Raw genomic sequence first — 72,089 nt, forward strand, 5'->3', positions numbered from 1 at the left:
AAATTGATGCACTTTAAAAAACTAGTTCTCATTCACAACAGAGTAGCTTCTGAGGGCAGACACACTTGGCTGGTGTCTTTTCTAAAGCTTAATGAGCTCCTTCCACATCCTATCCTAAAATGTTCAGTATTAAAACATTACAAGCCACAACGAATGCTTTCTTTAAATTACCACAGACTTGAATTCTGCTCAATAAAAGCCTATCTCTGATTCTATCCACATTTCTGGAAAGGCAGATGATTGCTGTCCTATATCATTATGTTTCCCCATCTTCTGCCAACTCAAATTATTAGAGGCAATTCTAAAACTTTTTGTCCTATTGTTTCAGCAGGTCTCGGGACAAATTTAGAAATATATTATGAGCATCAATTTTCACACTCTCAAAGCTATCTTTTATACACTGAATAAGAGGGAAAAAAAATAGCATCCCCTTCTCCCTCTTTATAAGGAGAGTTTAGGCCTTGGACAATGCTGAAAAGTTTGTATCTCATTCCTAATTCCATATAGATAGCCACATTTGCAAAATAATTGCATCTTTTTAATGCCAGGCCTTAGCATTGCTTAGGATGGTCATTAATCTGTATTGCATTTGTCAACCAAGGAGATCATCTCTTAAGATATGACAAATTATTTGATCTCAGCACATATTTTATTTTTACTTGTGCATAACTGCCCCTTTTCAGAACTAATCTGAAATGACTTCAAATCAAATATTTATATAATGAAAGAGTTAATATTTTTTATTTAAACATTAATGATGAGGAAAGATAGCCCATGCATGCCAGCTATGTGCTGAATATAATTGTTGTGAAAGAACTCTAAATTTGGCTCTGAGCTTTCCGTGAGTAGAAGCAAAAAGGGAACCACCATCAGTTGTACAGCTCACCTTATAGAAATAGAGGATACTGTCACCTTTTGAGAAAGTAGAGGTTTTCTAGCTTTGGACATAAAACCTAATCAAACCAAAACAAAACAAAAAAGCAAAAGCTACACATAGTCCTTCTATAAAGAATAATTAATTTTGTAATGAATAATGTTTTCAGTTCCTCTGCTATTCATAAGGACATGGAAAACCAAAAGGGAAGAACACGCCCGGCATTTGTCAAGCTGAAAGAACTAAAGAAAAAATTCAAGCCTAGAGTTGCAATAGTGAAGGATTCCATGAGGAAAATATTAAATGATGCAGGAAGCATCAAAAGAAGATGGAAGGAATACACAAAGTCATTATACCAAAAAGAATTAGTCAATATTCAACCATTTCAAGAGGTGGCATATGATCAGGAACCAATGGTACTGAAGGAAGAAGTCCAAGCTGCTCTGAAGGCATTGGTGAAAAGCAAGGCTCCAGGAATTGATGGAATATCAATTGAGATGTTTCAACGAACAGATGCAGCGCTGGAGGTGCTCACTTGTCTATGCCAAGAGACATGGAAGACAGCTTCCTGGCCAACTGACTGGAAGAGATCTATATTTATGCCTATTCCCAAGAAAGGTGATCCAACCGAATGTGGAGATTATAGAACAGTATCATTAATACCACACGCAAGCAAAATTCTGCTGAAGATCATTCAAAAACAGTTGCAGCAGTATATCGACAGGGAACTGCCAGAAATTCAGGATGGTTTCAGAAGAGGACGTGGAACCAGGGATATCATTGCTGATGTCAGTTGGATTCTGGCTGAAAGCAGAGAATACCAGAAGGATGTTTACCTGTGTTTTATTGATTATGCAAAGGCATTTGACTGTGTGGATCATAACACAGGATAACACTGCGAAGAACGGGAATTCCAGAATACTTAATTGTGCTCATGAGGAACCTTTACATAGATCAAGAGGCTGTTGTTCAAGGGGATACTGAGTGGTTTAAAGTCAGGAAAGGTGTGCGTCAGGGTCGTATTCTTTCAACATACCTATTTAATCTGTATGCTGAACAAATAATCCGAGAAGCTGGACTATATGAAGAAGAACAGAGCATCAAGATTGGAGGAAGACTCATTAACAAACTGCATTATGCAGATTACACAACCTTGCTTGCTGAAAGTGAAGAGGACTTGAAGCACTTACTAATGAAGATCAAAGACCACAGCCTTCAGTCTGGATTGCACCTCATCATAAAGAAAACAAAAATCCTCACAACTGGACCAATGAGGAACATCATGATAAATGGAAAAAAGATTGAAGTTGTCAAGGATTTCATTTTACTTGGATCCACAATCAACAGCCATGGAAGCAGTAGTCAAGAAATCAAAATATGCATTGCATTGGGTAAATCTGCTGCAAAGGACCTCTTTAAGGTGTTGAAGACCAAAGATGTCATGTTGAAGACTAAGGTGCTCCTGACCCAAGCCATGGTATTTTCAATCACATCATATGCATGTGAAAGCTGGACAATGAATGAGGAACACCGAAGAAGAGTTGACGCCTTTGAATTGTGGTGTTGGTGAACAATATTGCATATACCACGGACTGCCAAAAGAACAAATCTGTCTTAGGAGAAGTACAACCAGAATGCCCCTTAGAAGCAAGGATGGCGAGACTGCGTCTTACATACTTTGGCCATGTTGTCAGGAGGGATCAGTCCTTAGAGAAGGACATCATGCTTGGCAGAGTACAGGGTCAGTGTAAAAGAGGAAGATCCTCAATGAGGTGGATTGACACAGTGGCTGCAACAATGAGCTCAAGCATAACTACAATTGTAAGGATGGCGCAGGACCGGGCAGTGTTTTCTTCTGTTGTGCATAGGGTCGCTATGAGTCAGAACCGACTTGACAGCACCTAACAACAACAAATGTGTTCAGTAATATTTATTGACTTTTCTATTCTGCTCTGATACCCTGAGAATAACAATCAAGCATCATACAATGGTTTGATTAATATGTACGATATTAAAAATAGGATATAGCATAAAAAAAAAAGGGTGTCTAATTGTCAGGCACCACATTAGATATGGAGCCCCAGTGGTTCGGTGATCCAGAGTTACGCTGCTAACCAAAATGTCAGTAGTTGGAATCCGGCAGCCACTCCTTGAAAATCCTATGGAGCAGTTCTTCTCTGTTCTATATGGTTGCTATGAGTCAGAATCGTAAAATGATAAGACTGCTATCTCAAACTAATTGAAGTTAAATTAATAAATGTCTGAATTATACAAACGACAACAGTGTTTGGCTTCTTCCGTCTCTGGTGTTTCAAGATTGAAAAAATTTATTCATAAATGCACCTACTAAAAAAAAAAAAACTAAGTGTTGAAGTTACAGAGATGACTCAGACATGAAAGTTTCTTTCTTAGATCTTATACAGTAGGAGAGAAGATAACTGAAATACAAAGAATGGAATGAAAAAGACAACGCAAGAGACACCAGAGAAAAATAATCTATTGAACACGTTAAATTACTCGATATTAAAAATGAAACGATAGCAGTGAAAGATGATATTAAAAACATCAAAGTCCTCAGTCCTGATAAAAGGATTGTACAATTACTAGGGAAGCGAGGAGGAAGAACAATTTTTTTTTTTACAGGAAAGAAAATTTAAATTGGACCATATTGATTATGAAGTGTGGGTAAACCATTCCAATCATGTCATATACTTTCATATGTGATATGTTCATGCTGCTTTAGGTCAGACTTTATTTTCTAACTATTTTTTTAGTCAATAGTGAAGGCTCTCATTCTATACCAGTAATATACTATAATATGTTCACTTCTCTCAAACATATCTTCCTAGGGTCTTATGGGAGTCCAGGATACTCACATGCATGTTAGGCAGTACAGAGGTGTTCCTGTGTGTGTGTGGTGTGTGGTGTGTGTGTGTGTGGTGTGGTGTGTGTGTGTGCATGCATGCACACAAAGGAATGTGTGTGAAGGGGAGACAGTCAAAGGAAATCAATTGAGCAGAATCTGCGCTATGCCAAGCACAGCAACTTCAAACTGGACCCTCAATGGCTGATGACTTTCTCCAGATGTCATCAAAAAGGAGAGCTTGTCACTTACTGAGTTTCTAGACTGTCACTACCCCCATCTCATTGGGTCCCCATTTATAGCTATCTTCTATATTTTCATATTCAGACTTATTCTTCAGGACAAAGGAGACACACAATTCTTGTTTTCCTGGTTTACATAATCTCTCATCTGCTTTTGCTTATACCTAGCTGAGTCTCTTAGATGGTTTTCCTACTTTCATGTTTGTATGCTCCTCTGTGTGTGCGCTATAGACAGAGGGTGGACAGACTAGGAAGAGAAATAGATTTCATTATTCTATGTATTGTTATTGCCACAAGCAAAAGAATTCACATCTCATTCCCCTTACAATTAGAATTTTCTATGTTGTAAATATGGAAAGGAGTTATGTAGCTGTTCTACTTCTTCACCCCTTAATTTCTTTGACCCCAACCTAACCATATTTTCACACCCATAATTGTATGAAACCATCCTTGTTGTCACTGTTTTATCTTGCCAAAGCAAAGGATCAGATTTTAATCTTGTGTTATGTTCTTCACTAACCCAGTCACTGCTCCACTAGTCCATGTTCTGCCTTCCAGTATTGCTGCTAAATCTCAGACACTGTGATGCTTAACTTTCCTTATTGTGAGTGTAACTTAAATTTTCTTACACAGTCTATAATCTTTAACCATATTTGACACCTGGCTGCCAGGACACTACACTCCCAGATTTTTCTCCTATATCAGTGGTTGCCCTTTCTTGTCTGTTTTGATAATTCTTCCTCTGCTGCTTCTTTTGCTGCTAAATATTGTTATGCCTTAGTGTTTACTTCTGGACCTTCTTCTTATCATCAGTATCTTCCTAAATTACCTAATATATCACCTTTACATACCGTCTAAACACAATAAGTAATAAATGTATTTCTATGACTTCACTCTTTTCACTATTTTTTTTAACCTAGTATATGAGTCACCGAAGTGTTATCAGGTGGTACAGAAACTGGAGAGGAAACATGAAAACAACTCTTACTCATGCTACTTAGATCAAACAGATGAAAAGCGTGTTCACTGTTGGAGTGACATTTTTCTTTACTTCATAGTAGATTGACCAGGTCAAAATTAGTGTAGTACAATCAGCTGAAAACCCATCTTTATCTCCAACCCCTCCAGTCATGGCTGCTTCATTTCTTACTCTGTGGTGCTGAAGTTTCCTTATTACGAGTGTGAATTAAGTGTTCTCACACAGCCTATAATCTATGATTGGTCTACAATTAGTGCTGACACTTGCTGAGTACTAATACTAAACCCTTACCAAAGCTCAGAAACTCTGATCTCAGCTCAACATTAAGGAGCCTACATATCTTTGGCTTATTGACAGTTTGCATTTACTTGTATTCAAATAAAGGCCGACAGTCAAGGAAGTTACTTACCTATTTCATGGGAGCTGTGTGGTGTGTGGTAAAAATATTTTAAAAGATCCAGCTGCTGCCACTCATACACTTAATATAAATGTAATAAGAATAAAATCTGAACTTTCCTCAAAATCTGTGATGTGAGCAGAAATGGAGTACAACCATGACATTACAGATTCTGGAACTAGGTAGCCCTGCTTGGGGTCAGTCTAGGAAGCGGAAGATAAAGGAAGAGGTCTTCAGAGATATTGGGCCAGACTATTTTGCAGCAAAGGAGACCCAGAGTAATACATTTGCAGGGCATAAGATGGGATCCAGTTGAAGCCAAGTTGGAGTAGTTCACCTGGGTAGTAAATACTGGATATTGAACATGAATGAACTAATCGAAGAAGAGACATAACATGGGGTAGAGAACAATTGCTAGATTTCTAAGAGGTCAGAAATAAAAAAAAAAAAAAAAGCACCACGGTCCAGTAAAAAAGAAGAGAACTTGGATCAGAAAAACATGCCCTGAAGTCTGTTCTGACACATTCTAGACTTAGGCAAAGGGATTGAATTTATGAGTTGCTGCTTCTGCTTCATTCTCCTCCTCCTCTTTCCCCTCCTTCTCCTTTTCTTCTCCTTCTTCTTCCTCCTCCTTCTTCTATAACCTCTATTATGATATTTTATTACCTAATAAAAAAAATAAATTAATTAAAAAAAATTTTTTTTTAATTCTCTGGACTGTGGTGACTACCCATAGAATGGTAAATAAGGTTCTTAACACACGATAGACTCACAAGGAGTCACCCCCCCCCTTATATCTTTCAAAGGTCTTCCATCCACATCACTTCTATTTGTAGCCTTCCCCCTTCCACAGCTTCTCCTATCCCTTCCTCATTCTCCCTACCACCTTTATATTCTGTTTACCTTTATTCCACTTCCCTTTCTCACACTCTCTCTCAATTCATCTTTTATATTATTTCTTTTTTTTATTTATCAAACGCTCTTTAAATGACTATCAATCACCATGTGAACATGCCCTTTACTTATCAAACTAAAATCCATTTTTTGTTTTCCTTTTAATAGAAAATAAACAAGAATCTTAAAGAAGGAAAAACATATAAATAGACAATTTCTAGGTAAATTTTTTATTTAAGTTCTCGTTTAATCTCTGAAAATAAACTTTATTAGTACTTTTTAATATTTCCATTTTCAGAAAATGAAACTAAAGCTTTTCAGAACTTAAACAAAACCAGGTAACTGTAAATGGTTTTTCAGATTGCAAAGTGCTCCCACTTCAAGGTGAGAGGGCCCTGGATTGTGGTTTATGCTTCACTATATTCTTCTCCTCCATAGAAAATAAAATAACTGAAACTTACATATGTGAAATATATAATGAGGGCATGACCAAAGTTATGGCTGGGGAATTACAGAGTTTGGCCAATGGGAACAGATTATATGTGATCTCACTCATTACTTCATCTAGGGCTGAGCCTGATCAGAAAAATAGGCCTTGCCATTTTGTGTTGCACAAAGTGCTATCAATTTTGAAATGGTGAGAGAACTTAATTATATAGCCCATTTTCATGCATTTTACCTGCCTATTCATTTTGATGGTCGTTTTAAAACCCACTGTTTCCTTAGCAACCTCGCTTTCCTTTCCCTCCTCCATTGTGTCTTATCAGTTAAAGTGCTGTTAAAAACGTTTTAAGAGAAAATTATAATTTATAACAATTTATCTTGTTTAACAATAACCTGACCATTGTTGTTATTCTTTCCACAGTTAAATGAGAACCATGTAGCAAAGATGAATTATAAAACATTTTGATTGTGCTCTTAGGAGGTAAGTAGTAGGTAGAGTGAAAAATAATCTAACATGAATCTAACAAGATTTTTCAAGACTTCTCTGCTCTGTTGAAAAAGCTGTCAAGTGCCAAAAGCCCCTGGTAGACCATGAGGTCTTTGAGAGGGCTTGGTAGCTATGGCTGAGAGACAAAGAGAGAAGGAAAAGAGGAGTGTAGCCTCCGAGCTATTCACATTCAAAATCTTGGAACCCTGCCTTTCACAGGAGGCCTCTAAGTTAATATTACCTGGAAACATTTGGCTGCCACAAAATTCATTATCTAGTGTCTGTCACTCACCAGATGGTGCACCCTAACCACATGCTTCAAGTAGCCACAGGGAATGCAGGGGAAGAAGGGCAACTCCAGCCTGAGTCACCACCTTGTGCAAGGCCTCCCTCCCTAATAAATAAATAAAAGAGAGGTAAAAAACATTACCTTCCCAGAGCCAACACTTGGCTGCATTTGTGTTCCATTTTTTAAAGTCTGAATTTGAGTTTGTAGCTCCAGTTTTGAAGGGTCATTTTCTAGCACCTGCTTATCTTAGATAATATGGCTTAGATCTGTCTAGTTACATCACATTGCACATGTATGATTGTGGTTATGGTTATCTCTGTCATTTAATATTAAGTAACCATTTTCAGTTTCACTTGACATTTGTCCTAGATTAACTGGCCTGGAAAAAACATAGAAGGGCGTGATTATTAATGAATATGTAAAGTTAAACTGCAGAATAAATACTTGATGAAAGTAATTAGCAGGGAGAATCATTGATACCCAAGGACTAACGCAGGGATTTTCAAATGAGGATGGGTGCCTGTATTGGAGTCGGTTGATAAACATTAATGATCCCTCCAACTAAATAAGTGATCACATTCTTAGCAACTGGGCAGCCATGGAACATACAACTTTGGTCAAATTCTTCACTGTGGCCAATTTTATATGATGGTCAGCTATTCCAGCCATCATTAAGGAGAAATGACTATGCTGAATGTTCTGGCTGTTGGCTATTGTAACTGTTCTGTGGGAGCAAGGCCATACTGGAGGAAAACAGGAACTTTTGTTTACGTAACTGGAAAGCAGCCATCCTTAGGGCTATGCTTCCTTATCCCCATACGTGTAGAAAGCAAAAATAATATAAGTAACCTGTGTGAGACCAGACTGACCTTGGAGATAGAGGTGATGTTTTGGGAGTCCCACATGCACAGAATTGGATATAGTTCCCAGTGACATCACAGTACCATTTTTGACCCGACTAAAAGGGAACAGTGTATATGCTTAGGACACTTACCATCAGTATTCCCATCACCTCATTATTGTCCTTAGGAGCGCTGCTGGTGCAATGGTTAAGCATTCAGACCTACCAACTACTCTGTGGAATAAAAGACTTGGTAATCTGCTCCTATAAAGATTTCAGCCTAGGAAACCCTATGGGGCAGCTCTATTCTGTCTTGTAGGGTTGCTACGAGTCAGAATTGACTCTACAGCACACCACAACACATTGTCCTTGAAGCTGAATTGACTCTACAGCACACCACAACACATTGTCCTTGAAACTGCGATGTGCCTTCCTCTAATAACAAAGAAGCTCCCATTGTTTGTCACTGTTGTCCTATAGATCTTCAGCAAGCTGGTGGTATTAGTCCTTTTCCTTTTCCATAGAGAAGGAAGTGGTTCCAGTTTTTTATTAATAAATTTCATGAGTCATTATGCCCTTTCTTTAGCCATTATAGCACTTGACTTGTTGGTTTTTATTTGCTTAGTCAGCAATTGATTCTTTCGCTTGCCGAAGGAAATGAACACTACTCGGTACCTGAAATAAAAAAGCTGGATTTATTATGTGCATAAGAAAACTGTGCTGGCAAAACCTAGGATTCCTGAGCCAAGCCGAGAGCTGATATTATATAAGGTGTTTGGAAGTGTGGAGTTCAGTGACTGCTGGGTTTTCAGAGAGGCAGGCATTCTTATCATTATAAGGAATTGAGTGACATTTTAGTTACCAACTGATCAGCTTTAAGAAAAAAGGGATTATTTCTGATTGGCTGGCCTTCAGGAACAGTCACTGAAGCAAATTTTACAAAATCAGAATTGTTTTACAATTTTTTTAATATATTATACGCTTTAATTGATGTTATATTATGACATTATTCTTTCATATGAGAAATTATTTGTAACACAGTATATTTGTGTTACACAATAGTAGTATTGTTTTTTCCCAAATATTTTATTGTCATTAACTCTGCTTAAATAAACCTCATTAAACCACTCTATAATTTCCTTAACTAAGTTCTTAAAATTGTAATTACCATGCCAAATAATATGAATAGCATGAAGGTAATTACAAAGTCATCTGCACATGTACAGAAATAGATTTTCTTATTTTTATTTTGAAATAATTATAGATTTGCAAGAATCTATAATTCTATAAAAGATTATAATTCTATAAAAAATAATTCTATTAAAAATCTATAAATCTATTTAAAAAAAGTTCAGGGAAGGTCTATGAAGACTTCAACCAAATTCCCTCAATGATGAATGGTAACAGTTTGCATAAATACAGTAAAATATCAAAACCAGGACATTGACATTGGTACAATCCACAGAGGTTATTCAGATTGCATCAGTTTTACACACATTCCTCCATTTGTGTATGTGTGCATAGTTTTATGAAATTTTATCATATGTGTAGATTTATGTAACCACGTCCATCATCAAGATAGAGAATTGATTGCTTCATCATCACAAGACTCCCTTTGTAGTCACAAACCTCTCTATTCCATCTCTAGTCCCTGGCAACTATTAATCTCTTCTCTGTTGACATAAAGCCAATTTAAGACCTAGGTAGTTTATTGCCTCAGGATTCATTAATTCTTTCTAATTGTACTTTCACCCAGTTTCTGATATGGCAATTCCTACTTTATCACACAGACTCTCAACAGTTGTGGTCTCTCCCTATCCCTCCCAGGCATGCCCCATGTGGTTTCCTGTGATGAGGACCAATTACTGTCTTGTAACCCAGTCCCTCAATGGCTATATTTACTCCTTGCCCCTTCTGGCCTGCCCTATGTGGGCGCCCTGTGATTAAAGCTTCTGTCTATTCCCATGCTAATTCACTTGATATCTTAGACTAACCAATAAGACTTCAGACAGTGCTAACCTCGAGACCCAGCCCTGCTTGCCATACAATGAGCTCTCTCCCACAGTTCCAGTTTGTGGTTACCTTGTCCCTGCGTGTAGTCCCCTGTGTGGCCCTGCACTAAATCTGCTCTAGCTTCCTCTCTGGGACTTGTGAGTAATACATTCTATTTGTTTTCTGACTTTTCTACTTGAGCCTCTCTCTCAGGCTATGCCTGACAGACCATCTAAGACACCCACAGACTCCCTTTAGACCAAACTGAATACAACCATCTCTATAATTTTATCATTTCAAGAATGTTATGTAAATCAAATCATACAGTGTGTACCATTTGTAGGTGGGGTTTTTACACTCAGCGTAATTACCTTGAGATCCATCCAGGTTGTATCAGGTTGTTTAACCATTCACTAAATGAAGGATATTTTTGATGTTTCCAGTTTTTGACTACTACAAATAAAGCAGCTATGAACATTCATGCACAGATTTTTGTGTGAGCATAAGCGTCTATTTCTCTGGAATAAATGCCCAAGAGTGCAATTCCTGGGTGGTAGTGGCTAAGAGCTATGGCTGCTAACCAAAAGGTTGGCAGTTTGAGTCCACCAGGCACTCCTTGGAAACTCTATGGGGCAGTTCTACTCTGTCCCATAGGGTCTCTATGAGTTGCAATCGACTTGATGGCAGTGGGCTTGATCTGGTTTTTTATAAGTCTATGTTTAGTTTTGTAAGAAACTGCCAATGTATTTTCTACAAGGCTGTGACATTTTACATTCCGTTAGCAATGTATGAGTGATCCAACTTACTGGTGTCTTTTTCAGCATTGGGCGTTAGCAGGATTTTTTATATTAGCTGTTCTTATACATGCATAATAATATCTCACTGTGCTTTTAGTTTGTTTCCTTAATAGCTAATTATATTAAAGTTTATTTATGTACTTATTTGCCATCTGCATGTCCTTTTTAATATGTGAAATATACATTCATTTTTTTTCCCATAATTGGAGTGTTCATTTTTTTTTACTTTTGGCTTTTAGAAGTTTTCCACTTACTGTGGATATGTGGCCTTTGTCAGACATGTGGTTTGTAAATATTCCCTAGGTGGCAAAATGGTTAAGCACTGGGCCACCAAAAGAAAGGCTAGCAGTTGGAACCCATCCAGAGTTGCCTCTGAAGAAAGACCTGATGATCTGCTTCCAAAATGTCACAGCCATGAAAACCCTATAGAGTACAGTTCTACTCGGAAACAAACATCCTAGTGTCCAGGATGCAAAACTTCCTCTCTGGGACTTGTGAGTAATACTTTCTATTTGTTTTCTGACTTTCCTGCATGAGTCTCACTTTCCAGTGCTGTTTATAGTATATACATACACATGCACACACGCACACACACATACATATATAAACAGGGACATATTACCCAGTAACAAGGTAAGCACATGCTCAGGGCATCAACAAAACATGGGCATCAGCAGTTCAAAGCAAAGACTCATAGATGTTAAGCAGACAGGGCACAAGGGAAGGGAAGAGCACAACAATGACTCAGAAAAGGCTCTATTCGTTACCCTTATTATGTATGGAAGCAGGTATTGCCCCACAGCTTAACTGTGATGAAACCGTTGAAGAATTTGTAAGAACAAAGAACAGACAGAAATGTTTTTAATAATAACATGTTAGAGATGAAAGATATATCTAAAAATAAAATATAACAATTTATTGTAATATTTGTTTTCTGATCATTAAATTTTGTTTTATGATATCTTTTCATTTACAATTACAGCATTTATTGTGAAGCAAGCATCAAAATTGAAGTATGAGTCATTTAAAACAAAATTGGTGAAAGTAAATTTTTTCATTGTGGGAGGTCAACAGAATTTTACATTGGTGATTAAAACAACTAAGTTCACTGACTTGTTTTCTTTTCTCCAGAATATGTGGAATATTCTTTTTGTGGAAAATGTGGTATATAGTAAAAATCTTAGTGCCTCACATCCACTAAAAATTTTAAAACCCAGTTCATCTCATTCCGTTAAAATGGTATATGACACTTTTGCATTCCATCGCTAATACAGCTGTATTTACAAAGAAGTTACATCATAGAAAGCTAAGACACACACACACATATATATATATAAACTAAGTGCTATATATGTGTATGTATATACATGTCTATGTCTAACTCACATATCCCATTGAAATGTGTGAGTAAGCAGGAGGGGTCACCACAGATTACCAGTATTTAGGGACCCCACATGCCTTAGTCTGGCCATATGAATATAGATAGATAAATAGATAGACATAGAGATAGAGATAAAGATAGAGACAAATACAGATATAGGTAGGGTTCTGTGATTTGGAATCGAATCTACAGCAATGGGTGTATATATATATATATATATGCAGGTTCACTGGGACATATACACATATATATAACTCCTTTGACATAGAGTCGATTCTGACCCATAGAGACACTATAGGACAGAGTAGAATTCTGCCACATGGTGGATGCAAACTGCTGTCCTTTTGGTCAGCAGCCGGAGCTCTTAACCATATATATATGGTACCCTGGTCGCACAGTGGTTCAGAGCTCTGGCTGCTAACCAAAAGACCAAAACCAAAAGCCATCCAAAAGTTCGAAACCATCAGCTGCTCCTTGGAAACTCTGAGGGGCAGTTCTACTGTCCTATAGAGGTGCTAGGAGTTGGAATCAACTTGACAGCAGCGGGTTTTTATATATATATATTTTTTAACCTAGTGCCGTCGAGATATATATATATATATACAAACTTTTGAGTTTTGAGAGCTTTTCACATATTACAGATACACAGCTTTTGTCAAATATGTGTTTTGCAAATGTTTTTCTACTCTGTAGCTTAACTTTTCATTTTTTTCACATGGTCTTTCCCAGAGGAAAAGTTTTTAATTTCCATGAGATCCAATTTATCAATTTCCTCTTTTATGGTTCCTGCTTTTGGTGTCAAGTCTTAAAACTCTTAGTCTAGCCCAAGGTCCTGAAAATTTTCTCCTCTTTTTTTTTTTTTTCTAAAAGCTTTCTAGTTTTTACATTTAAATCCATGATCCATTTGAGCTAATTTTTATATAAAATATAAGGTTTTCTTGAAAGTTTATTTTTTTGCCCTATGTGTATCCAGTTGTTCCAGCACCATTTGTTGACCAGGTTATCTTTCTTCCATTGAATTAGTTTTGCATCTTTGTCAATAATCAATTGGGCATAGTTTTATGGGTCTGTTAAATGTGGGTTTTTGACTGATATTTATGAATTTTTTCTATACTTATTTTTCTGTTCAGGCCTACCATTCCTTGAGTCAATTTTTTGTGATTAATATTTTCCCAAAAAACTGTTTATTTCACCTAGCAATTTTTAAACTTACTTTTAAAAATTAACATAGAGGAAAACCCAATCTTTGTAGAGTGTACTTTCATGAGTTTGGACAAGTGTATAAAATATATGTAACTACCACTACAATCAAGGCATAACCAGTAACCAATTGTGGTTAGGTAGACTCTGACTCACGGCAACCCCGTGTGTGCCTGAGTAGAACTGGTCCACAGGGTTTTCAGTGGTTGCTTTTTTGGAAGTGGATTGCTAGGCCTTTCTTCTGAGGCACTGATGGGTGAACTTGAACTTCCAACTTTTTGATTAGCAACTGAATGCATTAAACATTTGTACCACCCAGGAACTCCTAAAATCAAGATATAAAACAGTTCAGTCTTCCCCCCAAGTCTCCCTTGTATGTCCTTTGTAACCAGGATTTTCCCCAAGACTTAACCTTTGGCAAGCATTAGTCTGTTATCCTTTCCTATAGTTCTACATTTTCCTGAACGTCACGTAAATGGGATAATACAGTAAACAGCCTTTTGAGTCTGGTTTCTTTCACTTAGCATAATGCATCTAAGATTCACCCACATGGTTGCAAATATCAATCGTTCACTCTGTTATACTGCTGAGTAGTCTTCCATTGTGTGGAAACGAGTACCACAGTTTACGCATTCACCACTTGAAAGACATTTTGGTTGTTTCCAGCTTTAAATAAACCCATTGCCATCAAAGCAACTCCGGCTCCTAGTGACCATATGGAAACACTGGTGGCGTACTGGTTAAGTGCTACTGCTGCTAACCAAAAGGTCAGCAGTTCAAATCCACCAGGCGCTACTTGGAAACCCTGTGGGGCAGTTCTACTCTGTCCTGCAGGGTCACTATTAGGCAGCGGGTAGTGACCATATAGGACCGAGTAGAATTGCCGCGTAGAGTTTCCAATGCTGTATTCTTTACAGAAGCAGACTGCTACATCTTTCTGCCATGGAGTGGCTGGTGGATTCAAATCACCGACCTTCTGGTTAGCAGTGGAGCTCTTAGCCACTGCCCACCGGGGTTCCTTAGCTTTGAATACGGCTGCTAAGAATATCTATGTGCAGGATTTTGTATGAACATAGTTTTGATTTCTGTTTAATAAATACCTAGGAATGATATTACTGGGTCATATATTAAGAGTATATGTAAATTTATACTAAACTATCCAATGGTTTTTTTAAGGGTATCGTACAATTTTGCATTTTCACCAGTAATGAATGAGAACTCTAGTTGGCCCTACATCCTCACCAGGACTAGTTTTATTTCTTTGTATCTTATTTCAGTTTTATGTTATTATTGTAGAAGCCATGTTTGTTCGTAGGAAGAGTGGTATTTTATTGTGGATTCAACTCTCGTTTACTTAGTGATGCTGAACGTCTTTCGATGTGCTCATTCATCATCTACATGTCCTCTTTGCTGAAGTGTCTGTTCAGTTCTTTTGCACATTCTTAATTAGGTTTCATTTTCTTAATGTAGAGTTTTATATGTATTTATATGTCCCAGGTACAAGGACGTTGTCAGGTATGCGACTTGTAAATACATTCTCCCAATTTGTAACTTGTACTTTCATTCTGTTAAAAGTGACTTTAGGTCAAATACTATGAAAATGAGGAACACACAATTTACAAAGAAAAACATCTCAGCACAAAAAAGTCACTGGAAAAATGAAATTGTCAACAACACACATAAAAAGGCATCAAAACGACAGCACTAAACACATAAAAAAAAAACCACATACTTATCTATAATTACGCTGAATGTAAATGGACTAAACACACCAATAAAGAGACAGAGAGTCTCAGACTGGATAAAGAAACACGATCCGTCTATATGCTGCCTACAAGAGACACACCTTAGACTTAGAGACACAAGCAAACTAACACTCAAATAATGGAAAAAAATATATTAAGCAAACAATAAGCAAAAAAAGAGCAGGAGTAGCAATATTAATTTCTGACAAAATAAACTTTAAAGTTAAATCCACCACAAAGGATAAAGAAGGGCACTACGTAATGATTAAAGGGACAATTGACCAGGAAGATATAACCATATTAAATATTTATGCACCCAATGACAGGGCTGCAAGACACATAAAACAAACTTTAACAGAACTGAAAAGTGAGATAGACACCTCCACAATTATAGTAGGAGACTTCAACACACCACATTCGGAGAAGGACAGGACATCCAGTAAGAAGCTCAATAGAGACACTGAAGACCTAATTGCTACAATCAACCAACTTGATCTCATTGACTTATACAGAACACTCCACCTAACAGCTGCAAAGTATACCTTTTCTTCTAGCTCACGTGGAACATTCTCTAGAGTAGACCACATATTAGGTCATAAAACAAACCTTTGCAGGATCTAAAACATCGAAATATTACAAAGCATATTCTCAGACCACAAGGACATAAAAGTGGAAATCAATAACAGAAAAAACAGGGAAAAAAAAATCAAATACTTGGAAACTGAACAATAAATACCCTGCTCAAAAAAGACTGGGTTATAGAAGACATTAAGGAGGGAATAAAGAAATTCACAGAATGCAACGAGAATGAAAATACTTCCTATCAAAACCTCTGGGACACAGCAAAAGCAATGCTCAGAGATCAATTTATATTGATAAATGCACACATACAAAAAGAAAAAAAAGCCAAAATCAAAGAACTGTCCCTACAACTTGAACAAATAGAAAGCGAGCAACAAAAGAATCCATCAGGTACCAGAAGAAAACAAATAATAAAAATGAGAGCTGAACTAAATGAATTAGAGAACAGAAAAACAATTGAAAGAATTAACAAAGCCAATAGCCGGTTCTTTGAAAAAATTAACAAAATTGATAAGCCATTGGCCAGACTGACTAAAGAAATACAGGAAAGGAAATAAATAACCTGAATAAGAGACAAGATGAGCCACATCACAACATACCCAACCGAAATTAAAAGAATCATATCAGATTATTACGAAAAATTGTACTCTAACAAATTTGCAAACCTAGAAGAAATGGATGAATTCCTAGAAAAACACTACCTACCTAAACTAACACAATCAGAAGTAGAACAACTAAATAGACCCATAACAAAAAAAGAGATTGAAACGGTAATCAAAAAACCCCCAACAAAAAAAAGCCCTGGCCCAGATGGCTTTACTGCAGAGTTCTCCCAAACTTTCAGAGAACAGTTAACACCACTACTACTATAGATATTTCAAAGCATAGAAAATGATGGAATATTGCCAAACTCATCCTATGAAGCCATCATATTCCTGATACCAAAACCAGGTAATGACATCACAAAAAAAGAAAATTATAGACCTATATCCCTCATGAACATAGATGCAAAAATCCTCAACAAAATTTTAGCCAACAGTATTCAACAACATATCAAAAAAACAATCCACCACGACCAAGTGGGATTTATACCAGGTATGCAAGGCTGGTTTAATATTAGAAAAACCATTAATGTAATCCACCATATAAATAAAACAAAAGACTAAAGCACATGATCTTATCAATTGATGCAGAAAAGGCATTTGACAAAGTCCAACACCCATTTAGGATAAAAACTCTCACCAAAATAGGAATTGAAGGAAAATTCCTCAACATAATAAAGGGCATCTACACAAAGCCAACAGCCAACATCACTCTAAATGGAGAGAGCCTGAAAGCATTTCCCTTGAGAACGGGAACCAGACAAGGATACCCTTTATCACCGCTCTTATTCAACATTGTGCTAGAGGTCCTAGCCAGAGCAATTAGGCTAGACAGAGAAGTAAAGGGCATCCGGATTGGCAAGGAAGAAGTAAAATTATCTCTATTTGCAGATGACATGATCTTATACACAGAAAACCCTATGGAATCCTCCAGACAACTACTGAAACTAAAAGAAGAGTTTGAGAGAGTCTCAGGTTATAAAATAAACCTACAAAAATCACTTGGATTCCTCTACATGAACAAAAAGAACATCAAAGAAGAAATCACCAAATCAATACCATTCACAGTAACCCCCAAGAAGATAAAATACTTAGGAATAAATCTTACCAAAGATGTAAAAGACCTATATAAAGAAAACTACAAAGTACTACTGCAAGAAACTAAAAAGGACCTACATAAGAGGAAAAACATACCTTGCTCATGGATAGGAAGACTTAACATAGTAAAACTGTTTATTCTACCAAAAGCCATCTATACATACAATGCACTTCCCATTGAAATTCCAATGACATTTTTTAATGTGACGGAGAAACATATCACCAACTTCATATGGAAAGGGAAGAAGCCCCGGATAAGTAAAACATTACTGAAAAAGAAGAACAAAGTGGGAGGCCTCACTCTACCTGATTTTAGACCCTATTATACAGCCACAGTAGTCAAAACAGCCTTGTACTGGTACAGCAACAGGCACATAAACCAATGGAACAGAACTGAGAGCCCACATATAAATCCATCCACATATGAGCAGCCGATATTTGACAAAGGCCCAGTGTCAGTTAATTGGGGAAAAGATAGTCTTTTTAACAAGTGATGCTGGCATAACTGGATATTCATTTGCAAAAAAAAGGAACAGGACCCATACCTCACGTCATGCACAAAAACTAACTCCAAGTGGATCAAAGACCTAAACATAAAGACTAAAACGATAAAGATCATGAAAGAAAAAGTAGGGACAACCTTGGAAGCCCTAATACAAGGCAGAATACAAAACATTACCAAAAATGACAAAGAGAAACCAGATAACTGGGAGCTCCTAAAAATCAAACACCTATGCTCATCTAAAGACTTCACCAAAACAGTAAAAAGACCACCTACAGATTGGGAAAGAATTTTCAGCTATGACATCCCTGACCAGCGCCTGATCTCTAAACTCTATATGATTCTGTTAAAACTCAACCACGAAAAGACAAACAACCCAATCAAGAAGTGGGAAAAGGATATGAACACGCACTTCACTAAAGAAGATATTCAGGCAGCTAACAGATACATGAGAAAATGCTCTCGATCATTAGCCATTAGAGAAATGCAAATTCAAACTACGATGAGATTCCATCTCATTCCAACAAGGCTGGCATTAATCCAAAAAACACAAAATAATAAATGTTGGAGAGGCTGCGGAGAGATTGGAACTCTTATACACTGCTGGTGGGAATGTAAAATGGTACAACCACTTTGGAAATCTATCTTGCGTTTTCTTAAAAAGTTAGAACTACCGTACAACCCAGAAATCCCACTCTTCGGAATATACCCTAGAGAATTAAGGGCCTTCACACGAACAGATATATGCACACTCATGTTTATTGCAGCTTTGTTTACAATACCAAATAGCTGGAAGCAACCAAGGTGTCCATCAACGGATGAATGGATAAATAAATTGTGGTATATTCACACAATGGAATACTACGCATCGATAAAGAACAGTGACAAATCTGGAAAACCTTTCACAACATGGAGGACTCTGGAAGGCATTATGCTGAGTGAAATTAGTCAGAGGCAAAAGGACAAATATTGTATAAGACCACTATTATAAGATCTTGAGAAATAGTATAAACTGAGAAGAACACATACTTTTGTGGTTACGAGGGGGGAGGGAGGGAGGGTGGGAGAGGGTTATTTACTGAATAGTTAGTAGATAAGAACTGCTTTAGGTGAAGGGAAGGACAATACTCAATACACGGAAGGTCAGCTCAACTCGACTGGACCAAAAGCAAAGAATTTTCTAGGATAAACTGAATGCTTCAAAGGTCAGCGGAACAAGGGCAGGGGTTTGGGGGCTACGGTTTAAGGGGACTTCTAAGTCAATTGGCAAAATAATTCTATTATGAAAACATTCTGCATCCCACTTTGAAATGTGGCGTCTGGGGTCTTAAATGCTAACAAGTGGCCATCTAAGATGCATCAATTGGTCTCAACCCACCTGGATCAAAGGAGAATGAAGAACACCAAGGTCACACGATGACTATGAGGCCCAGAGACAGAAAGGGCCACATGAACTAGAGACTTAAATCATCCTGAGACCAGAAGAACTAAATGGTGCCCGGCCACAACTGATGACTGCCCTGACAGGGAGCACAACAGAGAACCCCTGACGGAGCAGGAGATCAGTGGGATGCAGACCCCAAATTCTCATAAAAAGACCAGACTTAATGGTCTGACTGAGACTAGAGGAATCCCGGCAGTCATGGTCCCCAAAACTTCTATTGGCCCAGGACAGGAACCATTCCCAAAGACAACTCATCAGACATGGATCGGACTGGACAATGGGTAGGAGAGAGAAGCTGATGAAGAGTGAGCCACTTGTATCAGGTGGACACTTGAGACTGTGTTGGCATCTCCTGTCTGGAGGGGCGATAGGAGGGTAGAGAGGGTTAGAAACTGGCAAAATTGTCACAAAAGGAGAGACTGGAAGGGCTGACTCATTAGGGGGAGAGTAAGTGGGAGTATGGAGTAAGGTGCATATAAGCTTGATTTGTAAACATTCACTTAAAGCACAATAAAAATTAAAAAAAAAAAAAAAGTGACTTTAGAAGACCGAACATTTTTAATGTTGAATGAACCCTCAATTAATTAGTATTTTCCTTTATTGGTACTGCTTTCAATTGTGTATCTAATAACTCTATGCTTAATATAAGTCAACAAGATTATGTTCTGACTTTTATTCTGAAAGTTTTATAATTTTACTTTTAGGCCTAGGATGCATTTTGAGTTAATTTTTGTATAACACATTTTCAAACACATTGTCCCAGTGTCATGTGTTGACAGATTTCCCATTTTCTATTTTATTGCTTCTGCATATTTGTTACAAATTAATTAACTACTCATGTGGATCAATGTCTGGACTCTATTCTATTTCATAGGGAGTCCCTAGGTGTTTCAAACAGTTAAGGTGTTTGGATGTAAACTGAAATGTTGGCGGTTTGAACCTACCCTGAGATACCTTGGAAGAAAGGCCTGGTGACATGCTTCCACAAGGTCAGAGCCTTGAACACCCTATGGAGCAGTTCTACGCTGCACACATCGGGTCACCATGAGTTGGAATTGACTTGACAGCAGTTAAAACAACAAAAACAACATTGTTCCAATTTACCTATGTGACTGTGCTTATGGCAATATCATGTTGTCTTAATTTCCAGATTCAGAGTAAGTGTTAATATCCGGTGGTGTGGAGCCCACCCTTTATTTTTCTAATTCAAATTTTTTTTTGACTATTCAAACTTCTTTACCTCTACATATAAATTTTAGGGTCAGTTTGTTCATATATACAAATATTTTTCTGGAATATTGATTGAGATTGTGTCAAATCTATAGATCAATTTTAATAGAACTGACATTTTAAGTGTTGAGCATTTCTACCCAAAAACTCAGTATCATCTCCATTAATACAAATGTTTTATTTGAGGTTTGTAATTTTCAGCATACATGTTATGCAAATACTTTTGTTAGATATATGTTGTTGTTGTTAGGTGCTGTCAAGTTGGTTCCAACTCACAGCGACCCTATGCACAACAGAAAGAAACACTGCCCAGTCTTGCGCCATCCTTACAATCGTTGTTATGCTTGAGCCCATTGTTGCAGCCAGTGTATCAATCCACCTCGTTGAGGGTCTTCCTCTTTTCCACTGACCCTGTACTTTACCAAGCATGATGTCCTTCTCCAGGGACTGATCCCTCCTGGCAACATGTCCAAAGTATGTAAGACACAGTCTCACCATCCTTGCTTCTAAGGACATTTATTGGTTTTTTGGCAGTCCATGGTATATTCAATATTCTTCACCAACACTACAATTCAAAGGCATCAATTCTTCTTCAGTCTTCCTTATTCATTATCCAGCTTTCACATGCATATGATTCAGTTGAAAATACCATGGCTTGGATCAGGTGCACCTTAGTCTTTAAGGTGACATCTTTGCTTTTCAACACTTTAAAGTGGTCCTTTGCAGCAGATTTGCCCAATGCAATGCACCTTTTGATTTCTTGACTGCTGCTTGCATAGCTGTTGGTTGTGGATCCAGGTAAAATGAAATCCTTGACAATTTCAATCTTTTCTCTGTTTATCATGATGTGGCTTAATGGTCCAGTTGTGAGGATTTTTGTCTTTGTAGTCTTTGATCTTCATTAGTAAGTGCTTCAAGTCCTCTTCACTTTCAGCAAGCAACGTTGTGTCATCTGGATTACACAGGTTGTTAATGACTCTTCCTCTAATCCTGATGCCCTGTTCTTCTTCTTATAGTCCAGCTTCTCGAATTATTTGCTCAGCATACAAATTGAATAGGTATGGTGAAAGGATACAACACTGACACAGACCTTTCCCGACTTTAAACTACTCAGTAGCCCCTTGTTCTGCCTCTTGATCAATGTACAGGTTATATATCAAAGTATATTATTTTTGATGCTATTATAAATGCTTTTTAAAATATTTATATCTAGATATATATTGCTAAAAAAAAAGATATATATTGCTAGTATGCTGGAAAGTATCAGATATAGTAAGGATTTTTTTTTTAATATAGAATTTGTACCTTGCTAACTTGCTAAATTCATTTATTAGTTTGAAGAGATTTGGGGGATTACTTGGGATTTTTTTATGGAGATGATCATGTTGCTATTTATTCCTTTCCAATCTGTATAACTTTCTGTTTCTTTTTCTTGCTTTATTTCATTGGTTAGTATTTCCAGTACATGGTTGAAATGGTGAGAGTAGGCATCCTTGTCCTTTTTCAGTCCTGCAGATTCTGGCCACCTTTGCTTCCCTGAAATCTTATTTCTGTCTCCTCAACTCAGGGAGATGCCTGGCATGTTTGGATTCCTTCATCTTCTGCTGTGGCCTGAAATATACTGAAGCAAAAGTGGGTAGAGTTAACTCATTTGTTTTCGCCTCTTGTGGATCATTGTCCTTCTCCCTCGGTTGTCCAGTGCCTGAATTCTATTGTTTTATATATTTAGGCTGGTGTGTTTATGGTGAAAGGTAGTCTCTGTTATTCCATCATGGCCAAAGGCAGAAATTTCAGCCTACAGCTTTTAATCTTATATTATCAAAAAACACTATTTTTTTTACTACTTCTTTTTTTTCTTGTTCCAGTCATCTGTTGAATCCCTGTGTTACTTCCATGTCATTCACTTCTACTAGGTGTTCTAATTGCACAAACATTTTGTACAACATGCTGACCTTTCTTAGAGATTTTAACTTCTGACTCACTGTAATTCTCTTCAATGATACACTTGTCTAGATTCTCAACAATTTCCATATCCTTATGGAGTATCCTTCCAACACACTGACAGTTTCATGGTCATTAATATTTATGTATTTATTTATTTTATTGTGCTTTAAGTGAAAGTTACAGCTCAAGATAGATTCTCATGCAAAAATTTATACATACATTATTATCTGACCCTAGTTACTCTCTCTGTAATGTGACAGCACACTCTTCCTTCCATCCTGGATTTCCCATGTCCATGCAACCAGCTCCTATCCCTTTCACCTTCTCATCTTGCCTGCTGACAGGAGCTGCCCATTTAGTCTCATGTGTCTACTTGAACTAAGAAGCACACTCTTCACAAGCATCATTTTATGTCTTATAGTCCAGTCTAAACTTTGTCTTGAGAGTTGGTTTCCAGAATGCTTTTAGTTCTGCATTAAAAGAGAGTCCGGGAGCTATGTCTTCTGGGACCCTCCAGTCTCAGTCAGACCATTAAGCTTGTCTTCTTACAAAAATTTGAGTTCTGCATCTGTTGTCTTCCCTGTCAGGGTGGTAATTGGTGGTAGCTGGGCACCATCTAGTTCTTCTGGTCTCAGGGTGATGGAATCTCTGGTTTATGTGGACCTTTCTGTCTCTTAGGCTCATATTTTGCTTGTGTCTTTGGTATTCTTCATTCTCCTTTGCCCCAGGTGGGATGGGAGCAATTGACGCAACTTAGATGGCCACTTGCTAGCTTTTAAGGCCCCAGACACAACTCATCAAAGTGAGGTGCAGAAAATTTTCTTAATAAACTTTGTTATGTCATTTGACCTAAATGTCCCATGAAACCATAATCCCCAAACCCCACCTCTGCTACTCCATCCCGAAAGGTTTCGTTGTATTCAGGAAACTTCCTAGCTTTTGGTTTAGTCCACTTGTGCTGACTTCCCCTGTATTGTGTGTAGTCCTTCCCTTCACCTAAGATAATTCTTTTCTGCTATCTAGTTGGTGAATACCCCGTTCCCTCCCTCCCCACCCTCATAACCATCAAGAAAGTGTTTTTTGTGTGTGTGTTTAAACCTTTTCTTGAGTTCTTATAATAGTGATCTCTTACAATATTTGTCCTTTTGCGACTGACTAACTTCACTTGGCATAATGCCTTCCAGATTCATCCACGTAATGACATGTTTCATGGATTCATCGTTGTTCTTTATCATGTTTTGGTATTCCATTGTTGGAATATACCATTATTTGTTTATTCATTCATTTGTTGATGGGCACCTAGGTTGTTTCCATTTTTTGCTAACGTAAACAGTGCTGCAATGAATATGGATGTGCATATATCTATTCATGTGAGGGCTCTTACTTCTCTAGGATATATTCCAGGGAGTGGGATTGCTGGATCCTATAGTAGTTCTATTTCTAGCTTTTTAAGAAAGCGTCAAATCAATTTGCAAAGTGTTTGTACCATTTTACATTCCCACCAGCAGTGTATAAATGTTCCAGTCTCTCCACAACCTCTCCAAAATTTATTATTTCGTGTTTTTAGAATTAATACTAGTCTTATTGTGGTGAGATGGTATCTCGTTGTAGTTTCGATTTACATTTTGGTCTTGTAGTTTTCTTAGTACAGGTCTTTTATGTCTCTGGTTAGATTTATTCCTAAGTATTTTATCTTCTTGGGGGCTATTGTAAAATGGTATTGATTTGGCAGTTTCCTCTTTGAAGTTCTCTTTGCTGGCTTATCTTGTATCCTGTTACTTTGCTGAAATCTTCTATTAGTTCCAGTAGTTTTCTTGTGGATCCTTTGGGGTTTTCTGTGTATAAGATCATGTCATCTGCAAACAGAGATATTTTTAATTCTTCCTTACCAATTTCGATGCCCTTTATTTCTTTTTCTAGCCCAATTGCTCTGGCTAGGATATCCAGCACAATGTTGAATAAGAGTGCTGATAAAGGGCATCCTTGTCTCATTCCCATTCTCAAGGGGAATGCTTTCAGACTCTCTGTTTCGGATGTTGGCTGTTGGCTTTGTATAAATGCCCTTTATTATGTTGAGGACTTTCCTTTCTATTCCTATTTTGCTGAGAGTTTTTATCATGAATGAGTGTTGAACTTTGTCAAATGCCTTTTCTGCATCAATTGATAAAATCATGTATTTCTTGTCTTTTGTTTCATTTATGTGATGGATTACACTGAGAGTTTTTCCATTATTGAACTAGCCCTGCATACCTGCTTTGAATATCACTTGATCATGGTGAATTATTTTTTTTGACATGTTGTTGAATTCTATTGGCTAGAATTTTTTGAGGATTGTTGCATCTAAGTTCATGAGAAATATTGGTCTGTAATTTTCTTTTTTTGTGGTGTTTTTACCTTGTTTTAGTATCAGGGTTATGCTGGCTTCATAGAATGAGTTCAGGAGTAGTCCATCCTTTTCTATGCTCTGAAATACCTTTGGTAGTAATGTTGTTAACTGTTCTCCGAAAGTTTGGTAGAATTCTCCAGTGAAGCCATCAAAACAAGGGCTTTTTTTTTTTTTGGTGGGGGGGAGGGTTTTAATTACATTTTCAATCTCTTCTTTTGTTATAGGATTATTTAGTTGTTCTACCTCTATTTTAGGTAGGTAGTGTGTTTCTAGAAATTTGTTCATCTCCTCCAGGTTTTCAAATTTGTTAGAGTACAATTTTTCATAGTATTCTGTTATGATTCTTTTAATTTCAGTTGGGTCTTTTGTGATATCACCCATCTCATTTCTGATTCAGGTTATTTGCTTCCTCTTTTGTTTTTCTTTTGTCAGTTTTGCCAGTGGTTTATCAATTTTGTTGATCTTTTCAAAGAACAAGCTTCAGCCTTGTTAACTTTCAATTATTTTTCTATTTCATTTAATTCTGCTCTAATTTTTATTATTTGTTTTCTTCTGGGGCCCAAGGGCTTCTTTTGCTTCTCTATATTTGTGAGAGTTATAGGGTTAATGTTTTGATTTTGGCCCTGTCTTCTTTTTAGATGTCTGGATTTATTGTTATAAATTGACCTCTGAGCACTCTTTTGCTGTGTCCCAAATTTTCTGGTAGGATGTCATTTCATTCTCATTTGATTCTGTGAATTTCTTTATTCTGTCCTTAATTTCTTCTATACTCCAGTAGTTTTTTGAGCAAGGTGTTACTCAGTTCTCAGGTGTTTGATTTTTTTTCTTCCTTGCTATTTCTGTTATTGATTTCTACTTTTATGGCTTTAGGGTCAGAAAAAATGCTTTGTAATATTTTGATGCCTTGGATTCTGTTAAGGCTTGCTTTATGGCTTAATATGTGGTCTGCTCTGGAGAAAGTTCCATGTGAGTTGGGAAAGAAAGTACATTTGGCTGCTGTTGGGTGAGGTGTTCTGTATATATGTCTATGAGATCAAGTTGGTTGATTGCAGCATTTAGATCTTCCCTGTTTTTATTGAGCTTCTTTCTGGATGTTCTGTCCTTCACCAAAAATGATGTGGTGAAGTCTCCTACTATTTATTGTAGAGCTATTTCCCTTTTAAATGCCATTAGAGTTTGTTTATGTATTTTAGAGCCCTGACGTTGGGTGTGTAAATATTTGTTATGGTTATGTCCTCCTGGTGTATTGTCATTTTCATCATTATATAGTATCCTTCATTATCCTTTGAGGTGAATTTTGCATTAAAACCTATTTTGTCAGAGATTAGTATTGTCACTCCTGCTCTTTTATTGATTGTTTGCTTGATATATTTTTTTTCTGTTCTTTGAGTTTTAGTTTGTTTATTTAAGTCTAAGGTGTGTCCCTTGTAGGCAGTGTAGAGAATGATCATGATTTTTTAATCCATTCTGCCACTCTCTCTCTTTATTGGTGCATTTAGTGCATTTATAGTCAGCCTAGTTGTTGATAAGTATGAGTTTAGTGCTGTCATTTTGATGTATTTTGTGTGTGTGTGTGTATTTTTGACAGTTTCTTTGTTCCACATAATTTTCTGGGCTGAGTCATTTTTCTTTTTGTATTTTCTTTTTATCTTTTTCATTGTTGTTGATTTTGTATTTGCTGAGTCTTTATGTTTTTCTTGGTTTTTATTTTGATGTGTAGGATTGTTAGTGTCCTTTGTGGTTACCTTATTATTTTACCTCTATTTTTCTAAGTTTGAATTAATTTTTTGATTTCTTCATATTGCCTTGACTTCCTCTCCATATGAAAGATCCCTGACTACATTATTTAGTTCCTCTATTTTGTTTTAATGTTGCCATCTTTTACATATTGACGTCCCTGTTTCCCTATATTCAGTGTCTTAGCTTTGATTTATTTGCGACTTTCCTATCTGGGTTGGTGTCTGGTTCTTCTGTCCTGTGTTCTAGTATTTCTTATAATTTTGGTTTGTTTTTTACAAATTCCCTAAACTTCTGTTTATCTGGAAATGCCCTAATTTAGCCATCATATTTGAGAGACTGTTTTGCTGGGTATGTAATTCTTGGCTGGCAGTTTTTTTTTTTTTTTTTAATTGTACTTTAGATGATGGTTTACAGAACAAAGTAGTTTCTCATTTAACAGTACATACATTGTTTATGACATTGGTTAGCAACACCACGACATGTCAACACTTTTTCTTCTCATCCTTGGGTTCCCTATTACTGGCTTTCTTGTTCCCTCCTGCCTTCTACTCCTTGTACCTGGGCTAGTGTGCCCCTTTAGTCTCATTTTATTTTATGGGCCTGTCCAATCTTTGGCTGAAGGATGAATCTCAGGAGTGAATTCGTTACTGAGCTGAAAGGGTGTCCAGGGGGCATACTCTCAGGTTTCTGCAGTCTCTGTCAGGCCAGTAAGTCTGGCCTTTCTTTTTGAGTTAGAATTTTGCTCTATGTTTTTCTCCAGCTCTGTCCAGAACCATTTACTGTTATCCCTGTCAGAGCAGTCAGTAGTGGTAGCTGGGCACCATCTAGTTGTACTGCACTCAGTCTGGTGGAGGCCACGGTAGATGTGGTCCATTAGTCCTTTGGACTAATCTTTCCCTTGTATCTTTAGTTTTCTCATTCTTCCAAAGTGGTGAGACCAGTGGAGTTTCCTAGATGGCCACTTATAGGCTCTTAAGATCCCAGCCACTACTCACCAAAGTAGAATGTAGAACATTTTGTTTATGAAACTATGTTACTTGGCTGGCAATTTTTTTTCCCCTTCAAGGCTTTATATATGTCACTCCATTGTCTTCTTGCCGGAATGGTTTCTGCTGAGTTGCCCGAGATTAGGCTTGTTGGCTCTCCTTTGTAGATGATTTTTCATTTATCCTCAGCCACTCTTAAAATTCTTTATCTTTGGTTTTAGAAGTTTGATGATAATATGTCTTGGTTACTTTCTTTTGGGATCTACCTGTGTCCAGTTCAATGAGCTTCTTGGATAACTATCTTCTCATCTTTCGCAACATCATGGATTTTTTTCTGCCAACAAATCTTCAACAATCCTCTCTGTATTTTGTGTCATCCCCTGTTCTGATACTGAAGTCACTTATAGGTTATTCCACTTGATAGAGTAGCACATTATAGTGTTTGTTGATTTTTTTAAATTCTTTTATCTGATTTTTCCTCACATAAGTTGGTGTCAAGTGCTTTATCTTCAAGCTCACTAATTCTGACTTCCATTGGCTCAGTTCTGTTCCTATTACTTTCTATTGAGATGTCTAATCCTGAAATTGTATTGTTAATCTTTTGATTTCTGTTTGCTGTCTCTTTGGTTTCTTGCAGTGTGTTAAATTTGTCATTATACTCTTGTCTAACTTTCTTGAATTCCTTAATTGCTTTGTCTGCGTGTTCCTTGGCTGTTTTGCCTGATCTTCCTGATCTCTTGGAGAAGTCTGTATATTAATTTTTTTGTATTCTACCCCTGTTTATTCCGAGAAGTTATGTTCCTCTGGAAACTTTCTTGATTTTTTGTTTTGAGCACTTGCTGAAGCTGTCATGATCTGCCTCTTTATGTGATTTGACATCAACTGCTGTCTCTGAGCCATCAATAAGTTATTATATTTATTTATGTTTCCTTACTGTGCCCTAGCTTCTTGTTTTGTTTTGATATGCTCAAATAGGCTGGTCATGGGAGCTAGTTTGATTATTGGTGCCTCTGAAGCTCTCATGTCCTGTCACTAGTGTGTGAACACAGGATTCCTTTTACTTTTCTTGTATAAATACAGCTCAGGTATCCAGGTAGTCGGCCACCAAGTGTGTGATGCAGGCTCTCACCTACAGTCCTAGATAGGCAGGGGTGATTAGGATAGGCACAGATATCTAGCAGCAGTAGGGTGCCATGCACTGAGCAAGGCAGGGGGCTGATGGCTGCCCCTAAGGGTCTCGGAGGAAAGCATGTCCTTGTTCCCATGAGTGCATAGGTGGGTGGGTTTTGCAGCTGGACTATGGGCACCCAATGCTGTTGGCTGTAAGGACTGGGAGGCACCCCTTATTCTTGCACCCCTGTGATGGGTGGCTATGTGACGTGCATGGAGCCAACAATCTTCAGGCTCCAGATATAGGTAGGTGAGGACCCGGCTTTATGAGCAGAGTTGTGTCAAATGTCATGAATCTGCCACTCCACCTTATAGCTGATACAGTTGGAAATGGGCTTAAGGTACATACCCTGTTTTACTTTGCTAATGAGGGCCTATGCTGTTCAAATGGGCCCACACAGGTCTATGTGGGGTGAAAGGCATTCAAAGTCCATGGACCCCTTATGCCTGTGCTCAGGCAAAGGGGCTGTGGCAGTCCTGAGTTCCCAGCTTAGGGGAACTGGAAGATTATTTTTTCCAGTTTGTTAATTTGTTCCCTCTCCAAAGCCAGAAGAATGGGTCCTACTCCTGGCCCAGGGGATGCAGAAATCTCTGAAGCCAGCCCAGGACTCAGCAGAGTGGGGAGGGGGCAGATAAATGGAAGAGAGGTTCTTCTCAGAGTGTTTTTTGATTTGCACAGTAAGGTAGATGCATGTACTTATCTTTTTCCTATTGAGTGCCACTTTTCACTGGTTCTGGAGGCTTTAGTAGACTCTCCACCGCTCAGTCTCCCCTGATGTGGAAAACGTGTCCAGAGCACTACTGCTTGCCTCACTTCAGCATGCCAGCCAATTTAGCCTGCAGAGTGCCTGTTCCCACTGGATCAGGTCTGGCAACTCCTCACTGCTTCTGAACCATCTCTCCTTCCACTTGCTGCTCAGTACAGTTCCTCAGATTTGCCTTTGATATTCAGGGATCCTAGATTGTCTTATATAATCAATTCTTCTTTTTTTTTTTTTTTGGTCTTTGTTGTAAGAGGGACCACAGGAAGTGTTTGACTACTCTGCCATCTTGGTCCCACCTCTCTGCCATTAATATTAATAATGATACATAGTAAGTTCAATTTCAAATTTTTCATTCTCCAACCACCTTTCCACTTCATGTCCTATGTTATGACAATCATAAATATTCCTTTACCTTATTAGATCTTACAATTTATTGATCCTACTTCCTTTTTATTTTATCTCAACCAGCCATACCTCCCTATTTTCTCAGGCTAATTTCTATGGCCCATAATTTTAGTCATCGTTTTGCAAAGATTTGCAACTTCGTATATCTCTCTTTCCTTCCATCACAATACCCTGGCTAAACTCAAACCTGGTTAAATCAAGATCTTTTATTCCAAACTTGTCTTTTCTATTTTGAATATTGGAGTGAAGCACATAACTACCCTGACTGACCTTGCTGTGAATTAATCTGCACAAACTTCAAGAAAGCCCTAAATATTGCTAGGCAATGATTTAATATTCTTCTGTTCCATTTATGTTCCATTCACTATGTTATTGCCAATAGCTTCTCCTTTTTTCTAATCTCCATCATCTCTCCATTTTCACACTCAGACATTGACATTGTTTCCAATTTATAATAATTAGATTCAATCAGAATGTATTCTCACACTACACACCCATTGCCATCAAGTGGATTCCTACTCATAGCACCCCTATAGGACAGAGTAAAACTGCAAAGAGCCCTGAGTTGCAGTGATTAAGCACTCAGGTGCTAATCAAAAGTAGAGTGGTTTGAACCTACCAGTAGCTCTGTGGGAGAAAGATGCCACAGTCTGCTTCCATAAAGATTGCAGCCTTGGAAGTCCTATGGGGCACTTCTTCTCTGTCTTATAGGGTTGCTATGAATTGGCCTCAACTTGACAGAAATGGGCTTGCTTTGGTTTGATTAATCTTTATGGAAGCAGACTGCTGCATCTTTCTCCAATAGAGTGACTGGTTAGTTCAAACTGCTGACCATTTGATTAGTAGCCAAGCATTTTAGTGTACCACCAATACTCTACACCCTTCCCCCATCTGCATATATACTTTTATGTGGTAATATGCTTTTCCTCCTTTTATTATAAATCAGTTGTACATCTTTACACAAGGCTAATACTCTCACTTGTACACAAGGCTTCATCCACTTCTGCTTCCTCTCTGAAAAGGCTAGACAAATTCACTAATCTCTGTCCTGCATCTTCGGATTTTCCCTCGTTGATGAATCTTTAGGTAACAATGCTAGCACACTACTATTTATCTCATCTTTTTTTTTTATTATTACTATAATATTACATTGTGTTTTGATGAAAGCTTACACAGTAAATTAGGTTTCCATTTAAAGGTATCTATACAAAAAAAAAAAAAATTTTTTTTTTTTTTATACATATGGAAACTCTGGTGGTATAGTGGTTAAGTGCTACAGCTGCTAACCAAAACTTCGGCAGTTTGAATCCACCAGGTGTTCCTTGGAAACTCTATGGGGCAGTTCTACTCTGTCCTATAGGGTTGCTATGAGTCAGAATCAACTCAATGACAAGAGTTTATACATATTACTCAGCGACATTGGCTACATTTTTTCACAATGTGTCAATGTTCTCATTATTTCTGTTCTGGTTGTTCCATTTCAATTAATCTAGTTTCCCTGCCCCCCTTATCTTCTCATCTTTGCTTTGGGGTAAATGTTGTCTATTTGGTCTCAGATAAATGATTTTTTAAAGAAGCACAGTACTCACTGGTGATATTGTTAGTTTTATGAGCCAATCTGTTATCAGCTGAAAGGTAACCTCCAGGTATGTTTCAAGTACAAAATTTAAATGTTATCTCAGGGTGATAGTCTCAGTGGTTTCTCTAATCTCTATTGGTCCAGGAAGTCTGGCCTTTTTTAAGAATTTGAGTTTTGTTTTACATTCATCTCTCATTCTATCTGAGACCATCTATATTGTGTCTCCGGTCAGAATGGTCAGTAGTCATAGCTGGGTACCATCTACTTCTGTTCTCAGGATACATGAGACCAGGGTTCTTGTAGACTATTGCTGTTGTTGTTAGGTGCCATCGAGTCAGTTCCGACTCATAGCGACCCTATGCACAACAGAACGAAACACTGCCCAGTCCTGAGCCATCCTTACAATCGTTGCTGTGCTTGAGCTCATTGTAGCAGCCACTGCGTCAATCCACCTCCTTGAGGGTCTTCCTCTTTTCCGCTGACTCTGTACTCTGCCAAGCATTATGTCCTTCTCCAGGGACTGAACCCTTCTGACAACATGTCCAAAGTATGTAAGACACAGTCTCACCATCCTTGCTTCTAAGGAGCATTCTGGTTGCACTTCTTCTAAGACAGATTTGTTGTTTCTTTTGGCAGTCCATGGTATATTCAATATTCTTCTCCAACACCACAATTCAAAGACATCAATTCTTCTTCGGTTTTCCTTATTCATTGTCCAGCTTTCACGTGCGAATGATGCGATTGAAAATACCATGGCTTGGGTCAGGTGCACCTTAGTCTTCAAGGTGACATCTTTGCTTTTCAAAATTTTAAAGAGGTCTTTTGCAGCAGATTTGCCTAGTGCAATGCGTCTTTTGATTTCTTGACTGCTGCTTCCATGGCTGTTGATTGTGGATCCAAGTAAAATGAAATCCTTGATAACTTCAATCTTTTCTGTGTTTGTCATGATGTTGCTCATTGGTCCACCTGTGAGGGTTTTTGTTTTCTTTATGTTGAGGTGCAATCCAAACTGAAGGCTGTGGTCTTTGATCTTCATTAGTAAGTGCTTCAAATCCGCTTCACTTTCCGCAAGCAAGGCTGTTTCATCTGCATAACGCAGGTTGTTAATGAGTCTTCCTCCAATCCTGATGCCCGGTTCTTCTTCGTATAGTCCAGCTTCTCGGATTATTTGCTCAGCATACAGTTTGAATAGGTATGGTAAAAGAATACAACCCTGATGCACACCTTTCCTGACTTTAAACCAATCAGTATCCCCTTGTTCTGTCTGAACAACCACCTCTTGATCTATGTAAAGTTCCTCATGAGCACAATTAAGTGTTCTGGAATTCCCATTCTTCGCAATGTTATCCGTAGTTTGTTATGATCCACACAGTTGAATGTCTTTGCATAGTCAATAAAACACTGGTAAACATCCTTCTGGTATTCTCTGCTTTCAGCCAGGATCCATCTGACATCAGCAATGGTATCACTGGTTCCACGTCCTCTTCTGAAACCGGCCAGAATTTCTGGCAGTTCCCTGTCGATATACTGCTGCAGCCATTTTTGAATGATCTTCAGCAAAATTTTGCTTGTGTGTGATATTAATGATATCGTTCTATAATTTCCACATTCGGTTGGATCACCTTTCTTGGGAATAGGCATAAATATGGATCTCTTCCAGTCAGTTGACCAGGAAGCTGTCTTCCATATTTCCTGGCATAGACAAGTGAGCACCTCTGGTGCTATATCTGTTTGTTGAAACATCTCAGTTGATATTCCATCAATTCCTAGAGCCTTGTTCTTCCCCAATGCCTTCAGAGCAGCTTGGACTTCTTCCTTCAGTACCATTGGTTTCTGATCATATGCCACCTCTCGAAATGGTTGAGCATGAACTAATTGTTTTTGGTATAATGACTGTGTATTCCTTCCATCTTCTTTTGATGCTTCTTGCATCATTTAATATTTTCCCCATGGAATACTTCACTATTGCAACTTGGGGCTTGAATTTTTCTTCAATTCTCTCAGCTTGAGAAATGCTGAGCATGTTCTTCCCTTTTGGTTTTCCATCTCTAGCTCTTTGCACATATCATTATAATACTTTACTTTGTCTTCTTGAGAGGCCCTTTGAAATCTTCTCTTCAGTTCTTTTACTTCATCAATTGTTCCATTTTGCTTTAGCTGCTCGACGTTCGAGAGCAAGTTTCAGAGTCTCCTCTGACGTCCATCTTGGTCTTTTCTTTCTTTCCTGTGTTTTCAATGACCTCTTGTTTTCTTCATGTATGATGTTCTTGATGTCATTCCACAACTCTTCTGGTCTTCGATCACTAGTGTTCAATACGTCATATCTGTTCTTGAGATGGTCTCTAAATTCAGGTGGGATATACTCAAGGTCATATTTTGGCTCTTGTGGACTTGCTCTGATTTTCTTCAGTTTCAGCTTGAACTTTCATATGAGCAATTGATGGTCTGTTCCACAGTCGGCCCCTGGCCTTGTTCTGACTGATGATATTGACCTTTTCTGTCGTCTCTTTCCACAGATGTAGTCAATTTGATTTCTGTGTGTTGCATCTGGCGAGGTCCATGTGTATAGTTACCATTTATGTTGGTGAAAGAAGGTATTTGCAATGAAAAAGTCGTTAGTATTGCAAAATTCTATCATTCGATCTCCAGCATTGCTTCTATCACCAAGGCCATATTTTCCAACTACTCATCCTTTTTCTTTGTTTCCAACTTTCACATTACAATTGCCAGTAATTATCAATGTATCTTGATTGCATGTTCGATCAATTTCAGACTGTAGCACTGATAAAAACCTTCTATTTCTTCATCTTTAGCCCTAGTGGTTGGTGTGTAAATTTGAATAATAGTTGTATTAACTGGTCTTCCTTGTAGGTGTATGGATATTATCCTATCACTGACAGCGTTATACTTCAGGATATATCTTGAAACGTTCTTTTTGACAATGAATGCAATACCATTCCTCTTCAAGTTGTCATTCCCAGCATAGTACAGTATGTGATTGTCCGATTCAAAATGGCCAATACCAGTCCATTTCAGCTCACTAATGCCTAGGATATCGATGTTTATGAGTTCCATTTCATTTTTGACAATTTCCAGTTTTCCTAGATTCATACTTCGTATATTCCAGGTTCCAATTATTAATGAATGTTTGCAGCTGTTTCTTCTCATTTTGAGTTGTGCCACATCAGCAAATGAAGGTCCTGAAAGCTTTACTCCATCCACATCATTAAGGTCAACTCTACTTTGAGGAAGCAGCTCTTCTCCAGTCATCTTTTGAGTGCCTTGCAACCTGGGGGCTCATCTTCCAGCACTATATCAGACAATGTTCTGCTATTCATAAGGTTTTCAGTGGCTCATGCTTTTCAGAATTAGACTGCCGGGTCCTTCCTAGTCTGTCTTAGTCTGGAAGCTCAGCTGAAACCTGTCCTCCATGGGTGATCCTGCTGGTATCTGAATATCAGTGGTATAGCTTCCAGCATCACTGCAACACACAAGCCCCCACAGTATGACAAACTGACAGACATGTGGGGGTGTAGACTATTAGTCCTATAAAATAGTTCATCTTTGAATCTTCAGTTTTCTTCTTTCTTTTTTTGTTCCAGACATGTAGAGACCAATAGTTGTATCTTAGATGGCCGTTCACAAGCTTTACTCAGCTCCCTAGGAGGCAGAACATAAACTTCATGATCTATGTTGTACCAATTGACCAAGTTATCTCATGAAACCTAAGGCTTCAAACCCTGTAATCCAATCCCATGAGTTGTTTGGTTATGTCTGGGAAGTATTTGTAATTGTGCCCTCTATGTGTTTTATTATATATATGAATATATATCCAGCACACACATACACGTATATACAGATGCCTACAGATACATACATATCAACCTATGTAACCACATACATATTTTTGGTTGTTATTGCTGTTGTTACAAAATTGTGTGTGTTATACTATTTACCAAAAACATCCCTTATTCTTGTGTACTTCTTGGTGTCATCATTTACCTTTGTCAAGTTATGCACACTTCTCCCACATTCGGTATTTCTTTCTCATCATCAGAAATAAAAAGTGTCTACTATCTATAGGATGATTCCCCTTCACTCACCCTCCTAACCGTGGTAACCACAAGGAACATTGATTTCTGTATGTATACCCATTCTCGTCTTCTTATAAAAGGTCAATCACACAGCGTTTGTCATTTTGTGATTGACTTATTTAACTCAGCATAAAGTCCTCCACATTTATTCACATTATATTTTGAGAACTCATCCTTGTTCTTTATAGCTATGTAGTTTTCCACTGTATGTATGTGCCATGTTTTGTTTATCATTTGTCCGTTAAACGGTTTAGGTCGTTTCCATTTTTATCATTGTGAATAATGTTGCAATAAACATAGGTGTTTATACATCTATTTGTGTCACTGCTGTTAGATTTCTAGGGTATATACTTAGGAGGGGATTGCTGGTCATAAAGTATTTGTATTTCTAGCTTTTTAAGGAATTGCCATACCATTTTCCTTAGAGGTTGCAACATTTTACAATACCACCATCAGTAGATAATCATTCCAATCTCTCTACATCCTCACCAGGATTTTTTGTTTTCTATTTTATTGATCAGTGCCCTTTTTGCAGGGATGAGATGATATCTCATTGTAGTCTAGATCTGCATTTCTCTAATGGCTATTGATCAGGAGTGTGATGATTAAGGCTGTAAGTCAACTTGGATGGGCCATGTTTGTTTCTTAGTAGTTTGGCAGTTATGTAATGATGTAATCACCTCCTTGATGACTTCTGATATAATGTAATTACCTCCATGATGAAATCTGCTATGAGCAGCCAATCAGTTGAAAGAAAGCTTCCTTGCGGTTGTAACCTGCATCCAATATATACGGACTTTCTGGGAAAATTTCCCTTGCTCTGGATCCTGAATCAGAATCTGACCTCTGGTTCCTGGGATGTGAATTGACAGCATAACTGTTGATCTTGGAATATGTCAGTCCCTGCAGGGTATGAGGAAGCTGCCTGGCATCTGACCTGCAAATCTTGGGCTCATTAACCCCTGCAGTTACATGAATCAGGAGAAGCCTCCAGCCAACACCTGACCCATGGACTTGGGACTTTCCAGCCTTTACAACAATGTGAGCCATTTCCTTGAGATAAATCTCTCTCTCTCTTTTTCTTTCTATGTCTTTATAGACATATACATATGTCTATATCTACATGTACATACACATATATGGTTTTGCTTCTCTAAAGAACCCAGCATAAGACATTTGGTACTGAGAGAGGTTCTAGAGAAATGAAATTGTAAGGATGAGTTTTCTACATTGGTTCTGAAGTCTGGTTAGTCTTAAAGATGTTGATGACTCTGCTTCCAATAGTAAAATGGAACAGCTAATCCATGTCATAAGGTAGCAATAGAAATACGAAAAATATCACCACCAGTAGATCAAGTATTGTTTACAGGCAAGGCTCTAGGTGATCACATATTTGATGTTTTTCTACAATTTTGTCAGAATGAGAAGTGTAAGGAAGCTTTTTCACTATACATAGTTGTGAAAGAAAGGCATGAGCTCAAAGCTTCAGAGTCACGGCTCAAGTGCCACATAAATGACCTGAAAGTCACCACTTGTGTTCTGAAAGAAAGCTTTATGTCTTGTAGTAATAGAGCTGATGTTGCTGAAAACCAAACCCAGACGCTTATTGTAAGACTTGCTGAATTATCACACCAATTGAATTCCCAGCATCAAATGGCATCTGAAGTTAAAGTGAGGGCATTGATTATGAAGAAATAGGATTCTGAAACTTGGAATGGAGACATGTGGGAAGGTAATCAGGAAACTGGGGACCCTGAGCCCCTAAATTCCATTGAATCACTCCTGCCAACAGAACCAGCTCTCTCACTCCCATCTGAAGAGATTACTCCATGTTTGTTCACTCTACCACCCTTCTGAGTAAAACTATTAGCCCCTGTACCTCCATTTGATGAGATTAACCCAGTTGGTCCTGAAAATCCTTTGTCTGAGTCATCTGCTTGGGAGGTGTCTGGGGCATTGCTTGAGGCAAATGCCTGACAAGACATTGCTGAATGTTCTCAGCACACATCCCTACCAACCATTTCTTCTTCTAGACCTATAACTAGACTTAAGTCCCAATGAGCACCAAAAGATGAAGTGCAAAGTATGATCCAGGAGAAGGTATGCTACACACCAAGAGAACTACTTGGCCTTTCTAATATGTACAAATGCAAAACAGGAATATGCGTAGGAATGGCTATAAAGGGTGTGGTGTAGGATAATGGTACAAGGAACATAAAGTTGGATCAGTTTGAGTTTATTGATATGGGCCCACTAAGCACAGATTCTTCATTCAGTATTTCAACTCGAGAGGTTAGAAAAGGGTCTAATAGTTATTTGGTTGGTTCACTGAAGCATGAATTACACAGTAGCCTACACTAAATCAAGTTGAAGTACCAGACCTGCCTTGATATACTGTAGAAGATATTCAAAGGCGTAGGGAAATTGGCATGTCAGAATGGATTTATCAGGTTAGACCCACACATGAAGTGCCCAGAGGACACACTTTTTACCACAACAGCTAGGAACAAATTTGTGAAGGGAGCCCTAGCATCCTTGAAGACTGCCGTGATTGCTAATTTATATAAGTCAGATTTCACAGTGGGGACTGCCCTAACTGAATTAAGACACCTAACTGCTAACCAAAAAGTTCGGCAGTTCGAATCCGCCAGGCACTCCTTGGAAACTCTATGGGGCAGGTCTACTCTGTCCTATACGGTCGTTATGAGTCGGAATCGACTCGACAGCACTCGGTACTGGGTAATTACAATGAGGCTGTTTGGACCTTGTTGTGGTAGGAGCCAAGTGGCAGCACAGAAACAGCAAAAACAAGGTGGTCGTGGTTACCATAATGGATAACTAAGTCAAAGCAGTAATCAGAATAGTCTGACTCCTATGGACCTATGCCATTGGCTGCTTAGTCAGGGTGTCCATAGGAGTGAAATAGATGGGAAATTTACTAAATATCTACTTGATCTTCAAGGGAAAGAATTTTAGGTCAAGTGAATGGCAGGTTAACTTGAATCACCACAATAGAGAGACACAGCTCTTCAATTCCCAGACTTGAGCCAGTTCACAGACTCACAATCCCTTGAATGAAGGTGAAGTCAGGTACCCTTGAGGAAGAACCCCACTGCACTTTCAAAAATGTATACCGTTGATCTTTCTTCCAGCCTTACCCAAAAGCATCTAAGGTCTTTTATGAGAGTGCCTGTTCATTGGGAAAAAAGAAATAATCAGGCTTTTCAGGATTACTGGACACTGACATTGAAATGATGCTAATTCCAGGAGATCCAAAAACATTTCTGTGGCCCATCAGTCAGAGTGGGGGCATATGGAGGCTGGTTGCTAATGGAGTCTTAGCTCATATTTGTCCAGTGGGTCCCCAAATCGATCCTGTAGTGATTTCCTCAGCTCCAGAATGCATAATTAGAATAGACATACTCAGCAACTGACAGAACCCCCACATTGGATCCCTGACGAAAGGAGTAATGGCTATTATGATAGGAAAAGCTCATTGAAAGCCATTAGAACTGCCCCTACCTAGGAAAATAGTAAACCAAAAGGATTACTGCATTTCTGGAAGGATTTCAAAGATTACTGCCACCATCAAGGACTGAAAGGATAGAAAGGATACAGGGGTCATAATTCCCACCACATCCCCACTAGACTCGCCGATTTGGCCTGTGCAAAAAACATATGGGTCTGGGAGAATGACAGTGGATTATCGAAAACTTAAGGAGGTGTTTACTCCAATTGCAGCTGCTGTTCCAGATACAGTTTCATTGCTTGAGCAAATTAATACATCTCTTGGTATCAGGTATGCAGCTATTGATCTGGATAATGCCCTTTTCTCCATATTTGATTTAAAGGAGCATCAAAAGCAGTTTTCCTTCAGCTGGTAAAGCAAGCCAGACATATTCACTGTCCTACTGCAGGAGTCCATCAACTTTCCAGCCTTAAGTCATAATTTAGTCTTCAAGGAGCTTGATCGCCTTTCCCTTCCACAAGACATCTCACTGGTCCTTTACATTGATGATATTTTCCTGATTGGACCAAGTAAGGAAGAAGTATCAATGACTCTAGACTTAACCACTAAGAAATTTGCATTCTAGAGGGTGGGAAATTAACCCAACAAAAATTCAGTTGCCTTCCACTTCAGTGAGATTTCTACTGGTCCTGTGGTTAGGACATGTCAAGACATTCCTTCTAAAGTGAAGGAAAAGTTTTGCATCTGGCTTCCCCTACAACTAAAAAGGAGGTACAATGTTTGATAGGCCCCTTTGGATTATGGAGGCAGGCTATGCTTCATTTGGGTGTGCTACTCTGCCCTATTTATCAAGTGATTTGGAAAGCTTGTAGTTTTGAGTGAAGGCCAGAATAAGAGAAGGCTCTGCAACAGGTTCAGGCTGCTGTACAAACTGCTCCGCCCCTTGGGCCATATGATCCAGCTGATCCAATGATGCTTGAAGTGTCAGTGGCAAATAGAGATGCTATTTCTGCCTCTGATGACTGTTACATTGCTCACTCTACTCTGGCCTTACTGGTGTTTCTACTTATTTTTCAGATATCACAGCCGTGTATCTTGCTCTATAACCCTCGTTGCTTCCTTCTCCTGATAAGACTTTCCCTCAGATATCTCTTCCTTATCTCTTTCTTGTATTTGATCAAATGTCATTTCCTTAAGAAGGCTTTTCTTGAGCAATATACTAAAAATTCCAACTCTTTCCATCTGGTAGTCTCTTTTCTGTCTCCATGTTTCATTATTCTTCTTAGCATTTAACATCACCCAACACATGTATTTGGTTAACTTGTTTAATATCTTCCTTAGAAAGTCAGAGACTTTCCCCCCTGCCCTGACGCATTGATGAATACCTTCTACCTTAAAACAATGACAGGTATATAGTAAATGCTCAATGAATAATTTTGAATAAATGGATGAATAAATTCCATCCATTTATACCATAAAATAGTTCTATATTTTTGGCTAGTTTATATAATATTTTAAGTGTTTCAGTACTTTCTATGTATTTCTTATTATCTTTGTTTTCTTTTGACACACATATGAGTTAAGGGAACTAAAGCAACAATACTAAGCACAACTTCCCTGTCAGTCAGCTTTACCTGAAATCAGAATGCAAGAATGAACAGTTTATGATGATGTAAAATTGGGCAATGGGTATTGGTGATGGTTGCACAGCATGATTAATGTAATTGGTGTCACTGAATTGTATACATGAAAAAAACTGAACTGGTAAAAGTTGTTCTATGTATATTTTTTACGACAAAAGAGAACAGCAAACAAACCAATATATGATAATGAATGTTTTTGATATTTGCTAGGTATTGCTGGATTTATCTCCATATATCATGTTAATTTTTTTCTCTGTCTTGGTGAGAAAACACCTATTTTCCAACCTCTTTACTAAAAATGGTTAGTAATATTTTAAATCTTTCCCAATCTAATAGGATGTTAATTTGTATAAATAAAAAACCAAACCTATTGCTGTGGATTCGACTGTGACTCATAGTGACCCTATAGGACAGAGTAGAACTGCCCCCGTAGGATTTCCAAGGAGCAGCTGGTGGATTCGAACTGCTGGCCTTTTGGATGGCAGCTGTAGCACTTATGCCAAGAAATAGTATCTCTCAAATCTCAACTTTGTCCACTCTATTTATAATCAAACTGGTCATTAGAAATTTCTTATGTTCTTCTCCCAGGTTCAGTCTGACAGTGAGCCCACTATTCAATTAATTATTTTTTCTTTTGGAACTTAACTTCTTTAAAATTTACTGTCTTCAACTCTGAGTTGAATCTTCAAGTAAATTGCTACATGATTCAATTTATTAGAGGAATCATAGAAAAATAATATATTATGCATCTTTGGCTTATACTTATTTCTCAAAATGTTTTCATGTGTCATTGTAAAATGCTGAAACTATTTCTTCCATCATCTGGTAACTATTAATAAACTGTAGAAAGATAGAAGATATCAACTGACAAGCCTAAAAGAAAAATCTCATCTTTGATGTGTGAGCCGCAAAAAGAATCAAAATATTTAGAAAGTGCTGTTAAACATTGTAGTATACACTGAGTATGCAGAGAAGATGTAAATATAAGATTGCCAAAAGTGACAAATGTAAGTCCTAACATTTGTATAGATTTAACTCATATGTGAGAAGCTCAGAGAGATTCAAATGTCAAAGTCATATTTAAGTGAAAATCTGAAAAGAAACCTGGCTATTACAATAAAATGATTTTGTAACTGTGTTCCCCAAGTTATTATATAATTCATTTGAAAAATATCTTTATAGAAAGAAAGACACAAGTAGGTAAATGATTTCTGAAAGACCTCTGATATAGGATAGAAAAATTTGTGTCAATATCTCTAATTCCATAATTTCCATTACATAGCCGGTAAGTAGTTAACAAAAATGCAAACCCAAAATGAACCCCAAAATCCATGAACTTGAGCACAATGTTATATTACATTCTTGGGAAGAGTGTTTTCTAGAATAAAAAAGTAAACTAATGAAATTCTAGGAGATCATTATGAAAAGACAACTTATTTCTGGAAATTGAAACAATAATCATCAGATGAAAATAAATTATAAGTTTCTGAATATACTTACCATACTAAACTCTAGAGACACATAATGACTTATTTTATAATGGAGCATGATTAGCGCTAGGCAGGATTTCTCATCCATGAACTTAGAGATTAAGAAATATTAATAAGGGCATCTGCATGATGAATGGCATGATAAGAACCACCTAATTTAGCATCAATCACTGAGTATTCACAACATATGAGAAGCATTCATCAAGCAATCAAAAGAAGTATGTGCACATCCACACTCACAAACACACATGACGCCTATAAATCTAAGGACTTGATTCTCCACCACATGAGACAACCGAATGGTAAATGAGAAAGATTAAGGACAAAACTCACTGCAGTTTGCTCACTGATAATACTTCTAGCCATAAGAGGCTATGATTTACATAGTAAATGTAATATATATAATTAAGTCATTTTCCATCATCTGTTATATACAGGAATTAAGAACCATACTAGGAACACGGTTCCCTATGACACTGCAATCCTAGGAGTAAAGCAGAATTTAATTTTTCAGTGTATTCCCAGGTTTTTCTTTTCTTTTATGCTATGGATGTGTTTATTTTTCATATAAATCCTTTCTGTTTAGTCACAGTCTTTGCGCACTCAGAATAGAGATGCTTTGTTTCCATCCAGAAATACTTATTTTTCAAGAGATATTTTTATTAAGATATTGTTTCATTAAAATAAACGCGTAACTTCTAGTTTTAGAACCAAAGAAACCCATTATTTATACATGAACTTTAGTACTTAAGAGACATTATATGAGTGATTTCTGTGTGTGTGAGAGAGAAAGAGAATATAAGATAATTGCAAATTTCATTTTGATCAATATAATGACACAGAAAGAAACATTTTGGGAAAAAACATTTTGGCATATTTCAGCAGTAGAATATGAAAGATAAAGGAAGAAGGCATAGAATATTTAGAAAAGGAAGACTCAAATTCCTTACCTGTAGCAAGAAAGAACACACACAAAAAAAATCAGACAAACATTTCTGGTAAATTTTAGAACGTTCTTTGAGTTCGTCAAATGAAGACAAAAACGTTACTAAACCAGATGTTGAATAAAGAAGTTTGCTGTGTTCGGTGTCAAAATCATGCCTAGGTTCAAAACATTCTAAACTGGTTTGATCAAATGGACACCATAAAAACGCTGGCTATTCTATCTGTGCCAGTTTTTTATCGTCAAGTCTCCTTGCTTTTTACCTTCATTTTCTCCAGAGACTACATCCCCAGAAAGAAACACAGTAACAGAAACCATGTCCTGTCTCCTTATTCCTTCTGTAAAGCATATAGTCTAATCTATGCTGTGAAAACTTCAATTTATTTTAGCATTCATGAACCTTTATGACTAATTTCCTGAGCCAAACTATAATTGCTTTAATTCTACACTGCTGGAGAGAATTTGAAAACAGAACTTCTTTAGAACAAAATTAACTTATATAATGAGTGAAGAGATAAATCATATTAGCTCTAATTAAAGTATATTAACATTTTGGTAGCTTATGAATAAAAATCAGACACAATGAAAGCAAGCTTCTCATAAAGAGTCAATTTATGTAGATTTATGAAGATTTTAGGAACTTGCAAGATTTCATTACTTAACATCTGTATTAAGATCTTTTACAAGCATGCATAATGAAAGATCTAATAAAAGATTTAATAAATGGACTTTTGCTTAAAGTCACACTGATTCAGTACAACAAAGGTTTTAAACCCATAATGGAGATTAAAATGATAACTGTCAATTAAAAAATATATATGCCATCTACATGGTGCAAAGAAGTAGAAAGTTAGGAAATTAGAGTAAAGTTAGAGAACTGTCCTCAACCAAAGTAAATAATTCAATAGTTTCTACACACATCGTAATGGTGGTATATTATCTTGGCTTTCCATATTATTTTTCCTGTTTACACAACTCTAAAATCCAGTTAGGGGCAAAAATAAACACTAATGTTGAACTACTAGGAAACTATATTTGAAATACTTCTGTTTGCATCAATGTAATTTTTTTATCTAGGGAAGTCTCTGGGTAGTGCAAATGTTTAACACACTCAGCTGGTAAGTGGAAGTTTGGAGGTTTGAGTCCACCCAAAGGTGACTCAAAAAAAGGCCTTGTGCACAATGGAATACTATGCATCAATAAAGAACAGCGACGAATCTGTGAAACATTTCATAACATGGAGGAACCTGGAAAGCATTATGCTGAGCGAAATTAGTCAGAGGCAAAGGGACAAATATTGTATAAGACCACTATTATAAGATCTTGAGAAATAGTATAAACTGAGAAGAACGCATACTTTTGCGGTTACGAGGGGGGGAGGGAGGGAGGGTGAGAGAGGGTTCTTTACTGATTAATTAGTAGATAAGAACTGCTTTAGGTGAAGGGAAGGACAATACTCAATACACGGAAGGTCAGCTCAACTGGACTGGACCAAAAGCAAAGAAGTTTCTGGGATAAACTGAATGCTTCAAAGGTCAGCGGAGCAAGGGCAGGGGTTTGGAGACCATGGTTTAAGGGGACTTCTAAGTCAATTGGCAAAATAATTCTATTATGAAAACATTCTGCATCCCACTTTGAAATTTGGCATCTGGGGTCTTAAATGCTAACAAGCGGCCATCTAAGATGCATCAATTGGTCTCAACCCACCTGGATCAAAGGAGAATGAAGAACACCAAGGTCACACAATAACTAAGAGCCCCAGAGACAGAAAGGGCCACATGAACCAGAGACTTACATCATCCTGAGACCAGAAGAACTAGATGGTGCCCGGCCACAATCGAAGATTGCCCTCACAGGGAGCACAACAGAGAACCCCTGAGGGAGCAGGTGATCAGTGGGATGCAGACCCCAAATTCTCACAAAAAGACCATACTAAATGGTCTGACTGAGACTAGAGGAATCCCGGCGGTCATGGTCCCCAAACCTTCTGTTGGCCCAGGACAGGAACCATTCCCGAAGACAACTCATCAGACATGAAAGGGACTGGACAGTGGGTAGGAGAGAGATGCTGATGAAGAGTGAGCTAATTATATCAGGTGGACACTTGAGACTGTGTTGGCATCTCCTGTCTGGAGGGGGGATGGGAGGATAAAGAGAGTTGGAAGCTGGCAAAATTGTCATGAAAGGAGAGACTGGAAGGGCTGACCCATTAGGGTGAGAGCAAGTGGGAGTACGGAGTAAGGTGTATATAAACTTATATGTGACAGTCTGACTTGGTTTGTAAACGTTCACTTGAAGCTCAATAAAAGTTAAAAAAAAAAAAAAAAAGGCCTTGTGATCTACTTCTGAAAAAATCAGCTAATGAAACCCTGTGGAGCACATTTCTATTCAGGCACACATGAGGTCACCATTAATCAGAATCAACTCAACAGCAACTGTTTTACTGGTTTTGTCTGGAACCCATGCTTAATGAAAATAGTAGACTTCCAGGTTATCTTAAGTAAGCTACCCTTAAAAGGGGCAAAGAATTATATTCTTACAGAAATGCTCTTTCTCCAAACTTATACAACAGCACTGCTCAATGATTTAATTTTCATCATTGAAGCTGAATGGATCATAAAGAAGCTACTCTTAAACTAAGTCACAGAGAAGTTCATCCCATATAAAGTGCACAGTGAGCAGCAGAATCTGCCTAATTTGGAGATGAGATTTGCAGCCAGAGTTTGCCATGGTGCTCATCAATTTCCGAGAGAGCATAAGTACCATTTGCCTTGGCAGTCATAATCCACAACCCTCTCTTGGCCACCAGTGCCTTTATCCTTAACTGCTTAAGTCTCTGATAGCCATAAATATTTCAGATTGATCTTACTTTCCCTTGTCATTCAGACAGCAACACTGTTTACACTGCTGTTTTTTAAAACAATTTTCAAATAATGTGCCTTCATCAAAAGCATATAAGCTTAAAAACCTTTAAAAACAGTTATGTTCAACAGTACAAAATTATGCATTGGTAGACTAACAATATGATTACTCATTTTAATAGAAAAAAACATCAGACTACAGATTGTAGGAACGTAGTCCTGTTTCACTGTTTATACAGAAGTGTGAATCACCAGGCACTCCTTGGAAACTCTATGGGGAAATTCCACTCTGTCCTATAGGGTTGCTATGAGCCAGAATCGACTCGACGGCACTGGGTTTTTTTTTTTCTGGATTGTATTCATGTTGAACTGATGTTTTCTCATGTGTGGTTTAGTTTTCCTTTTACAGAGCTCAACCTAAAAGTGCTTTTAGTAGGTAAATGCTCATTTCTACAGGTTTCATTGCCCATAGTCCTTAAAAATATTTATAGAACCGCATTTTAAAACTCTGAATTGGACTTCTATAGATATAAGGGAATGAAAAAAAATGGCTAATGGAATTTGAAAAGAACTTGAAGAGTAAATGATAATTTAAAAGCAAAGAAAAGAGAAAATTAATTGTTTGAAAAGAGACAAAAAACACTAACAAAAGATGCCCTTCAGACGACACAGTAGAAAATCGATTCTAAACAACATCAATACAGCCAAAAAAAAAAAAGAAAATAATAATTCTGAATAAAACATATATTTAGAAAGATGCATTTGAAATTCCTAATAGAAATAGGAAATTGGAACCCAGAGATATAAGGAAATAATAAAGGTGAAGGAGTCCTCATCCTTGGTGTATAGGAGCCTCCAGTTGATAACACCGTAGGGTACATGGGGCAGAAGACAAATTTAAGAACCTTCACATGGTGTGGAGTCTGATAGGAGACACAATAAGAAGCATAGAACACAAAGAGATGTACTCTAATGTCTAAAGGCTAGTCTTATATGGAGTTGAGACCTGAAAATACACACAGCTGTCAGTTTGTTGTACTGTGGGAGCTCATGTGTTGCTGTGATGCTGGAAGCTATGCCACCAGTATTCAAACACCAGCAGGGTCACCCATGGTGGACAAGTTTCAGCTGAGCTTCCAGACAAAGACAGATTAGGAAGAAGTACCCAGTGGTCTACTTTGAAAAGAATTAGCCACTGAAAATCTTATGAATAGCAACACAACATTGTCTGATATAGTGATATAGTGCCAGAAAATGAGCCCCTCAGGTTGGAAGGCACTCAAAATATGACTGGCTGCAACCTCAGAGTAGAGTTGACCTTAATGACATGGAGGGAGTCAAGCTTTCAGGACCTTCATTTGCTGATGTAGCAAATGAAAAGAAACAGCTGCAAACATCCATTAATAATTGGAATGGGAAACGTAGGTAGTATGAACCTAGGACAACTGAAAATCATCAAAAATGAAATGGAACACATAAACATAGATATCCCAGGTAGTAGTGAGCTGAAATGGACTGGTATTGGTCTTTTTGAATTGGAAAATCATACAGTCTACTATGCTGGGAATGACAATTTGAAGAGGAATGGTGTTGCATTCATTGTCAAAAAGAACATTTCAAGATCTAACCTATGCTATCAGTGGTTTGGATAATATCCATACATCTACAAGGAAGACCAGTTAATACAACTATTATTCAAATTTATGAAGCAACCACTGAGGCTGATGATGAAGAAATTGAAGATTTTTACCAAATTCTGCAGTCTGAAATTGATCAAACAAGCCATCAGGATGCATTGATAATTACTAGTGGTTGGAATGCAAAAGTTGGAAACAAAGAAGAAGGATAGGTAGCTGGAAAATATGGCCTTGGTGATAGAAAGGACGCTGAAGATCAAAAGATTGAAATTTGCAAGATCGAGGACTTCTTCATTGAAAATACCTATTTTCACCAGCATAAACTGCGACAATATAGACATAGACCTCACCAGATAGAATACACAGGAATCAAATCAACTACATCTGTGGAAAAAGATAACGGAAAATCTCAGTATCATTAATCAGAAAAAGGCCATGAGTTGACATTGGATCAGACCATCAATTATTCATATGCAAGTTCAAGTTGAAGCTGAAGAAAATTAGAACAAGTCCATGAGAGTCAAAGTACAACCTTGAGTATATCCCACCTGAATTTAGAGACCATCTCAAGAATAGATTTGATGAATCAAACACTAATGACCGCACAGACGAGTCATGGAATGATACATGAAGAAGGCAAGAGGTCTTTAAAAAGATAGGAGAGAAAGAAAAGACCTAAACAGTTGTCACAAGAGACTCTGGAACTTGCTCTTGAACGTCCAGCAGCTAAAGCAAAAGGAAAAAAATGATGAAGTAAAAGAACTGAACAGAATATTTCAAAGGGCAGCTCGGGAAGACACAATATTATGATGACATGTGCAAAGACCTGAAGATAGAAAACAAAAAAGGGCAAAACACTCTTAGCATTTCTCAAGCTGAAAGAGCTAAAGAAAAAAATTCAAGTTTCAAGTTACAATACTGAAGGATTCTACGGGGAAAATATTAAACGACGTAAGAAGCATCAAAAGAAGATGGAAGGAGTACACAGAAGCACTACACCAAAAAGAATTGGTCGACCTTCAACCATTTCAGGAGGTAACATGATCAGGAACTGATGGTACTGAAGGAAGAAGTCCAAGCTGCACTGAAGTCATTGCAAAAAACAAGGGTCCGGGAACTAATGGAATACCAATTGAGATGTTGCAACAAATGGATACAGCACCGGAAGTGCTCACCCAGAGGTACCTAAGCAGAAAGGTATGCCAAGAAATTTGGAAGACAGCTACCTGACCAACCAGCTGGAAGAGATCCATATTTATGCCTATTCCCAAGAAAGGTGATTCAATCGAATGTAAAAATTATTGAACAATATCATTAATATCACATGCGAACAAAATTTTGCTAAAGGTCATTCAAAAGTGGCTGGAGCAGTATATCAACAGGGAAATGCCAGAAATTCAAGCTGGATTTAGAAGAGGATGTGAAACCAGAGATATCATTGCTGAGGTCAGATGGATCCTGACTGAAAGCAGAGAAGACCAGAAAAATGCTTATCTGTGTTTTATTGACTATGCTAAGGAATTCAACTGTGTGGAGCATAACAAATTATGGATAACATTGCAAAGAATGGGAATTCCAGAACACATAATTGTGCTTATGAGAAATCTGCACTTGGATAAAGAGACAGTCATTCGAAAAAAAACTAGGGGATATTGCATACTTAAAAGTCAGGAAAGGTGTGTGTCAGAGTTGTATCCTTTTGCTGTACCTATTCAATCTGTATGCAGAGCAAATAATCCTAGAAGCTAGACTATATAGAGAAGAACAGGACATCAGGAGTGAAGGAAGACTTATTAACTATGCAGATGACATAACCTTGCTTGCTAAAAGTGAAGAGGACTTGGAGCACTTACTAATGAAGATCAAAGACCACAACCTTCAGTATGGATTACACTTCAACATAAAGAAAAGAAAAATCTTCACAACAGGGCCAATAAGCAACATCATGATTGAGGTTGTTAAGCATTTCGTTTTACTTAGATCCACAATCAACACCAGTGGAAGCAGCAATCAAGAAATCAAAAGACTCATTACATTGGGCAAATTGGTTGCAAAAGACCTCTTTAAAGTGTTGAAAAGCAAAGATGTCACCTTGAGGACTAAGGTCCTCCTGACCCAAGCCCTGGTGCTTTCAATCTCATATGCATGGGAAAGCTGGACAATGAATAAGGAAGACCGAAGAATTGATGCCTCTGAATTGTGGTATTGGTGAAGAATATTGAATATACCATGGACTGCCAAAAGAATGAACAAATCTGTCTTGGAAGAAGTATAGCCAGAATGCTTCTTAGAAGCAAGGATGGTGAGACTATGTCTCAAATACTTTGGGCATGTTATCAGGAAGGATCAGTCACTGGAGAAGGACATCATGCTTGGTAAAATAGAGGATCAGTGAAAAAGAAGAAGGCGCTCAATGAGATGGATTGACACAGTGGCTGCAACAATTGTAAGGATGGTGTAGGACAAGGCAGTGTTTTGTTCTGTTGTGCATGGAGTTGCTATGAGCTGGAACCAACTCTACAGCACCTAACAACAACAATGACATATGTTATGAAAGGATCCCTAGTGGCCCAATGGTTAAGCACTTGGTTGCTAACTGAAAGGTCAGCAGTGCAAAACCACCAGTGGCTCTGTGAAAGAAATAGAGCTGGCAGTATGCTCCCATGAAGATTACAGCCTAGGAAACTCTGTGGGGCAGTTCTCCTCTGTCCTTTAGGGCTACTGTGAATCAGAATCAACTAGATGGCACACGATAACAACATATAGCACGACGGCATTCCTAGATGGAGCAAATGCTTAAGTTCTCAGCTGCTAACTAAAAGGTTGGCAGTTTGAGTCCACCTGGAGGAACCTAAGAAAATCTGGCAATCTACTTACAAAAAATCAAGCATTGAAAATCCTACGGAGCACAATTCTACTCTGACAAACATGGGATTGCCATGAGCTGGAATAGCCTCAATAGCAGCTTTTCTTTTCTTATGAAAAGATTCATATTAAAAACTTAATTTAAACGATCCTGGGCATGCATTTGACAGAGCAAAAGTAAATACTTTAGAGAAAGATGCCTTCAATCAGAGATTCAAAGTATTTCCAAAGATAAAGTACAAGTGGACGTCAACTCAGTAAACACACACAACACTCGAGAAAAGAATGCACTGTGAGCAAGAAGCAGAAGAAGCAACAGCCGCAAAAATCATACACAACAAAATATGGGAATTATGGCATTCACACTCTAATCATAATGGAAAATATTGATAAATTCAACTGCATTCAAATAAGGTCCTTTTATTCATCAAAAGATGTAAGAAAAGTTTCATGTACAGTGTTTAAAAAAGAAGTCACTTCAACCAAGATAAATGTTATTCTTCTCTATTAGTTTCTAAACATTTTAAAGTTGTGTCATTCATATTTAGGTCTTTAACACACAGGGTTACCATGACTCAGAATTAATTGACAGCAACTAACAACAACAACTCACCTGGAATTGATATTTATGTAAGTTGTGTTGGGGGTATAATTTCATATCTTTTTGTATGTATAATCCAGCTGTCTTTTTTGGTATTGATCATCAGAAAAGAGCCCATGACAGTAAACTAATGACAAATATATTGTCTTTTTACCTCATTTTGTAGGTATTAGCATGCTTTGGATTCATATGGAAAAGCTCAGACAGGTTTGAAAGATACTAGGTGAATCCTACGAAAGTTAGATTTTTTGATGAGAGTTAAGTATACTTTGGTTGGCAGAGGGTTTCCAAAAGAGATAAAATAGACCTTGTTTTATATTCAGGGTCAAATTTCCTCTGAGAACAATGAATCTCATGTCAGCAGGAAATTTGTCTTACTCAAATTTACAAATGTATTGACTTATACAGCGTTGAGAACGTAGTAGGTGCACAATAATTGTAAGCTGGGTATATTAATAACTGACCTTAATGTTTTCCCATCTTCTTAAACAGGTTGACATGTCCAATGTGATAATGGTGATTGGCTCTTGACTTAGGCGTTGGTATATATACAACATGAACCTGCCTAGGTAATGCAAATGGATTGTGCTTGAGCACTAACCTAAAAGTTACACCCAGCTGTACCTTGGAAGAAAGGCCTGGTGATCTGCTTCCACTAAGATTACAGCCAGAGAGACAAAGCCAACATGGTACTATAGGCAGAAGCATCCTTCTGTTTCTCTGTAGCAAAGACCTGAACACCTGAATAAAACAAATGTCAATAATGGAATCCTAAGCACCAAGTGAACGAATAAAGAACTTGATCAAGCACCAAACGGAACAAGAAACTGACAGAAAACAGAGAATGAGGAGAGCTACAGAGTGGTGGTCCCATCCTAGCTAACGTGGCACAGATTCACCATCATGGAATACAGCCACCAAGGTATCCAGACAAGGAGTACAAAAAGGCAACTTCACAGAACTTTGAACAGTAGACAGAGCATTCGGTAACCAGGAATGCACACTTTTCCAACCTCGACCATTCTTCCCTGTACAAGGCTTCTGCTGCTTTCCAACAGGCCATGTTCGTTCAGATAGAAAGACACCCGCTCATTGCCACCTCGATTTGCCATCTTGAACCTCAGCCACCAAGGACTGATGATAGGGAGTACAAAAGGCAACTTCAAGGAGCCCCCAATAGGAGACTGAGCACATGGTAACCAGGGATACATGCCCTCCCACCCCCTGCACTTCTTCCTTCTATGAGGCCTCTGCCACTTTCCAAAGTGCCATGGTCCCTTGGCTGGAGAGACACGGGCTCACTGCCACTGGGGACCACCCCACCCCCACTGGCCAGCCCCTTGAGAACCATTTTTGTTTGTTTATTTTTTGTTTTTTTGGCTTTTTGTTGTTGTTGTTATTGCTTCTTTATCTTCCTTCATCTCCTTTCTCCCACCCAACAAGCCCAGTGTGCTGTCCGCTCCCCTTCTTGATGGTTTGTGATTTTTTGGTTTGTATGCTTTCTTTCTTTTTCTTCCTTCTCTCCTTTCCTTTCCTCCACCCACCCAACCCTTGTACACCACGCCACCCCTTCATGAGAGGCCATGCTGCACTGCTCAACTGGAGAGTCACTGTGGGCTTTCAGCACCATTTTATTTATTTATGTATTTATTTTGCTTGTTTTTTTTTTTCCTTTGTTGTTGTTTCTTCTCTCACTCTCCCTTCCTTCCTTTTCTTTCTCTAAACCACCTAGCCTCGTCCTCTTCTTGGTAGGCTGTGCTGTACCAGTTGGCTAGAAAGTCTCTGGCACATGGCCTCCCAGGGTGCACAGTCCCACAGCCCAGCTCCCTCAGCAAAATATTTTTTTATTTTTCTTTACCTTTCCACGTCTCCCTTTTCCTTCTCTTTCTCATTTAGGCACTGTGCTGCATCTGCCCCTTCCTGATGGGGTGTGCTGTGCTGCCCAGAGAGAGACAGAGACATTGCCAACCCAACTAAACCCCACCCCAGCCATTATATTTATTTATCTGTTGTTCTTATTTTTTGATTTATTGAAGCGGTACCCTTGATCCCATCCTGCACTGCCCCCTGTCCTCAACCTATTGGCCCCCATACATGCTGCAAATGACTCATCCTTGCCACTCAACCCCCACTGGACCCACTGGACCCACCCTGCTGCACCATAGTAAGTGACTGGCCATGCCTACCTGGACAAGGAGGTGAGAAGTATCATGCCCACAAACAAGCAACAAAACGCACCCAGGCCACCTGACCAGACATAACCAAATAAAACAAAAAAAGTCGGACGAAATAAATAAATCTGAAGTCAAGAAATGAAAAAAAATAATTCCTGAATGTGCTAGAGAAAGCAGACAATATCAAAACACACACACACACACACACACACACACACACACACACACAAAGACAGGATGGCTCCAGAAAGGGACCAGATCAAAACACCAGATAAACTTCCAGTAAAAGAAAAGTCACTGAAACTACCTGATAGGGAATTCATCTCCAAGAGATGAAGATAAATGCAGATAAAAATAAGGAACAAATAGACAAAATAATGGAAAATACAGAAAAAAAAAATCAGGGAAAACACAGAAAAGGCAACAGAAGAATTAATAAAAATAATACTGGAGCAAAATGTCAAAATAAAAAAAAGACTAGAAATCAACAATTAGAAATTCAAAAAATAAATAAAAAGATTTCAGAAATGGACAGTGCAATAGAAGATTTTAGGAGCAAATTTGAAACAATGGAAGACAGGATTAGTGAAATTGGAGACAAATGCTAGGATACCAATTTGTTTGAGGAAAAATCAGAGAGAAGAATGATGAAAAATGAAGAAACCCTGAGAACGATGTGATACAATAAAAAGCAAAAATTTGTGTGCAACTGGAGTTCTAGAATGGGGGAGAAAAAGGAAAAAACAGAGAATCATTGAAGATTTTCTGGCAGAAAACTTCCCGAATATCATGAAAGGCAAAAAGCCAACCATCCAAGAATCTAAATGAACCCCATATAGGATAGACCCCAAAAGAAAATCACCAAGGCACATAATAATACCCACCAAAAATAATAATAACACTCGCTAAAGCCAAAGACATAGAAAGAATCCTGAAAGCAGTTTGAGAAAAATGAAAAGTCACATACGAAGGTGAAAAAATGACTAAGCTCTGATTACTTGGAAGAAACCATGCAGGAAATAAGGCAAGGAAACGACATGTATAAAAACCTGACAGGAAAAAAAAAAAAGACCAAAAATAATATATCCTGCAAAATAGTGAAATATGATGGCAAAATTAGGACATTTCCAGATAAACAGAAATTAAGGGAATATGTAAATACAAGAATTATTAAAGGGAGTACGTTGGTTAGAGAACAAGCAACATCAGATGACAGCCTGAATCTTGGATGCAAAACCACTTTAGCCAGACCAACCTAGGTAATGAACTCTCAGGGATAAAACAAAACTAAAAGATTCACAACGGGGAACTAGAGAGGTCAATCTGTAAAGGACAACAATGTCAGGATGATAAAAGAGAGAATAAAACATGTAGATATATAACTTTCAAATGGAGAGGAAGTCAAGGCAATATCAACTAATAAAAGACTGGTTTAAACTTAGGAAGATGGGGGGTAAATTTTAACATAACCACAAAGAAAGTTAACAAACCTACTCACCAAAACAAAGAAAAACATAGTCTCAGTAAACACAAAATCTACAAAAATGAAAGAAACAAACAAAAAAATCCACAAACAAAAGAAATTCAGCAAAGAGAAAAAGGAAAAAAGAAAATGTCAACACCACAAAAAATGCTACAAAATGACAGCAATAAACTCACACCTGTCAATAACTACACTGAATGCAAATGGCTTAAATGCACACATAGACAGTAACAGAATGAATTAAAAAAAAAGGCAGGATCCACCAATATGCTGTCTACTAGACACACCTTAGAAACAAAGACACAAATATTTTAGAAATCAAAGGATGGAAAAAAATATATCAACCAAACAGCAAACAAAAAAGAAGTGTGACATATTAATCTCAAATAAAATAACTTTAAAACAAAATTCAACCTAAAAGACAAGGAAGAACATTATATAATGATTAAAGGACAATCCACTATGAAGACATAACCATAATAAATATCTATGCACCCAGTGACAGGGCTCCAAAATACATAAAGCAAACTCTAACAGCATTGAAAAGAGAAATTGGCAGTTCCACAATAATAGTAGGAGACATCAGCACCATTCTCAGTAAAAGACAGACCGTCTAGAGAGAAACTCTACAAAGATAAAGAAGATCTAAAGGCCACAATCAATGAACCTGACTTCATAGACATACATAGAACACTCTACCCAACGTTAGCAAAGTATACATTCTGTTCCGATGCACTTGGAACATTATCCAGAATAGACCACATTTTAAGCCACAAATAAACCCTCAATAAAATCCAAAACACTGAGATAATACAAAGAATCTTCTCTGATCACAATGCAATAAAGGTAGAAATTAATGAGGAAGAACAAGGAAAAATAATCAGATGCATGGAAACTGAAAACACCTTGCTTAAAAAACAGTGGGTAATAGAAGAAATCAAAGGTGTAATAATAATAATATTTAAAAAAAAATCCTAAAATCAAATAAGAATGAAAATACATCATACCAAAACCTTTGTGACACAGCAAAGGCATTGCTCAAAGGTCAATTGATAGCAATAGATACACATTTTAAAAGAAGAAAGTGAGAAAATCAAACTCAGAAAGAGATCAGCAAAAGAAGCCCACAAACACCAGAACAAAGGAAATAATAAAGATCAGAGCAGAAATAAATGAAATAAAGATAACAGAATCAACAAAACCAAAAGTTGGCTCTCTGAAAGGATCAACAAAATTGACAAACCATTGACCAAATTGACAAAAGAAAAACAAGACGCAAATAACTCAAATAAGAAATGAAATGAAGGACATGACAACAGACCCAACAGACATAAAAAAGACTCAAAGTACTGGAGCCCTGGTAGTGGAGTGGTTAAGACTTTGGCTGCTAACCAAAAGGTCGGCAGTTCAAATCCACCAGCTGCTCCTTGGAAACGCTATGGTGCAATTCTACTCTGCCCTGTAGTGTTGCTATGAGAAAAATAAATGGTCAAACTGACAAAATAAAAAGCAAGATAGGATGGAAATAACCCAAGTAAGAAGTGAAATGGAGGACACTACAACAGACCCAACTGAAATAAAAAGAATCATAACAGAGCACAATAAATATCTATACTCTAACAAATTTGAAAATCTATCAGAACTGGACATATTTCTAGAAACACAGTACCTACCTAAACTAACACAAACTGAGGTTGAAAATCTGAACAGATCCATAACAAGAGAAGAGATTGAAAAGTTAATTAAAAAATTCCTAACTAATAAAAACCTCTGACCCAGATGGTTTCACTGGAGAATTCTACCATTCAGAGGAGAGTTTGTACCAGTACTACTCAAACTATTTTAGAACATAGAAAAGGAAGAGATACTTCCAAATTCATTCTATGATACCAAAACCAGGCAAAGACACCACAAAAAAAGAAAATTACAGGCAGTATATCTCATGAATATAGACACAAAAATTCTCAACAAAACTCCAACAGATAGAATTCAGCATCATATTAAAAAAAATAGTATACCACAACCAAGTGGGATTCATACCAAGTAAGCAGGGATGGTTCAAAATTAGAAAATCAGTCAACATAATCCACTACATAAAGAAAACAAAAGAATCATGTACTTGTCTCAATTAACACAGAAAAAGCATTCGATAAGTATAACATCCATTCCTGATAAAAACTCTCAATAAAATAGGAATAGAAGGGAAATTCCTCAACACGGTAAAAGGCATCTATTTTTTTATACAAAACCAACAGCCAACATCATTCTTGATGGGAAGAGGATGAAAACATCCCCCCTGAGAACAGGAACAAGGCAAGGACACACTTTATCACCATTCCTATTTAACATTGTGCTGAAAGTCCCAGCTAGAACAATAAGGCAAGAAAAAGAAACAAAACTATCCCTATTTGAGGATGATATAATAGTACACATAAAGAACCCAAAGGATTCCACAAGAAAACTACTGGAATAAAAAGAAAGATTTGGCAGAATAGCAGGATACAAGATAAACATACAAAAATCAGTTACTTTCCTATTCAAAAATAAAGAGAACCACCAAAAAGAAATCAGGAAATCAACACAACTAAAAAATAAAATACTTAGGAATAATTACAACCAGGGAAGTAAAAGACATGTACAAAGAAAACTACAAAGCACTACTGTGAGAAACCAAACAAGACCTACATAAACTGAAAAACATATCATGCTTATGGGTAGGTAGACTCAACACTGTGGAAATGTCAATTCTACCCAAAGCAATCTACAAACACAACTCAATCTTGATCCAAATACCAACAGCAAGGAGATGGATAAAATAATAACTTCATATGGAAAGGAAGAGGTGCCAGATAAGTAAACACTTTTGAAGAAAAAGAATAAAGTAGGAGAACTCACCCTACCTGACCTCAGAGCCTGGTATACAGCTATAGTAGTTGAAACAGCCTGGTACTTGTACAATGACAGACACATTGACCAATGGGACAGAATAGAGAACCCAGATGTAAATCCAACCACCTACAGTTACCTGATCTTCTACAAAAGCCCAAATTCAATCAAATGCGGAAAAGACAGTCTTTTTAAGAAATAGTGCTGGCAAAACTGGATGCCCTTCTGGAAAAAAAATGAAACTGGATCCATACTTTGCACCATACAGAAAAAACTAATTCAAAATGGTTCAAAGACGTAAATATAAAACCCAAAACTATAAAGATCACAGAAGAAAAAATAGGGTCAATCCTAGAGCCCCTAATGCATAGCATTAACAGGATATAAACCGTAAGTAACAATACACAAACATCAGAAGATAGGCTAGATAACTGGGATCTTCTAAAAATTAAACACTTGTGCTCATCAAAAGACTTCACCAAAATAGTTAACAGAGAACCTACATACTGGAATAAATTTTTGGCTATGACAAATCTGACAAACTTTTAATCTCTAAATTCTATAGGAAAATCAAACACCTCTACAACAAAAAGACAAATAGTCCAATTAAAAAATGAGCAAAGATATGAATAGACACTTAACCAAAGCAGACATTCAGGCAGCTAACAGACAAATGAGGAAATGCTTGAGATCACTAGCTGTTAGAGAAATGCAAAACAAAACTACAATAAGACACCATCTCACCCCAGCGTTACTGGCATGAATCAAAAAAACAAAACAACAAATGTTCGAGAGGTTGCGGAAGATTGGAACACTTTTGCATCTCTGGTGGGAATATAAAATAGTACAACCGTTTTGGAAAATGATATGGGGCTTCCTTAAAAAGCTGGAAACAGAAATACCATACAATCCAACAAAGCCACTCCTAGGAATATATCCTAGAGAAATAAGAGCCTTCACACAAATAGACATATGCACACCCATGTTCATTGCAGCATTGTCCATAATAGGAAAAACATGGAAAAAACCTACATGCCCATCAACAGATGAATGGATAAACAAACTATGGTACATACACACAATGGAATACTAAGCAACCATAAAGAACAATGATGAATCTGTAAAACATCTCACAACATGGATGAATCTGGAGGGCATGATGCTGAGTGAAATAACTTAATCACAAAAGGATACATACTGCGAGACCAGTATTACAAAAATTCATGAAAAGGTTTATACACAGAAAGAAACAATGTATGATGGTTACCAGGGAAGGGAGATGTGGGGAGGGAAAAACAGTAAATAGAAAATAGTTAAGTGGTAACTTTGGTAAAGGGTAAGACAGTACACAATACTAGGGAAGCCACCACAACTTGACCAAAGCAAGGTCATGGAAGCTTCATAGATACATCCAAACACCCTGAGCGACAGAATTACTGGGCTGAGGGCTGGCAACCATGGTCTTGGGGATGGACCTCTAGCTCAATTGGCATAACACAGTTTATAAAAAAAATATTCTATATCATGCTTTGGTGAGTAACATCTGTGATCTTAAATGCTTGTAAGCAGCCATATAAAATACTTCACCGGTCCCAGTCCATCTGCAGCAAGGGGCAATGAAGAAAAACAACTACCAAGGGGAAATATTAGTCCAAAGGGCTAATGGACCACAACTGCCATGGACTCCACCAGACTGAGTCCAGCATCACTAGATGGTGACTGTCTACCACCAGTGACTACTCTGACAGAGATCACAACAGGGGGTATTGGACAGAGTCAGAAAAATTCTAACTCACAAAAAAAGACCAGACTTATTGGTCTCACAGAGATTGGAGAAACCCCCAGATCATGGATCCCAGGCACCCTTCAGCCAAAGATAGGTGTTGTTAAGAGCGGTAGAGTCAGTTCCTACTCATAGCCACCCTATATACCACAGAACGAAACACTACCCAGTCCTGCACCGTGCTCACAACCATTGCTATGCTTGAGCCCATTGTTGCAGCTAATGTGTCAACCCATCTCATTGAGGGCCTTCCTCTTTTCCTCTGACCTTGTACTTTACCAAGCATGATGTCCTTCTCCAGGGACTGATCCCTCCTGACAACATGTCCAAAGTATGTAAGACGCAGTCTCACCATCCTTGCTTCTGAGGAGCATTCTTGTACTTCTTCCAAGACAGATTTGTTCATTCTTTTGCAAGTCCATGGCATATTCAATATTCTTCGCCAACACCACAATTCAAAGGCGTCAGTTCTTTTTCGGTCTTCCTTATTCACTATCCAGCTTTCACATGCATATTATGCCATTGAAAATAACATGGCTTAGGTCAGGTCCACCTTAGTCTTCACAGTGACATCTTTGCTTTTCAACACTTTAAAGAGGGCTTTTGCAACCGATTTGCCCAATGTAATGAGTCTTTTGATTTCTTGGTTGCTGCTTCCATGGGTGTTGATTATGGATCCAAGTAAAATGAAATCCTTGAAAACTTCGATCTTTTCTCCGTTTATCATGATGTGGCTTATTCGGCCAGTTGTGAGGATCCTTGTTTCCTTTTTGTTGAGGTGTAATCTGGACTGAAGACTGTGGTCTTTGATCTTCATCAGTACGTGCTTTAAGTCCTCTTCATTTTCAGCAAACAAGGTTGTGTCATTTGCATAACGCAGGTTGTTAATGAGTCTTCCTCCAATCCTGATGCCCTGTTCTTCTTCATATAGTCCACCATCTCAGACTATTTTCTCAACATACAGATTGAACAGGTATGGTGAAAGGCTACAACCCTGATGCACACCTTTCCTGACTTTAAACCATGCAGTACCCCCTTGTTCTGTCTGAACAAGTGCCTCTTGATCTATGTACAGGTTCCTCATGAGCACAATTAAGTGTTCTGGAATTCCCATTCTCCACAACATTATCCATAATTTGTTATGATCTACACAGTTGAATGCCTTTGCATAGTCAATAAAACACAGGTGGACAACCTTCTAGTATTCTCTGCTTTGGGCCAGACATCTGACATCAGCAATGATATCCCTGATTCCATGTCCTTTTCTGAATCTGGCCTGAATGTCTGGCATTTCCCTGTATATATACTGCTGCAGCCGCTTTTGAATGATCTTCTAAAGATCTTGTGTGTGATATTAATGATATTGTTCTATAATTTCCACATTCAGTTGGATCACCTTTCTTGGGAATAGGGATAAATATGGATCTTTCCCAGTTGCTTGGCCAGATAGTTGTCTTCCAAATTTCTTGGCATAGGCTAGTGAGCACTTCCAGCCCTGCATTCGTTTGTTGAAACATCTCAATTGATATTCCGTGAATTCTTGGAGCCTTGTTTTTCACCAATGCCTTCAGTGTAGGTTTGACTTCTTCCTTCCATACCATTGGTTTCTGATGGTATGCTACCTCTTGAAATGGTTGAACTTTGACCAATTCTAGCCAAAGATTAAAAAGGCACATAAAACAAAATGAAACTAACTGGACACACCAGCCCAGAGGCAAGAACAAGTAAGCTGAGGGGACAGGAAAGCTGGAAATGGGGAACCCAGTGTTGAAAAGAGGGGACATTGACATTTCGTGGGGTTGGCAATCAATGTCACAAAATGATATGTGTACTAATTGTTTAATGGGAAAATATATTTGCTCTGTAAACCTTCATCTAAAGTATAATTTACAAAAAAAAATGAAGAGCACTGAAATAGAAAAAAATAAAATAAAATCTGAAAAAATAAAAAAAAGATTACATCCAAGAAAACCCTATGGAACTCAGTTCTACTATGCAACACATGAGGTTGCCATGAGTCAGAATCAAATCCACAGTAATGGGTTTGGTTTTTTGTTTATATGTATAGCATATGCCCATTCCAAAAACTTATTTGCTATAAAACGAAAAGCATAGACATTACTTATTTTATAAGCATATATGCATAAACCCCTCCATTGGTATTCACAGGTGAGCTCCTCCATGAGTTCCCTCATACAGTTTCCTGTGATTTCTGTACACCAGAGGAGGAACAGGTGATGATGCATCAGTAGCTCATTTAGAGGCAGTCTCCGTGAGTCTGAGGAGCTGTTATAGCAATGGAATTGAGCCCATTTATACAACCTGCCCTGAGCAATTGCTTTCGTACATGGTTAATGTTCACTCCCATCAACTTTCTGTCAGTTGGTTGAACCGTGTTGGCTTGTGTGTTACTATCATGCTGGAAGCTCTGCCACTGGTATTTCAAATATCAACAGGGTTACCCATGGTGGATAGGTTTCAGCAGAGCTTCCAGACTAAGACAGACTAGGAAGAAAGGCCCGGTGATCTACTTCTGAAAATTAGCCAGTGAAAATCTAATGGATCACAACAGAACATTTTCTAACTTGTTTCCTTTGGACAGGTTGTCAGGAAGGATCAATCACTGGAGGAGGGCATCATTTGGTAAAGTGGAGGGCCAGCCAGGCGAGGGGGATCCTTGGTGAAATAAACTGGCACAATAACTGTAAACGATGATCTCAAACATGCTGGTGATCACAAGGACGATGCAAGACCAGGCAAAGTCGTATTCTGTTGTACATAAAATCAATAGAATTTGGAGCCAACTTGAAGGTAGCAAACTAACAACATTAACTCTTGATAATAATTCCCGCTTGATGCTGTAAATGATAATATGAACAGAAATAAGTTATTTCAACCTTTTCAGATGAGATTATTTTAGCAATTTCAAATGAATTGAAAATTTTGTGTAAATGACAAATTATATCGGTCTCCCATTTATAATATGATAAATTCAGTCAACTAAAATCTTGAAGCAGAAACTTTATTTGTCTGTTTGATATATCTATTATATCACACTCCTTACAAATACTAAAAGATAAACAAAATACTGAAAAATTATTTTAACTGTTTTTCTCATGTCTCTACACAAAACTTAATAATCTACTTTCATTTTTTAGTGATTTCAAAGGTATATCTGTAATTATACCTGATACTCATTATTTTTGGAAAATACATTCCATTTTAACTTCCTAGAATAAGTAGCAGAACATTTATAAGGTCACAATTAAGTATAGAAGTAGCCTAGAATTATGTCCTTCAATTTATGTTGTGACAACTCTTACTAATAACATGCTTTGGAAATGCCCACACAGGTTACATCTATACAAGAAAAAGCAAAGGTGTTTTATTTGTTAAAAATACTTGCATATTTACTGAATATGTTCGAGAATGACTCCTGACACTTCTAGTTAAAATGCTTCTATTTTCAAAAGGAGTTTGCAAAAATGTACTTTCCTTTGCGATCATATAAATGACTCTTCTGAAGTAGCATAGAGTCACAAACTTACTAAGTGAGTTAAAATTGTAAAATTGCTACTTTCTTAGCACAGTGCTGGATGGGTAACTTTAATTTTCAGAGTCTTTGGCAGGCATGTGACTACATTAAGTAAGCCATCAATCTTCTTGCTGATTGTTTAGCATATCGCTTGCCTTAGATTTCTGCTCCAGCTCTGCCCTCCAACACCCCTAGTAAGATACACGTTCATCACCTCCACTCCAAACCTTCTTTTGGATGCCTTCATTTATTCCTTAAATGAATTTTTTAATTATATCTCAACTGCATAAGCAAAAAGTTGGGATAATTTACCCCAACGATCAGCCACTCCCTTTCCAGAGGGACGTAAGATGACGAAGATGCTAAATTTTAGAACAAGATTATGTTTCTCTGAAATGTTTTGATTATTTTAACAGCCTTAATTGGTCAAATCTATCAAAACTGAGTCATCCTTTAAGGGGAAGAATGACAGATTCTCTTGGGGATGGTGAAGTTAGGGAAGTTATTTCTAGGCTAGCCCCACGGATTTGTAAGGGTCCCTTGGCTGAATATTTTAAATGAAGGACATCAGCTTTCCTCAGACTTTCTTAAAGCTAAACAATTCTCGTCATGCTTAACAGATATATGAAAGATATTTTAGTGTTTACAGTTGATGAATTGACTATACCCAAGGAAATTGAACCAAACTGAAACTATGGCCCAAAATTCAAGATGGATCTGAATATTTAAATAGTATTTGAATTAAAGTTTTGCTTTTATTCACTATCTAAAAGATAGTTTTCTTCTTTCAAGAAATCAATGTATTCCAGATGAGAACCCATAGAATTTTTAAATGTATAGAAACAAAGCAAAGATCATAGACACATTTCTAGACCAAACCTGGATCAACACAGTTTTTGTTACTTTTGTTGAGCATAGAGAAATGGTGAAGAGGGCGGTCTTTAACACACATTGATTCATTGTCCAATGAGTTAGGACCTAGCTGTGTGAACAGAGACAAAATATGTTTTATATCTGATTACCTGCTTCAGCTCTGCTTTTCCTGGTAGAACCTTCCTCAGATGGGAAGACTGAATAGAATGTTTCTGTATATCTACATTACTTTTGTGTTGCTGCAAAACAAATTGCCACACGTTTAGGAGCTTAAAACAGCATGCATAAAACAGTTTATCCATTCATCTGTTGATGGACATTTGAGGAGTTTCCAGCTTTTGGCTATTAGGAATAATCCTGCTATAAACATTGGTACACATGTATCTGTTTGAGTCTCTGCTTTCAAGTGGGATTGCTGGATCATAAGGTAATTCTATAAGGATTCTGTACTATCCTGTAACTGTAGGTTCAGGACACTATAACTCCCCGCCTCTTAAGTGTAGAATGAACATAAGGACTTCCTTCCAAACAGCACAGCATGCAAAGGTGGAAAAAGTGCTATTTTACAATAGGGAAATCTAATAAACAGTATCTCAGGTTGATAATCAAGTTTGACATCAACTGGGGTAATATACACACACACAAACACACACACACTTTAAATTATGTGAAGTAAATGGCAGTTTATTTCTGTGGTACGCAAAGATGATATTGGGGAAAAAAATGAAGAACTCTGAATTAAATATGTACTTTAGTTAATAGCAATGTAATAACAATGTATTGCCCATTACAGAACTTAATAATTTTAACAAACATACCATACTGATAAAAGGCATTAATGATAGGGGAAACTGCACATGGGAAACATGGAAACTCTCTGTACTATCTTTTCAATTTTTTTGTAAATTGAAAACGGTTCTAAAATTAAAAAAGACAAGGTCTGAGTTGTGGCATAGAAATGACAGATGAAAAGCCAGGGCAAAGTCTAGAGGATGGCAGGAGAACATAGGCCTTGTATTGGAAGTGCGAGAGAAGGACATCATAAAAAGCAAGGAACGTGTGGATTTCTTTGATTGTGATCATTCTGTCTCAAATGTTTGTATTGAAACGAGTTCTGTTTGGTTGTTTTTGTAAATATACATGTAACAAATCGTCTACCTTTTCAACATTCTTCACATGTACAAGTCAGTGACATTATTTACATTTATCATGTTGTCCCACTATTATTATCTGTTCCCAATTTTCCCATCACCCTTAACAGAAGCTCAAGGTTTTGAGAATTAGGAAATCCCAAATGGATTTCTCAGGATGTTTCCTCCAGTGATGCTTACCCACTGTTGATTAAACCCAAAAACCAAACCCATTGCCATTGAGTCGATTCCGACTCATTGAGTGAAAAGGGAGTCAAAGGCCAAGTTAATTTTTTATAGAAATGTACAGGTGCCATTGATCTTAAACATCACAAATAATGTTACACAGACTTCCCTCCTTCACTCATTCATTCATTCACTCATTCATTCAACAACCACAATGCAGGCATGCTGCAATCCACTAACTTCTGGATACTAGGGCATGCTCAACACAGAAAAGCAAGGAGCTTTACTCTAAGAGTGTCTATATAAAATTAATTCCACTCACAGGTCCGTTTGTTTTAACTCTGCAGAGAGATGATTTAAGGTTCCTGGGAGGTCACAGTATTTTGTCCTTTTATCTCTCATAGGCAAATAGCTTGCATTCTTTAAGTATTTCAGTCAATGGAATAAGGTTTGGACATGGAAAAGCACATACATTTTCTTCAAATAAATTAGTTTCTCCTTGCATTCTCAAAGCATTAGTTGAACTGGGGCAGACATCCTGTGTTTCCTAGGATACTACTCACAATTCCAAGGAGGGGGGGAAGCTTGTTTCTATAAATACGAAATACATAGAGTCCCACTCAATAAATCAACATTGTTTATCTATAAATTATCTCTGATTCTGAGAACAGGAGCTAGTTCTTGCAGTTCCATTTCTGCTTATCATTGCTCTCTCTAGTTGAATTATTCTGAACTCACAAGCACTTCAAAATGCAAGACACACTGATTTCCTCATTATGTCAGGAAATGGCAAGTTAAGCAAATTTTTAAACCCTTTCAAATTGTAAGGTCTGTTTGAAAGTGATAAGACAAGACATCATGTGTCAGTTGGCGAGTTTTCGTATCGAGATGGTTTTCTGCAAAAGTATTATTGTCCTAGAAATTTCCCCTCCCCTCACAGCCCATTAGGAGGGAATGGATGAGAGCAGAGAGCTAAGGGTATAATTCACTTTTAACATGACTTAATATTTTCTATACAATGAGAGACGAGTGAGGGGACTTACTCTTCTTTGCACCGTACATAATTTTCCTAACTTTCTTAGGACATAAAGAAATGCATGCCACCTTAAAATGATGACTATAATGAAAAGATGAACTATTCTTATTAAACAAAAGTACATGATGACAAAAGCAAAAGTACTTTCAGGATTTTGTTTTTAAGCCAGTATTAAGGTAGAAAATGCTGATAACATGAAAACTAACCATTTCTTAAAATCTGAAGAATGGGAGGTTGCCAACAAAGAAACAATGGTAGTTTGACTCAAAACATTGCTTCTACATGCTGCTAACTAGATCTTAAATTTTACAAATGCATCTTGCAGAAGAGAAATGATAGGGGCTAGTAAAAATAATAATAACAGAAAATAAGAAGAATAGCAGTAGCCTGGAGAAGTATAAATTAAAAGGACAGCCCTTGGTGATCTGAAAACTCCAATGAAAAAAAGAAGGGGCTTCTGAGAATAATCGGTTTCAGAACTGTGACTGAAAACCCCTTCCATACAGGAAGGGTAAGAACTTTCATTCATGTTTAGAGGCTCTTTTAACATTTCCATTAACTGAAAAAAATATGGCATCTATTCTATACATATTTTATTTACAAGAAGAATTGCACTACATTAAATACTTCATTTAGATATTACAGTTAAAGAATACTAAAAAACAGGATTTTATTGTATCCTGGTGCTTTTTTAAAAAAACAAAATTCTGTACAGCAGTTGCTCTGAGTCTGAATCAGCTTGATGGCAAGAAGTAACGAGTATACATATCTAAAGGACCAAGGAATGTAGTCTTTCAGCTCTCTGTGCTGAGTCAGAAAAGATTGAACTCACTGAAGCAGGAAGACCATTGAATCCTAAAAAAATTGGAGGAAATTTCAATTTGCTTTAATTCAATTTGATTCAATAACTTAATGAAATATAAAAACCCATTGCTGTCAGGTCAATTTTTTCTCATAGTGACCCTATCAGACAGAGTAGAGCTGCCCCATAGAGTTTCTAGGGAGTGACTGGTATATTCGAACAGCCGACCTTTTGGTTAGCAGAATCAATATATCCCTACCTATATACAGGGGCTTGGACTGGATGAAATAAAGTGCCCTTTTTTGTTTTGTTTTGTTGTTTTAACTGAAGCCTATGATACTCTACATAGGACCTTTCATTTTCACTCTATGAACGCTGCTTGATTTTAGCTTAATAACTGTAGATAAAAGAAACATCCTCTAGACACTTCACTCCCATCTGTGCTGAAAAGCCACTTTGAAGTGATCGAGACAGGCCTGTGGACTGTGCAGGGCTTTTAGCAATGACATTTTGCTGGTTTCTGGAAAGATATCACAACAGAAAAGCAATAAAAATAAATTTAACATGTATTCAACGCTCTGTTGAGAGAAAAAGAAGAGTAACAATGTGTTAAATTTATATGGCCCCTTTACACACCTTACCAGGTTCTGTGACTTAGTTACTTTTATCATTCTTCATAGATAAAGAAAAAAATGGTCCCATGATTAAACAACCCAACCAAGGTCACATAGCTAGCAATTCAGAGCTTAGACCCCAACTCAAATTTCCTGACCCCACACAGTCAAGGAGCTACCTCACAGCAAGCCAAGTGCACATATGATTTCCATGTGTTCTAGGGCATAGGATTGAGGCAGGTAAGGAAATTAATGTTGATGTCTAGAAGATGATAGAGCCCCATTATACTATAGATATAATATCACAATTTAATGAAATATATTATTTAATTTATGTATGTGTTAAACAGAAATTTTTATTCCAATTCATTAAGATTTGATAAAACTGACTACATAGAGTTAATGGAATTATTCACTTGGTGACATAAAAAGAAGTTACATGTTATTATCTTGGCTTTTTTCATGACAAGTTTAGAAAAATCCTTAAAAGTGGACTATGTCACGTATTATTCTTTCCAGACATATTTTTTGAGCAGGTGCTATAATAAGCACTGGGGAAAGAACAGCGAGAGAGCTAAGGTACCAACTTTCAAGAAATAGTATTTCTTTTACCACTTTCTTCATTAGCTATGCCATCTAAAGTGTAATATCCTAACCAAAAAAAAAGGGAATTTACACCCAGAAATACTAACTACAATTAAATTTAATAAATAAAAAAACTAAAATAATAAAAGGAAAAAATATTTCTCCTTTGGGTAACACTATGATGCCTTATAAACTCAGAGAACGACCCCTATCATGCACACGCGCACACACACACACACACGCATACGCACAGATGCACAGTATCTACATTATTATTTGGTCGTACTAGGACATGGTCAGCATTCTAGGTATCAAATTCAGTGCTATTTTGGATTATGATCATTTCAAGAAAATAAAAGGTATCTACTTTTGAAGTGAGATAATAATTTTTTCCTCTGAAAATAGAAGAAAAATACTCAAAGTACAACTGTATTACTCTTAATGTAATTCAGTGTAACTCAACAAAAGATCCTTGATATGAGAAATAATTCTAAGAAGTCACCAGAAATGAAGAACATGTCATAAATGAAGAGCAATTTTCTTATTCACAATTGCATGACCCATGGTGACCCCATGTGTGTTAGAGTAGAACTGTGCTCCACAGGGTTTTCAATGACCGATTTTTCTTAATTAGATCCCTGGTCCTTTCTTCTGAGGCTCCTCTGGGTAGACTAAAGCCACCAACCTTTCAGCTAGCAGCCAAGTGCATTAGCCATTTGCATGTCCCAGGGACTCTTCCATATAGATTGTCATTAATAAATAACAAAACAATAAAGTTGCTATTCTTTACTGAGCACCTTCTATGTTGTAGAAATACTTTATTATGTGCCTTTAATTGATCAATTATTCCCAGAGAAAATACTATGTCTATTTTACATAGAAGGAACCTAAGAATCAGAAATAAGCAGCAATTTGCCCTGGTCACACAGCTATTTAAATTGTGGAGTCAAAATTTTTAGTGAGGTCTGAAAGCCAAAACATTTTTTGCTGAACCACACAGCATTTGTTGAATTGAAATCAATGGCCTTGCCTGAGAGCGGTCATTTTTAAATACTTTTGGCAATGGAACTTTTGTTTTCCTTTATTGTTAACGAAAATAAAAAGAACTAATATGCACACATTTCAGAGAAGACCCTCACAGAGAGATCCCACTTCAATAGCTTTACAGTGAAATGGTTTTGCAACAAAAAAATAAATAAATAAAAATGAACCAAAAAAACAAAATTTAACAGTCTGTGACTAATTCATTTGCTTAGGTCGTGTGTGCGCATGCATACACGTGCAAACATGCACATATAATTTATCTAACTACCTATCAGATAAATTACACTTGGGATAAAATGGTGGATTTCATAATTGAATGGTGTCTAAGATACCCTGGTGTCATAGTGGTTAAGAGCTACAGCTGCTAACCAGAAGACTGGCAGTTTGAATCTACCAAGTGTTCCTTGGAAACTCTATGGGGGCAGTTCTACTGTCCTATAGGGTCACTATGAGTTGGAATGGACTGGATGGTAATGGCTTTAGGTTTTGTTTTTTTTTTTAAGATACCCTTCTTTTTCATTTCCTTTTTGTTTTTGACTTGTTATTTTTTTGTTAATTGTATTGTTGCCTTTAACTACAAAAGATCTCGCTCATCGAAAACTGATTATTAGTTCCATTTTATTTCCCATCTATGAACAAGACACATTAATATTTGTAAAGAATATTCAAAAATATATCAGTGGAATAATAGGTTAATGCTCCCTGTAGCTCACTAATTGATTCATTAAATAAAAGTGAAAGTGTGACTTCATCAAAATATCAATCACATAGTTGGAAAAACAAAATTTTTTTCCTAGAAAGTGTTGTTAGATGCATGTCAAATAATGTTTATTTGCTCAAAATATTTGTGTGAACAGTTTTATATGAACAATCTAGCATGTTAATTTTTCCACAGATTTTTCAGGAATAGGAATAATTTAAGATACTAAGTAGAAAAATATATATTTTCCTCTTTCCTCATTGACAATGTCAGTGCTTATAAGAATAAGAATATGTTATTTGTAGCAAAATACATATTTTAATTAAAGAGAACAAGACAATAATCAAAGTATTGGTTAACACTTTAGTTGTGTGCAGTAAACAAATCTCTCGGATGGGAGGTAGTTCAGGTGTTTCTTGCTAAGGAACATAAGAAATAATATGCAACTTCACCACAGAAGAAGAAAACAATGCCTTAGTTTTCCTCAGCATACTGATTATAAAATGTCAGGCTCAGTTCCTTAGAGACATGTTGACAGACGCTCCAAAGAGCACACAGGGTAAGAAACACGACATTAGACTCCTTGTCCTAAAATATCAGCAATCTGCTAGGACATACAAACCAAAACCAAACCAGTTGCCCGTTGAGTCAACTCTGACTCCTAGTGACCCTATATCACTTCCATATTCCCGAGAAAAGAGTAGCACTAAGACTGCTGGGTATCTGTCTGCAAACAGTTTGAAAAAAAATAATTCACACAAATGACTTATTACTATATTCCAGCTGCCATTTAGTCCCGGTGTGGTTCAAAGTAAATCTTTCACTTTGGTTCTAAAGATCCAATATGCTGAGAAATATCAGATTCTTAGTATTGTTTAATCCAGCAGGTAATTAAGGTAGTGAAACCAGTTTGTCAGCAGTCATTAGCATATTTGGTGCCTCTCAGATGCTTGCTTATCAGTTCACTATTGATCTTAACAGAAAGTGAGTTAAGAAAAGAATTGTCTTCACCTCTGAAATAGGATAAAGCTGACAAGAAATAGAAATATGAGCACAGTTAGCAATGTGGTAAATTCCATTCTCTCATTTCCCTTCCAAATACTGCTAGAACATTAGGTTCTGAGGAGAGCAACGAATGAAAGCTATATTAGATGAATTATTTCCTCCTTTTTTTTTTTTTTACAAAAGGAGGGCCAATATCACTAAAGCTTGAGAAAAACCTACTCAAATACCTCCTAATGAATTTTTATTATTATTATTACCGTTTTCTGTCTTAGCTAGTAATCATCAACCTCCAAATAAACCAAACCAACCCATTACCATCGAGTCAATGTGGACTCGTAGAGACCCTAGAGGACAGAGCAGAACTGCTCTGTAGAATTTCCAAGGCTGTAATTTTTACAGAAGCAGACTGACACATCTCTCTCCCACAGAGCGGCTGGTGGGTTTGAACCACTGACCTTTCAGTTAGCAGCTGAATGCTTAACCACTGTGCCACCAGGGCTCCTCCTCCTCTCTGAATAGTTACACTAAAAAGTTTTGCAGTAAAATTCAAATTAGTTATCTAACTAGAGTTAATTATGTCAAAGGAGGAAAACAGACTTCAATTTGCAGCTTTAAATTCTTCAAATAGTGATTGGCCCTGAATACAAACAACTCCAATCATGGGGACTAGAATACATACACTCAGCTCTCCCTGACATGAGTACTGCCACTGAGAAATCGGCAGGGGCCACACATCCCAAATAGCAAAAGCCTGTCCTAAGTTGTAAACTGTGTCACTAAATGCTACATCAAG

This window comes from Loxodonta africana, chromosome 4 (genome assembly GCF_030014295.1).
Source record: "Loxodonta africana isolate mLoxAfr1 chromosome 4, mLoxAfr1.hap2, whole genome shotgun sequence".
In the NCBI taxonomy this organism is placed as follows: Eukaryota; Metazoa; Chordata; class Mammalia; order Proboscidea; family Elephantidae; genus Loxodonta; species Loxodonta africana.